The sequence below is a fragment of the Bufo bufo genome, chromosome 6 (assembly GCF_905171765.1).
Source record: "Bufo bufo chromosome 6, aBufBuf1.1, whole genome shotgun sequence".
Lineage (NCBI taxonomy): Eukaryota > Metazoa > Chordata > Amphibia > Anura > Bufonidae > Bufo > Bufo bufo.
The window spans coordinates 23,484,618-23,556,706 of record NC_053394.1 but is presented as its reverse complement, the minus strand read 5'-3'; the positions used below and the strand labels follow the sequence as shown (position 1 = coordinate 23,556,706).

General features: G+C 43.3%; 2 protein-coding genes across 2 annotated transcripts in view; one reads left to right on the top strand and one right to left on the bottom strand.

The window, feature by feature from the left end:
• The first annotated feature begins 19,641 nt into the window (after positions 1–19,641).
• On the top strand, positions 19,642–48,832 carry LOC121003189 (solute carrier family 2, facilitated glucose transporter member 3-like). Its single transcript, XM_040434827.1, has 10 exons — positions 19,642–19,869; positions 26,967–27,065; positions 28,709–28,869; positions 42,511–42,751; positions 42,931–43,093; positions 45,349–45,536; positions 45,633–45,737; positions 46,028–46,129; positions 46,624–46,827; positions 48,327–48,832. Exons 1-10 carry the CDS (start codon positions 19,855–19,857, stop codon positions 48,531–48,533), a joined length of 1,485 nt encoding a protein of 494 aa, XP_040290761.1. The 5' UTR covers positions 19,642–19,854; the 3' UTR covers positions 48,534–48,832.
• A 22,205-nt stretch (positions 48,833–71,037) lies between these two features.
• Positions 71,038–72,089, bottom strand: part of LOC121004594 (single-stranded DNA cytosine deaminase-like) — a 7,154-nt gene continuing 6,102 nt past the window's right edge. The window contains exon 4 of the mRNA XM_040436817.1: positions 71,038–71,155. Within this exon, the coding sequence (XP_040292751.1) occupies positions 71,102–71,155 (54 nt within the window). The 3' untranslated portion in view covers positions 71,038–71,101. The remainder of the gene's footprint in view (positions 71,156–72,089) is intronic.

Genomic DNA, 72,089 nt, shown 5'->3' with positions numbered 1-72,089 from the left:
GGTATTAAAGAAGGGTAAAGACCCCAATGACTTAGGGTCATATAGACCAATTTCTCTTCTTAATACAAATGTTAAACTTTTCTCTAAGATCCTGGCAATGAGGTTAACTAGTGTTATGACATCAATTATACATCCAGAGCAGACTGGTTTTATGCCTAGTAAAGGGACTCATTATAATTTACATCGTCTTTTTACTAATTTACAGACGTCTGGAGGGGATTCACGATCTATATTGTCTATAGATGCTTCTAAGGCCTTCGATAGGGTTGAATGGAGTTTCCTGGCCACCATTTGCTTCACACAGTGCAACACATCTCCAGGCTTATTGTGGAGAAATGAACATTCATTGCACGGGCAACAGCTCTGGTAGACATTCCTGCAGTCAGCATGCCAATAGCACGCGGCCTCAAACGTTGCGACATCTGTGGCATTGTGCTGTGTGATCAAACTGCACATTTCAGAGTGGCCTTTTATTGTGGGCAGTCTAAGGCACACCTGTGCAATATTCATGCTGTCTAATCAGCACCTTGATATGCCACACCTGTGAGGTGGGATGGATTATCTCGGCAAAGGAGAAGCGCTCACTAACACAGATTTAGACAGATTTGTGAACAATATTTGAGAGTAATGGGTCTTTTGTGTCTGTAGAAAATGTTTCAGATCTTTGAGTTCAGCTCATGCAAAATGGGAGCAAAACCGAAAGTGCTGCATTTATATTTTTGCTCAGTGTATAAAGAAAAGTTTTTCTCTTTCTAAGGTCTGAAGCAATACTGAGAAAGAAAGGAAAACTCTTGAAAGCTTGTCTTTTAAGTATTAGGTTAGTACAATAAAAAGGTATCCCTGCATACCTCAATACTCTCGTATTTTGTAATGTTATTTAAATATACTTATTTCGTTTTTTCAGTAGTATGATTAAGTGGTGAAAACTATTAGTGCCCCCCCCATTTTTGACTGTGGCATCTTATGTGCCCCCCCCCTATATATTGTTCCTAGAGTCGCCACTGGCGCTCAGTACTTGGTCGGTGCTCCCTTTGTGTAAATTACAGCATCAATGTGGTAATGTGGCCTGGAGGCGATCAGCCTGTGGTCTTATGGAAGCCCAGGTTGCTTTGATAGTGGCCTTCAGCTCGTCTGCATTGTTAGGTCTGGTGTCTCTCATAGATTCTCTATGGGGTTTAGGACAGGCGGGTTTGCTGTCAATCAAGAACAGTGATTCCATGGTTATTACACCAGGTGTTGGTACTTTTAGCAGTGTGGTCAGGTACCAAGTCCTGCTGGAAAATGAAATCAGCATCTCCATAAAGCTTGTGAGCAGAAGAAAGCATGAAGTGCGCTGACTTTGGACTTGATATAACACAGTGGACCAACACCAGCAGATGACATGGCTCCCAAACCATTACTGCCCGTGGAAACTTCACACTGGACCTCACAGAGCTGGGATTGTGTGCCTCTCCACTCTTCCTCCAGACTCTGGGACCTTGATTTCCAAATGAAATGCAAAATTTACTTTCATCTGAAAACGCGACTTTGGAGCATTGAGCAACAGTCCAGTCCTTTTACTCCTTAGCCTAGGTAAGGTGCTTCTGACGTTGTCTTTGGGTCATGAGTGGCTTGACACAAGGAATGCGACAGTTGTAGCTAGGGTTGCCACCCGACCGGAATGTCACTGGCAATGCCGGTATTTTAGTGGCCCTGCCAGTGGCAGTAATTTTTTTCTACCGCCAATATTAATTGCTGGTATTTTCCTGTTTGTACTGTTACTAATGAGCGCTTCTATTGTGGGGCGCTCATTAGTGCAGCCTTTACCTCCCCTGTCACTTGTGTTAATTCAAAAAAGATAGAACTCACCTCTTCCCCATGTTAAGCCACGACCCAACAACCACACCCCCTCTGGGTTGAGGCTTAACTTGTCCGGTATTTTTTGTTGGGAAAGGTGGCAACCCTAGTTGTAGCCCATGTCCTGTATACATCTGTGTGTGGTGGTTCTTGAAGCACTGACTCCAGCTGCAGTCCACTACTTGTGAATCTCCCCCAAATTCTTGAATGACCTTTTCGTGACAATCCTTTCAAGGCTGAGGCTATTCCTGTTGCTTGCACAACTCTTCTTTCCTTTAATATTCTTGGATACAGCACTCTGTGAAAAGCCAGCTTCTTCAGAAATGATGTTTTGTGGCTTCCCCTCCTTGTAGGTAGAGGGTGTCAATGACTGTCTTCTGGACAACTGTCAAGTCAGCAGTCTTCCTCATGATTGTGTAGACTACCAGACTGAAGGACCATTTAAAGAATTAGGAAACCAAGGGGCAGTATTATACTAGTTATATTCTTGTACATAGGAGGCAGTATTATACTAGTCATATTCTTGTACATAGTAGGCAGTATTATAGTAGTTATATTCTTGTATATAGGAGCAGTATTATAGTAGTTATATTCTTATACATAGGAGCAGTATTATAGTAGTTATATTCTTATACATAGGAGCAGTATTATAGTAGTTATATTCTTGTACATAGGAGCAGTAATATAGTAGTTATATTCTTGTATATAGGAGCAGTATTATACTAGTCATATTCTTGTACATAGGAGCAGTTTTATAGTAGTTATATTTTTTGTACATAGGAGCAGTATTATAGTAGTTATATTCTTGCACATAGGAGCAGTATTATAGTAGTTATATTCTTGTACATAGGAGCAGTATTATAGTAGTAATATTCTTGTACATAGGAGCACTATTATAGTAGTTATATTCTTGTACATAGGAGGCAGTATTATAGTAATTATATTCTTGTACATAGAAGCAGTATTAGAGTAGTTATATTTTTGTACATAGGAGCAGCATTAAAGTAGTTAAATTATTGTACATAGGAGACATAATTATAGTAGTTATATTCTAGTACATAGGAGCAGTATTATAGTAGTTATATTCTTGTACATAGGAGGTAGTATTATAGTAGTTATATTCTTGTACATAGGAGCAGAATTATAGTAGTTATATCCTTGTACATAGGGGCAGTATTATAGTAGTTATATTCTTGTACATAGGAGCAGTATTATAGTAGTTATATTCTTGTACATAGGAGCAGTATTATAGTAGTTATATTCTTGTACATAGGAGGCAGTATTATAGTAGTTATATTATTGTACATAGGAGCAGTATTATAGTAGTAATATTCTTGTACATAGGAACAGTATTATAGTAGTTATATTCTTGTACATAGGAGGCAGTATTATAGTAGTTATATTCCTGTACAGAGGAGCAGTATTATAGTAGTTATATTCTTGTACATAGGAGCAGTATTATAGTAGTTATATTCTTGTACATAGGAGGCAGTATTATAGTAGTTATATTCTTGTACAAAGGAACAGTATTATAGTAGTTATATTCTTGTACATAGGAGCAGTATTATAGTAGTTATATTCTTGTACATAGGAGGCAGTATTATAGTAGTTATATTCCTGTACAGAGGAGCAGTATTATAGTAGTTATATTCTTGTACATAGGAGCAGTATTATAGTAGTTATATTCTTGTACATAGGAGGCAGTATTGTAGTAGTTATATTCTTGTACATAGGAACAGTATTATAGTAGTTATATTCTTGTACATAGGAGCAGTATTATAGTAGTTATATTCTTGTACATAGGAGCAGTATTATAGTAGTAATATTCTTGTATATAGGAGCAGTATTATAGTAGTTATATTCTTGTACATAGGAGCAGTATTATAGTAGTTATATTCTTGTACATAGGAGCAGTATTATAGTAGTTATATTCTTGTAACTAGGAGGCAGTATTATATTAGTTATATTCCTGTACATAGGAGGCAGTATTATAGTAGTTATATCCTTGTACATAGGAGCAGCATTATAGTAGTCATATTCTTGTACATAGGAGCAGTATTATAGTAGTTATATTCTTGTACATAGGAGGCAGTATTATATTAGTTATATTCTTGTACATAGGAGGCAGTATTATAGTAGTTATATTATTGTACATAGGAGGCAGTAATATAGCAGTTATATTCTTGTACATAGGAGGCAGTATTATATTAGTTATATTCTTGTACATAGGAGGCAGTATTATAGTAGTTATATTATTGTACATAGGAGGCAGTAATATAGCAGTTATATTCTTGTACATAGGGGTTTGTACATAGGAGGCAGTATTATAGTAGTTATATCTTTGGATCCTGGTTTTCAAGATAGGTGGAGATCACAGAGACTGGACATTTGTCACACAACCTGTGCATATGCCATAAATGTCCATAATGAGTAACCCTTCAAGATATTGGGGAGCACATTTTAGACAACACATCCATCAAGAAATAGACCAAAGTGACAAGTGATTTTTTTCAAAGTGAGCTCCTAATGAGCTTATCTTCTACTGAAGCGTTAGGAGTCAGGACCCCTTATTGTCTAAGAGGCTGTGTCCACTGGAGGATCCTAAGTGATGCTAGTGAACCAGCATGACTCTGCAGTTGGTTTCTTCTAGCTTACATAAATTGGTGCAATCATCAGAATAGTTATGAAACAGTGAGCTCTGGTGCAAGAAATTGAGGTTTACCAATTCTATACATGGTAAAATGTCAGGAACAGTCTGATGAGCTAAGAGGAAGCCTGCAACCTAGATGACAAAATCATATCACCATTGAAATATTTGTCTCATAAACTCTCATAATGTTGACTGAACTTGACAACCCTCGGTTAATTCTACAGTTGTCTTTGATAATCCTTGAAACTGGACTAAGTAGGCTAAGTAAATGGCAACCAAGTTACTGTAGCCCACCAAAAAAAGAGTTATCTCCTGAAGTGGTGTAACTGGTCCCTAACCACTTGCCGTCGCGCACAAACATCGACGGTGCTTTGATCATGGGGACACAGTGGTTGTGCCTGCGTAATCTCCTGGAGCAGAGCAGAAATGAATTATAATAAAAAATGTAAACATAAAGTCCACTTGTGATACATAAATTACAAGGGTTATCCCATGAATAACGTAAAAAATGTAAAAAGACATCTTATAGTACAGGCCAATACCTTTCTAACAAAGCTAGAACCAGCCCTGTACCTCACATGGATCCAGAGATTTCCACATTCATTGCTCTGCTAGATTTATATCAAGCGGACAGCTGAAGGGGCGTGTCTTATCTGCTGCAGCTCAGGGGGCGTGTCCATGCTCTCCCTATCACAGCTCAGGAGGCAGTTGAAAGATGAAACTGAGCATGTGCGACCATCTCAGTGAGCAGGACAAACGATAAAGTACAAACAGCAGGTGGCGCTATACAGATACATTATATTGAATAACTCAGTAGCTAAACAAAATGTTTAATCACATGCAATTACAAAAGTATTCAGATCCAGGTGCTGGTTTGAAAAATGTAGAAAATTTTTCATGGGACAACCCCTTTTAAGTCTAATAAAATAATTAAGCATTTTATTATTCTACAGTATGAAACTGTCTGACCTGTTACATTTGCTCTCGGCAGCTGAAGACGTCTGTGTTGGTCCCATGTTCATATGTGCCCGCATTGCTGAGAGAATTTATGTTTTAATTTATGCAAATGAGTCTCTAGGAGCAACGGGGGCGTTGCCTTTACACCTAGAGGCTCTGTTCTCTCTGCAACTGCCGAGCACTCTGCACATTGATTGACACACAATTGTTATGTACCAATACAGAATATACAGTTATATTTTAGGCAGATGTGGGAAAGAATGCTTTCAAAAATAGAAATGTTAGTTTATTTTTTTTTATCAAATAACAAAATGCAAAGTGAATGGAGAAAAGAGAAATCCAAATCCAAACAATATTTGGTGTTATCACATTTGCACACAATTTTTCAAGGGGTTATTTCAAAAATCTTGGAGAAATAAGCTCAGATCTTCTGTGGATGTAGTCTTGCTCAGATCCTTTTCTCTCTTCATTTAATCCCATATGGATTGATGTTGAGATCAGCGCTCTGTGGTTATCGAATCATCACCAGGGCTTCTTGTTCTTCTTCATGCTTGATGACATTGGCTGTAAGTTTGGGGTCTGTGATAAGAGGGTATTTTTTACTTATTCATTTTTTATATATTTTTTAAATTATATTTCTGTGAAGGCCACATTTCTACGTGGTTAAATCAGGACATGCATACTGCACACTGGAAACATCTCTAGCAGGAGCCATTTACTAAGGTTAAATGTATAAAGTACAGACAAGACAAAGAAATCAGCTTCCCTTACGACAACATTCTGATAAGATGGTGCTTTTTTTTTCTATCTCTCTCTGTATTACCATGGATAGGGTGTTAGCCATGTACCATGTTGGTAGCATGGTGACTGGAGCTCACCTCATTGCTGTTGGAGACCAGGTAACTGATTGATATTTACTTTTAATACTCTGTGTGTGATTTGTTTGTATATAATGTATACATATATTTTTTTTTACACTTGGTAAATATTTTTAGAGTAAATCATTTTTATTGGCGTTTTAGTGGAACAGAAAGAGAAAGCCATATATCATAGTATTTTGATGTACATCTATATATGCCTATACAATAGGCTTGCTTATAGAGCGACATTGTACATAGGTAATTTGCACAGTGAGAATAGAGTACAATAAGGTCCGTAACAAATAGACCCTAACAATGAAGGGTAAGGGGGGGAGGGAAAGAGGGGCATTAAGGTAATAGCGATCATTATCTAACATAGTTGAGAAGTGTATATCCAACTGAGTTCCATTACTGTATTCCATTCTTGTCCTAGGTAGGTGGAGCAACCCTGTAATTCAGGGGGAATAGTTGGGGTTGTGGAACCATGGGCCCCAAGTGAGTTGCCTGGATTTGAGGGAAATAATCGTGGATGGTAGTGAGTGTTCATACCTGCATGATGTGTTGACCTCCTGTATGACCTCAGCTAAGGTTGGTGAAGCTAATTGCTTCCAGTGACGTGTAATAATCAGCTTAGCGCTAAGTAGGATATGTCCCACAATGTTTCTGCGTGCTGGGGGGTTGCTGTGTATACCCAGGAACAAGAGAGCCAGTTCAGGAAGAGGTTCTATAATCTGGACTGATATCCCAGAAATCAAGTCAAAGACACTGTGCCAGTAGGGGGTGAGTATGGGGCATGCCCATAGAATGAGAAGTAGGGAGCCTCTAGCGCCGCATCCTCTCCAGCAATGGGGGGAGGATGAGGGGTAGATTGTATTCAATCTCTGTGGAGGAAAGTACCAATGTAGGAGGGTCTTAAGCCCCGCTTCGTAGTGGGTGATGCATTTGAAGTTAGAAACCAGAAATCTGATAGCTAGGACCCAGTCCTCGTCTAGGAAGGACTTACCTAGCTCTAGTTCCCATTTTTTAATGGGTAAAGTCTTGGTGAAAGTGGCTTTATCTCCTAATATGTCGTACACATAGCGTGTGGTATGTCTTCTAAAGAGGGACGGGAATTGGAATAGACGTAATATGCCAGGATTTATTGAGGGTGGAGCTTGCGTAATTTTTGCAATACAGTGCCGGACTCTCAGGTAATTATAGAATTCTAACGAAAAATACAAATGTGATAGCACTCTACATCCAGCAATTTGCCTCCATGCTGGATGAGGCATTGGTGTACATTTTGGCCAAAGCGTAATAAGCCACTCACCACGTCAAGGTCGCCTCTATGGAGTGGTCCCTAACACTAGTTCCTACCTGTTTATGGGCCATGACAGCCACACAAAATCCAGGGAATGCAGGTCAGCGTGCACGCCAAGCACACTCTGCTTTTAACCCCGTCCGGTGCCATTACAGCTTTCATCGGATCCAGGGATGCAAGTACCAACATGCACGCTGAGCCCACCATATACTTCTCCTGGAGCCAAATGGCTACTGGTAGGTTCTATATAAGCAGACTCAGTTTTATACTGACTTTAAAACCAGCCTCCAGGACAGATTGACTGGTCAGGTGTGCATGACTCCAAGGAGATCGCCACGGTGGGCTCAGCGTGCATGTTGGTACTTGCATCCCTGGATCCGATGAAAGCTGTAATGGCACCGGACGGGGTTAAAAGCAGAGTGTGATTGGCGTGCACGCTGACCTGCATTCCCTGGATTTTGTGTGGCTGTCATGGCCCATAAACAGGTAGGAACTAGTGTTAGGGACCACTCAAATAGAGGCGACCTTGACGTGGTGAGTGGCTTACTACGCTTTGGCCAAAATGTACACCAATGCCTCATCCAGCATGGAGGCAAATTGCTGGATGTAGAGTGCTATCACATTTGTATTTTTCGTTTGTATATGTATTTCGCCATAGTGATGTGCACCACACACAGGTTGTGCTGACCCAATTCCCCACAATTATAGAATTCTGTATGCGGCAATGTGAATAAGCAATGAAGTGAGTCAAAGGGGAGGAGTCGGCCGTCTGACATGATTTGGGATATGGAAGTGATCCCCTTTCCACGCCAATTTGTCAGGTTGATGTCAGAGATGTTTAGTTCCAGTGTTCTTATAGTGGCTTGTGGTAAGAGGGTGGAATTTGAGTCTTTCTGTGTTCTGTGAATTGTGGACCATAGGTTGCTAACATGTTTTATCGTTAGTAGGTCGTTATGTGGCTGGGACGGGTTCCATAACAAATGGATCAGATAATCTTTTAAAGTAGCATGTTTGATTGTGTGTGATTCGATCTGGATCCAGGCTTTTGTGTCATCTGGGGTCCACCATACCCGGGCGAAGGAGAGTGCTATTGCTCGGAAGTAGTCCTTAATATCAGGAAGGCCTAGTCCGCCAGCATGTTTTTTCTTGGACAATAATGCCCGTGCTACTCTGGGTTTGGTTGGACCCCAGATGTACTTACCTAGAATCGTCTGTGCTTTTTTGAAAAATGTTGCAGGGACCGGGATTGGGAGGGCACGATATATATATATATAAGCTTGGGGAGGGTCATCATTTGGAAAGATGCTACTCTACCCACCCAGGACAATGCTTTCATAGAGAAGCTGTTTAAGTCATTCAACATGGTGGCTAGGAGGGGGTGATAGTTCCTGCTATAAAGAAGGGAGCAAGTCGAAGTAATCTTAACTCCCAGGTATGGGATCTCTGATATTTGCCAATCTAGATCATGGAAGGATTTTAAAGAGGCCACTTCCTTTGGCGGTATGTTAATGGGTAGAGCTTGAGATTTAGTGTTGTTAATCTTATAGTAGGAGAGGGATCCGTAATGTGAGATCATTTTGAGGGCAGTGTCTAAAGAGTTGATAGGGTCAATTAATGTGAGGATGATGTCATCTGCATAGAGTGTGATTTTGTGGGATCTTCCCCCTATCTCCACTCCAGCTATTAAATGTGAGTTTCTTATAGTTTGTGCCAAGGGTTCCAGTGCCAAAATAAACAATAGAGGTGATAGGGGACATCCTTGTCTAGATCCGTTAGTAATTCCAAATGGATCTGACACTACTCCGTTAACCCAGACTTTCGCGGAGGGAGAGGAGTATAAGCAGCGGATGGGTTGTAGTATTTGTCCCGAGAAGCCCATATGATGGAGTGTAGAAAATGTGTAATCCCAATGTAGGCAATCAAGCGCTTTTTCCGCATCTAATGTGATCGCAAGCATTGGGAGATTATGCATTTCAGCGTAATTAAACAAGTCTACAATCCGTCTGGTGTTATCAGATGCTTGTCGACCAGGCACAAATCCAGTTTGGTCAGGGTGGATCAGGGAAGGGAGGAGTGGAGCTAATCTATTGGCGATGGTCTTGACAAAAAATTTTATATCAGAATTAAGTAGTGAGATAGGCCGAAAGTTCTGGGGTGTGTCAGGTACTTTGCCAGGTTTTGGGATAGTGACTATTAATGCTTCCAACATGTCCGGGGGGAAAGAGTGTCCCTCCTGTATCGTATTAAACATTTCCAGCATGTAGGGAGCAAGAATATGTTGAAATTGGCGAAAGTATTCATTAGAGAGTCCATCGGGGCCTGGGGATTTGCCTATAGGGAGCGATGTAACTACCTTTTTGATTTCTGTGATTGAAAATGGTGCATTTAGGGACTGTAATTGTGGCTGGGTGACAGTGGGAAGGGACGCCTGTGAGAGGAATTCCTCCACTAAGGTAGAGTAATTTTCAGGCAGTGGGGTACTACCTTTTAGATTGTAGAGTGTTTGATAGTACATTTTAAATTGGTTGGCAATGTCTCTGGGATCTATCAATTTTGCCTTAGTTGTGGGATGTAACAGATGTGGTATTTTGGACTTTGACTGTTGAGCTTTTAATTGTTGCGCCAAAAGTCTGCCCGCTTTGTTTCCCTGGGAATAATATTTAGATTGAAGCCTTAGGAGGGATTTATGGTAGTTTTGGAGTAGTAGGCTACTAAGCTTATTCAGTGCGACCCTAAGTTCATTGGAACACTGAAGGGTTGGAGCGGGTTTGTTTATTGCCTCCAGATTAGCAATGTGCTCTACGGTTTGTGTAATGTCTCGTTCTCTGAGTTTCTTTACAGTGGAGTTCAGCTTAATCAAAGAGCCCCGTATGTATGCTTTGTGGGCTTGCCACAAGACAAATTTGTTTGAAACTGATCCGCTGTTAAAGTGAAAGTATTCATTCAAATGTGCGGAAAGTTCCGAAACATGCTACGGGTTATTGAAGAGAAATGCATTATTCCTCCAAATAGGGGCTCTTGGTGATCGAAACTGTTCCTCAAGGGTGATGGTGATCGGGGCGTGGTCCGACCATTTAATAAGGCCAATGTCAGAGGAAAGTGTGTGGAGTAGGGAGGAGTGGTCTACCATAAACATGTCTATTCGCGAGTATGACATACTGTATGTATTGGGGAGAAAAAGGTAAAGTCCCTTTCTAGGCTATGCTGAGCTCTCCATATGTCCGTAAGGCCTTCAGAATATAAGAAGGAAGCAACCCCTGCATCTGGTCGCCTTGTAGGGGATGTGGAGTCAATAGTGGGCTGTAAGGCGGTGTTGAAATCCCCGCTGAGGATTACCGTCCCCTGTTTTAGCTTATTCACATTGCGCATTAGTTTATGTAAAAAAGCCAACTGGTGGGAGTTAGGGGCGTATAGGTTGTATGTAATGTTATTGATGGAACAAACTAGAATAATGTATCAACCTTTTGGGTCAATTTTGGTCTTAATGGGAGTGTAGGCAACAGTGTTTTTGACAGCGATTAGGGTACCTCTCTTTTTATTATCACAGTGAGAATGCAGGATAGTGGGAAACAGACGGTGATTTACTCTATCGGCGTCTGCTTGCAGTAAGTGGGTTTCCTGTATACACAAAACATCAACATTAGCCGTTAAAGCTTCTTTCCACATGTAAGACCTTTTCTGAGGGCAGTTAAGGCTTTTAACATTAAGGGACATAATCTTGAGACCCATGATATTAAAAGAGGATAGCTATCTTAGCCCTTGAAAAGGTGAAGAGAACACAATATTGGTACACAAGTACTTAAGGCTCTATAGTGGGGAAGAAAGGGAGGAAAGAGGGAGGGTGGGAAGAGCAACAAATAAGACAAATGAGACGGGGATAACCGTCTAAACCTCAGTAGGTAATAAACAGGACGGTGGTAACCGTCTAGGTATAAACAGGGCGAGAGTTCAGTTCTAGAGTTGGAATGAACCGAAAAGATGAGTGGTGTTAGAGGGCCTGCACCAATTCGTGTGAGGTGCTGTCAGGAAGCCCAAGTAGGATATCACAGAAAGTCCTAGCAGGGTAGGAATAAACAGTATACCGCCACTGCGGAAGTCCTGATTTATAAGTTGTCATCTGTAGGGGACAAACTCAGGGCGTCAGCCCTCTGATGTGTGTGGAGTAGCAGAAACTATGGAGGTGAGGTCAGCGTCCGCTTTACTTGAGGGCAACGGAATCTGCCATAGATGGAGTAATTGTTTCCCTTCTTCCAGGGTCTTGATGGCGTGTGTTTGTCCGTTTTTGCGGATAAGAATCTTCAGGGGATAACCCCATTTGTAGGGGAAATCATTGTCTCGGAGGGCCGTCGTAATAGGCAGTAGTGCTCTGCGCCGGCGAAGGGTGACCATAGAAAGGTCTGTGAAGAGTTTGATCTTCTGGTACGGAGCAGGTAATGGGGTTTTATTTTGTGCCGCAGCCATGAGTGCCTCTTTAGTATGAAAGAAGTGGATGCGCGCTAAAGTGTCGCGCGGGATGTTAGGGCCAAGATGTGGAGGTTTAGGAAGTCTGTGGGCCCTGTCAATAATCATATCCGGTATCGGAATCTGTGGTAAAAGTGCCCTTATTAACCCTTTTAAATAGGTTTGTAGTTCCTGGGGGGCAACGTCTTCAGGAATACCCCTAAATTTTACGTTGTTTCGTCTGGAGCGATCTTCCAGGTCCGCCATTTTTAGCTTGACAGCTTCCAGCTCATCAGCCAGGGTATTATGGGCATCAATGATAGCATTTTGGGATGTTGCAAAGTCACCCATTTTTGTTTCCACATGTTGTATCTTATCTTCTGCTGTCTGCAGTCTGGCAGAGAGAGGGTTAATTAACCCCGCAATATCTGTCTGCAGGGAGGATTTCAGGGCTAGCAGCATATTCTTGAGAGAGTCCTCAGTGACCGGTTTATCAGAGGTGGGAAGCAATTGGAAGGGATCTGGGGTTGCAGTGTTGTGAGAGGGGTACTCACTTAGCTGTGGTTGGCTTCCGGAGTGCACCAGAGTCAGCTGGGGATGAGGGAACCTAAGCAGCTGGTCCCGCTGCGCCGGAGGACGGGCGCCATTTTGGATCCCATGCAGAGCTTGCCCTGGAGCTCTGGCCTCTTCTGGTGTCGGTGGGAGCAACGGAGGCGATTCATGTAGCAGGTTAGTGCTGTCGGATATGTCCGGTGGGGAGGGCGAGCGAGCTGTATGAGCCGGCGACATTGCACTAATAGGGGATCCCAGTGCAGCTTTGTCTATTCCATCGGCGCCATCTTTGAATCTTCCCCAGTCTAAATAGCTCTCCAGGTTGCCATCCTGCAGCTTCTGTAAGTGCTTCTTCGTTTTCCCCATTGTGTCAGCGGGGGAGTTGTGCATCTGTGGGAGCAGTTAGATGCCGCTTCAGTATAATTTGAGACGGGCAGGCAAGATTACAGTCGCTGAGGTGCAGGAGCTCTTCACTCAAGCTGCCATCTCGTTCGGCAGCCTAGACACGCCGCACTTGGTAAATATTTTTATTCACTTAGCCTGTATAAGCCTATTTTAATTCTCAAATTTTTGAATTAACATTAAAACAGGGTTGTTGTCTTGCTGCACAATGAATTTGGAGTCAATCAGATGCCTCACAGATGGTACTGCGTGATGGATAAGTATCTGTATTTCCCAGAATTGAAGGCACCATTAATCCTGTCGAAATCCCCAACTCCATTGCTGAGATGCAGACCAAAGTTGCATGAAATTTCCACAATGCTTCACTGTTGCCTGCAGACACTGCCTTCTGTTATAGCCAAATATTTCAAATTTTGATTTATCATTTCAGAGCATCTGCTGCCATTTTTCTGCACCCCAGTCCTATGTTTTTGTGCATAGTAGTGTCACTTGGCCTTGTATCCACTTGGAAGGTATGGTTTTGTGGCTGCATTTCTCTACTTCTGATCAGACTTTTCCGAACAGTAGATGGGTCTACCTGGGTCCCACTGGTTTCTGCCAGTCCTGAGCTGATTGCACTGCTGGACATTCGAAAGGGAATTATGCAGAATGTACCTGTCATGTGCTGCACTAAGCTTCCTTGGCCAACAGCCGTGTCTAGGGTTCTTAATGCTGTTCTTTTCTTTGTACTTCTTCAAAAGAGAGATACTTTTTTATCGTGCCATCAAGGAAGCATCCAGTTGGCTCCAAATTTACTCTGCAACATCCCCAAGCGTACGGTCAATGTCATTATGAACTTTCTTCGGTGTAAAGAAGAACAGGAAGCCCTGGAAGTGATAATATTGGCCCCACAGAGCCCCAAACTCAATATCATCTAGTCTGTCTGGGATTACATGAAGATACAGAAGGATTTGAGCAAGCCTACATCCACAGATCTGTGCTTAGTTCTCCAAGATGTTTTGAGCAACATTCTTATCACGCTCCTTCAAAAACTGTGTGCAAGTGTATCTAGAAGAATTGATGCTGTTTTGAAGGAAAAGGGAGGTCACGCCGAATATGGATTGGATTTAGATTTCTCCTTTGTTCATTCACATTGTATTTTGTTAACAAATATAAACTATTAATACTTTTTCAAAGCATTCTTACTTTGCAGCATTTTAGCCATGCCTGCCTAAAAATTTTGAACAGGATTTTTCCATAAAACGCAAAGGCATATCTAACCCATGAACATTAGCCAAAATGTTCAGATTCAACGAATGAAGTGATGCAACCCCGGCCTAGACAGACTCAACACATTTGCATGCTCCCTCCTTTGTCCATGTCAAAGACTTCATGTGTGTAACAGCGGCTGATGTGTGCCGCTGTTTCCCTGCTTACTGCTGCGGTTCCGGGCACCGTGTTCAGCGGTGATCTGCGGCCAGTGCTTCCCATTTCACCGCTGCAGTCCTGGGCTCTGTCTGTGTTGGTGCTGTTGTTGTGGATCCACTCCACAGTTTGCTCTCAGCCCTGGCCACAGCATGCTTGCTGTTTGTTCCTGCTGCACTTCCTTAAGGGCCGGCGCGTGTCACTTTTCTGGGCTTTGAGGCTTAGGTCATGTGACCTCGCTGACCTACCTTAGCACTCCTGTGCATATATAAGTGGCTCAGCTAAGGTTCCTGATAACCACTTGTGTTCCTGTGTTCCGGACTCATATTAGTGTTATTGAATTCTGCTACCCGTCTGATCCCTGCCTGCTAGCCTTGACTCTCCTGTTGCCGACCCGGATTGCCTGACCTGTGCCGCCTGCCTCGTGTGCCTATCCTCCTCAAGAGGTAGCGACCTGGTGTTCCCCTCAGAAAAGTCTATCCCTACCATCAGGGGTACTGTGAAGAATCGAGGGGTTCACTTAGACAACGCCCTTAGAGGAGGTAGGACACGTAGCACAGTGGGTTCACACCCGCTGGTTTGTGACAGTACGCTGAGGCCATGGACTCCGCTCCCCAAGCCTGTTGTTCAGGAATTGCTACATAAAGTGAGGTGTCAGAGCAAACGTCAGGATGTCTTGATGCAGTTCATGCAAAATGTTGCTGCTCATCTGGATGCCATTTCTTATCCAGCTATTGCAGGGTTGCCAGTCGCTGCTACCCCTACAATATCCACACACCCACACCGGTGAATCTGGATTTGTGTGCCGCTGGTGTGAAACTCCCTCTGCCATCCCGCTATGGTGGAGATCCAAAAACCTGTTGTGGATTCCTGAACCAGTGTCTGATCCACTTTGACCACTAATCTGCAGTCTTTCCTGGCTATCTTCCGGCTGGTCTTTGAAGATCCCAGCCGCATGTCCTCCGCTGCATCAGCTCTGCGCGGCGCCTATAATCTTATCCGCATTCGAAAGGGCGATGAGTGGAAGATTGCTTTCAACGCTCGTGATGGACACTACGAGTATCTCGTCATGCCCTTCGGTCTGTGCAATGCTCCCGCGGTATTCCAGGAGTTGGTAAACGATATCTTCTGGGATCTGCTCTATGTCTGCGTGATAGTGTACCTGGACGATATACTGATCTATTCTTCAGATTTGACCACTCACCGGAAGCATGTATGTTTGGTTTTACAGCGGTTGAGAGAGAATCGACTTTATGCCAAACTCGAGACATGTATCTTTGAAAAATGTACCGTACCGTTCCTCGGATACATAATCTCGGATGCCGGGTTGCAGATGGATCCTGAAAAATTGAATGCAGTGATGGACTGGCCCCGCACACAGGGTCTTCGTGCTATACAGCGCTTCCTTGGATTTGCTAATTTCTATCGTCAGTTCATCCCGAATTTTTCATCTCTTACATCTCCGGTCTCCGCTCTTACTAAGAAAGGGTTGAATGCCAGACTGTAGACTCCTTAGGTGGAGGGCGCCTTGGCCCAATTAAAATGGTCCTTTGCTTCTGCACCTGTTCTGTGTCATCCCGATGTCTCCTGACAATTCTTTTTAGAAGTGGACGCCTCCTCCATAGGAGCCGGTGCTGTTTTACTACAGAAAGGTTCCAAGGGCAAGATGTTTAAATGTGGATTTTTTTCCAAGCTCTTCTCGCCTGCCGAGAGGAATCGCCTGTCTTCGAGGAGTGGCGTTATCTATTGGAGGGGACCAAGCATCCAGTGATAATCCTCATCGACCACAAGAACCTTACATATCTGCAGACAGCCCAGCGTCTGAACCCTCGCCAAGCCAGATGGGCACTCTTCTTCTCCTGTTTTGATTTTGAGCTTCACTTTCGGCCGGCTGAGAAGAACATCAAGGCGGATGCTCTGTCTTAGTCATTTGACTTCTCCGACCAGCAGGAGGAGCCCCAGTACATTGTAGATCCTGCTCACTTGATCACAGTGGCTCCTGTCCTTATAAAAGACATCTCTCCCGGGAAGACATTCGTGCCATCTGCCAAGAGAAAACGTATTCTAGCTTGGGGGAACAACTCCAAAATGGCTGGTCACCCGGGCATCCGCAAGACCACAGAATTTTTGTCTCGCCACTACTGGTGGCCCACACTGTCTAAGGATGTGCCTGATTATGTGTCTGCCTGCACCATCTGTGCTCAGAATAAAGTCTCCAGGACCAAACCACCTGGGCTGTTGTTACCCCTTCCTGTTCCTGATGCCCCACGGCAACACATTGCCATGGACTTTGTTAGGGATCTGCCCTCTTCTGCCGGATGTACAGCTATCTGGGTGGTCGTGGACCGCTTCTCCAAGATGGCACACTTCTTTCCTTTGGCTGGTCTGCCCTTGGCTGCTGAGCTTGCTAAACTGTTTATGAAACACATATTCCGCCTGCCTGTTCTACCTTGGCATATTGTTTCAGATTGCAGAGTCCAGTTTACCTCTAAGCTCTGGAGAGCTCTTTGCCGGCTGCTCGAAATTGAGCTGGACTTCTCTTCTGGTTACCATCCATAGACCAACAGGCAAGTAGAGCGGGTCAATCAAATATTATAGAACTATCTCCGGCATATCTGGGACACATTATGGTGGGTACTATGGGGAAGGGGGGAGAGGAGTACTATGGGATAATCTACGGGGGGGCACTAAGAAAGGGTATTTTATACTTGCAAATTATGGGGGACACTGAGGGCATCTACTAGGGCACTATATATGGAGCATTTTATACTGGTACATTATGGGGGGAACTAGGAGGAAGTTGGGAGAGGAGCATTATGGGGGCATTTACGGGGGGCACTATATAGGGTTATTTTATACTGGCACATTATAGGGGCATTAGCTTAACTGAGGGCATTAAAAGGGGGTATTTTTGCACTGGCACATTATAAGGAGAATTATTACTACTGGGGGGCATTATGGTGGGCTTTATTACTACTGGGGGTCTTTGGGGAACATGATTTCTAGCATGGGCACTATAGGAGCATTATTACTTCTGGGGCACAGTGGGGACATGTTGGGGGCACTGTAGGAGCACTATTACTACCATGTGTGCTCTAGCAGAGAATTATTCCTATTGGTCAGACTTTTGGGAGCACTATTACTGTGGGGGCACACTGGCACAGTATCAGCTTACCACAATTATTTTTGGGGGACGTTATGTTTACACTATTAGTGTCAGGGGCACTATTTGCTGGGAGCAGTTATTTTAGGGCACTGCGTGCCAGTAATTATTGAAGGGGGCACTATCTGCATGGTACTACTATTATCAGGGGGTTTATCTGTTCCTGCAGTATAGTATTGGGGAGCACAGCGGCACAGTATTGGGGGTGGTAGGATAGTTTGTCCAGAAGATGGGAGGATGATGGAAAAGTAGTAAACTAAGATTTTGTTTGTCAAACTGCAGAGACGAGAAATTACTGAAAAATGGTGTCTGGTCTGAAGGTCTGAAAGGAGAAGATGAGGAAAGAGAACATCTACGTCAAAGGAGACATCACTGGATGTAAGAGGAATGGGGCGCTGTATTACCCTGTATGTTCTGTAGTGACGGCAGGGTGGATATAGAATTTGGAAAGGGGAGTGTAGGACTGCTCTTCCTCTGATTGGGGATAGCAAGGTGCTCCAAACTGATGTCGCTCTCTGATCACCACCAAAAAATGTTGTACAAAGAGGATGAATGGGCACTCTTATATCTGTGTGTGTCCAGATCTAAGAGTGCCCATTCATCCTCTTTGGATATGGAATTTGGCCCACACTGTAGCAGCCCGGCCCCAGACTTCATGTCACACTGTGCGTGTTCTGCAATCTGGGGGCTCACACCCATCTACTACATTATCTGCACACAGAGAGTTATCACCGTGTTACATAGGACTGCAGGAGATATCTACTACATTATCTGCACACAGAGAGTTATCACCGTGTTACATAGGACTGCAGGAGATATCTACTACATTATCTGCACACAGAGAGTTATCACCGTGTTACATAGGACTGCAGGAGATATCTACTACATTATCTGCACACAGAGAGTTATCACCGTGTTACATAGGACTGCAGGAGATATCTACTACATTATCTGCACACAGAGAGTTATCACCGTGTTACATAGGACTGCAGGAGATATCTACTACATTATCTGCACACAGAGAGTTATCACCGTGTTACATAGGACTGCAGGAGATATCTACTACATTATCTGCACACAGAGAGTTATCACCGTGTTACATAGGACTGCAGGAGATATCTACTACATTATCTGCACACAGAGAGTTATCACCGTGTTACATAGGACTGCAGGAGATATCTACTACATTATCTGCACACAGAGAGTTATCACCGTGTTACATAGGACTGCAGGAGATATCTACTACATTATCTGCACACAGAGAGTTATCACCGTGTTACATAGGACTGCAGGAGATATCTACTACATTATCTGCACACAGAGAGTTATCACCGTGTTACATAGGACTGCAGGAGATATCTACTACATTATCTGCACACAGAGAGTTATCACCGTGTTACATAGGACTGCAGGAGATATCTACTACATTATCTGCACACAGAGAGTTATCACCGTGTTACATAGGACTGCAGGAGATATCTACTACATTATCTGCACACAGAGAGTTATCACCGTGTTACATAGGACTGCAGGAGATATCTACTACATTATCTGCACACAGAGAGTTATCACCGTGTTACATAGGACTGCAGGAGATATCTACTACATTATCTGCACACAGAGAGTTATCACCGTGTTACATAGGACTGCAGGAGATATCTACTACATTATCTGCACACAGAGAGTTATCACCGTGTTACATAGGACTGCAGGAGATATCTACTACATTATCTGCACACAGAGAGTTATCACCGTGTTACATAGGACTGCAGGAGATATCTACTACATTATCTGCACACAGAGAGTTATCACCGTGTTACATAGGACTGCAGGAGATATCTACTACATTATCTGCACACAGAGAGTTATCACCGTGTTACATAGGACTGCAGGAGATATCTACTACATTATCTGCACACAGAGAGTTATCACCGTGTTACATAGGACTGCAGGAGATATCTACTACATTATCTGCACACAGAGAGTTATCACCGTGTTACATAGGACTGCAGGAGATATCTACTACATTATCTGCACACAGAGAGTTATCACCGTGTTACATAGGACTGCAGGAGATATCTACTACATTATCTGTAAAAAGCAACCCACGTTATGCCACTGCACGTGGCACAGTGGGTTCACACCCACTGGTTCAAGACAATGTGATAGGGAAGTCTCAAGCATCATACAGCACTGAGCTTGGAAGGACGAGGACAGGACGCAGCTTGTTGAGTGCTGGTGCAGCGGTTGCCTGTGGACTTAACCCTAGCTGGGGCAGGGAATCTGGGAGATGGAACCTAAAAGGGTGAGTTATAAGGACAGAGCGGAGCACAACTGTCAGCAGGAGATAATGGCACTGTAGGGCTGACTGCAATTAATAATGATATTCTTTTATGCAAAGGAACGGACAGTAGATGCAGCTGGATGTGCAGGAATTATACAGGAAAGATATGAGAAGACGGATTTACTTGCAGAAGTTCCTAATGCAATGTATATGTGGAGGGGCTCTCTACTAGCGGACCCCTGCTCCACTGCTGTTAGTACTGCAGCTTTTACGTAGATTGGAGCTGAGGATCTCTCTAGGGCATTTGCTTAAGGGGAATCTCTAGTTTTTAATAAATTGCCCTCAATTAAGTCCCCATTGCAAGCTGCTATATGCCATACAAAGCCCACTAATTATCCGTTAAATAACGATACAGACCGTAGATCTGGCCCCTTTATAATGATCCCAGCCCTTTATATAGGCGCCAGACTGACCCCTGCATACAGACTCCAGACCAGACCCTTTTTTATACAGACCCTAGACCAGAACCCCCGGTATACAACTGACCCCAAACCAGTCCCTCCTTGTGAACAGACCCAAGACCAGACCTCCCAATTAAGAAATCCCAGAACCAGACCCCTCACTAAAAGAGTTCAGGAGGGGCCCGGACATATTTCTGGAGCGTAATAATATTACAGGCTATAGCTACTAGAGAGGGGTCGTTGATCCAGGGAGTTATTCTGATTGTCTGGTTGGAATCGGGAAGGAATTTTTTCCCCTAAAGTGAGGAAAATTTGCTTCTACCTCACAGTTTTTTTTTTTGCCTTCCTCTGGATCAACTTTCAGGATGACAGGTTGAACAGAGGACTTTTTTCAGCCTTATAAACTATGTTACTATGACCCCAGGCCAGACAGCCCTATTACAGACCTCCCTTTATGTAAACCCCAAACCAGTCCCACCTTGTATACAGACTCCAGATCAGACGCCTCTGTTTATAGACCCCAGACCAGAACCCTCATTTAGATCCTCCTAACTCCCCTGTTTACAGACCTCAAGACAGACCCCTTCTGTTTACAGACCCCAGCCCAGCCTCGCCCATTGATAGACCCCAGAATAGCTCCCCCCCGTTTACAGACCCGAGACCAGGCACCAAATTGCCCCTTTAAAGGTCTTGGACCATAAAGTTGGTTGCTCACCTCTCCACTTTCTGCACTTCTCACCGCTCCTGGGGAGCAGAGGGAAGAACAGAATTGGACAGAGATGAGTATTTTGGGTGCCTGGAAGGTTTTCCAGCTCTGTTGGGAGTCCAGGAGATCTCCTCTTCCTCTCGGAGTCTCCTGGACTTTCTGCGAGAGTTGGCGAGTATGGTTCAGGATGGTATTTTCTGGTGTTTTCATATACTAGAACCTGTCATATCAGACCGGTTAAAGTGCTCAGTTACGTGGCTGCTGCAATTAGGAGAGAGGTGCAACACAGAGCACTTAATGAGCTGCATCATCAGGATCAACCCCATAAAACCAGGTATGCTGCCCGATAGGGTTGATCCTGCCGATTCACCCGACTTGTGAAAATGCCAAGGTAAAAACACTTTTATTCTATCTGCAAATGAGCGCTTTAGTGCACCGAGGGGCGTGGCCAACACTGGAAAGGCGAGGTGCACCAACGGGCTAGGACCCGCCTCCTAGAGTAACGAAGCCCTCATATACATAAAAAAAATTTAAAAAAAATTCTCGGGAACACTGCAACCGATTTGCACAAGTCAAGTATGATTTTGATGAGCAGGATTAACCCTAACAGAGAGTCTTCCTGGTTTCATAGGGTCGACAGTGCTGACACGGGGCCACATTAAGGGCTTTATGTTGGCGGTTCCAATAATAAATGTAAAATAGGAAGTGGCTGATTAATAAAGATCAGTCAACAGCAATGACCCTGCTTGTTGATGGTTTCCAGAACACTAAAAAGAAACTAAAAAGTAAAAAAAAACATTAAAAAAAACCAAAACATCAATATATTGTAAAAATAATTCCCATACCATACGGGTTCAAGAGTCCCAGTCATGTCTATAAGGAATATACATAAAGAACATGTAATTACTGTCAATTTAAAGAGCAATTCCGCCCTTTAGTTAGCGAGCTATGCAAGGGACCTGCCAGGGGGTGGACTGATGGGTCCTTGGACTCCCAAGACCATCAGATCCAGCAAACAGCTCCTAATATCTCAGCTTCCAGAGAATGAGGCATGAAAAGGTTAACTTGAAGTTACATGTACATTTTCAGGTTCGGAGTCTTTTGGTGGAGATAATGGAAAAGTCTTCTCCTGCCCTTTAAATATCTTGTTTGCTTGTACCCTAGGCAGCATGTGTCTAGTCCTGCCTTACAGTAATTGTATAATATGTGGAAATCACATCTGAGAGCCAAAAGCCTATTTAATAATACGCACAGGGCGCCACCTACAGGAAAGGAAAGAGAAGTGCACAGGTAGCCAACCGAGATTTTTAAAAGTTTTTATTTATTTATTTAATTTTTGTTCCTGAAACATCCTGCAAGGTTCTGTATACTGCATATGGCAGACCGTTACTCCAACCACCGTTACTCCACTCCTAAACTGCCTTTCAATAAAATACTAAATTGGATTGTTCTTATTTTTGCCACAGCGCCCCTACAGGAAAAACAAGGTATTACACAGTGTCAACAGGAAATCAATGGGGATGATGACATTTGCATGGAGCTGCTGCTTCACTAGTGTTATAGCTACATTCAAGCACAAATGACAGCTCCTATAGTCAGTGAATGGAAGCATTTTTTACATTCATAGACACCCCATTCATAAAGGTACCGAACTGTGCAATCATGTGATCAAAAAACAGATCCTGTCTGTTTTTTCAGTTTTTTTCTTTTGCCAGTAATACACGCCAAAGAGGGCTTTAGAACATATAACTGCACCGCTGAACGGCAAAGATATTTTACTTTTGCCACTAATACACGACAAAATGGGGTGTAATTTTCCCACTAACAAAAGCCAAAAAATGCTTTAGAACATATAACTGCACCGCACAAGGGCAAATAAGAGGTAGAAATATTTCCTTGTAATAAACCCTGTTAATGGCCGTATCACACAGCACTTGCACCCCAATAACAAGAACGGTTTGCTGGAATTACCGAGCTGCATAATGGCAATCTGGATCCCCAGTCAGTGCAGCAAGGTGTAATAGGATTGTTCTTATTACCCAGGCTGTGACCTCCCCTACTGAACCCTGTTCTACATAAATGGCTTCTCCCTATCCTTTCCCTACACCTTGAATAATCTTTCCCTTAGGGCTGGTGCAACAACTTTTGCCACCCTAGGCAAAAGCTAATTTTGCCGCCCCCTTGACTCCGCCCGTTGACCACGCCTTTTGATCCGCCCTTTTTTGTCGGCCACCTACTTAATGATTGTTGCATGCAACATTTTACTTCACCAGCTAATTTTAGATATTCTACAGCAGTCCCATTACAATCCCCCCTCCCCCGCCCCAATCAGCCTTTCGACCAAATTATAAAAATAGTAAAATAGAACATTTAATTAAAACATTTTAATTGTAAACATTTTGTCATATGCAAAACATAAAATAGCAGCATTGCACATATACAGCAGCACGTACCTCTCACATCCAGGTGACGTCTCCTCCGATGTAGATCTTCTCTGTCATCATCTTCACCATTCGGTCCAGACACTTCTCTCAGCCGCCTCGTCTCTGCAGAGTGTGACACACGGACATCTTAGCTTCCTCACTTTTCTATCATCATCCCCCAACCTGGAATCCCCACAGTGGTATCCTGCTGCTCGCTGTGCCCCCCAATACCCCCAAATACTATCCTGAAGAAATAATAGTGTCCCCCTATAGTAATAGTGCTCCTCATAGTTTCACCAATAGTAATTCCTTTCCAGAATGCCCCCATTAGTAATACTGCCCCCCACACTGCCCCACATTAAGCAATACTGCCCCCCACACTGCCCCACATTAAGTAATACTGCCCCCCACACTGCCTCACATTAAGTAATACTACCCCCCACACTGCCCCACATTAAGTAATACTGCCCCCACACTGCCCCACATTAAGTAATACTGCCCCCCACACTGCCCCCATTAGTAATACTGCCCCCCACACTGCCCCACATTAAGCAATACTGCCCCCCACACTGCCCCACATTAAGTAATACTGCCCCCCACACTGCCTCACATTAAGTAATACTACCCCCCACACTGCCCCACATTAAGTAATACTGCCCCCACACTGCCCCACATTAAGTAATACTGCCCCCACACTGCCTCACATTATGTAATATGCCCCCCACACTGCCCCCATTAGTAATACTGCCCCCCACACTGCCCCACATTAAGTAATACTGCCCCCCACACTGCCCCACATTAAGTAATACTGCCCCCCACACTGCCCCACATTAAGTAATACTGCCCCCCACACTGCCCCACATTAAGTAATACTGCCCCCCACACTGCCCCACATTAAGTAATATGCCCCCCACACTGCCCCACATTAAGTAATATGCCCCCCACACTGCCCCACATTAAGTAATACTGCCCCCCACACTGCCTCACATTAAGTAATACTACCCCCCACACTGCCCCACATTAAGTAATACTGCCCCCACACTGCCCCACATTAAGTAATACTGCCCCCCACACTGCCTCACATTAAGTAATACTACCCCCCACACTGCCCCACATTAAGTAATACTGCCCCCACACTGCCCCACATTAAGTAATACTGCCCCCACACTGCCTCACATTATGTAATATGCCCCCCACACTGCCCCCATTAGTAATACTGCCCCCCACACTGCCCCACATTAAGTAATACTGCCCCCCACACTGCCCCACATTAAGTAATACTGCCCCCCACACTGCCCCACATTAAGTAATACTGCCCCCACACTGCCCCACATTAAGTAATACTGCCCCCACACTGCCTCACATTATGTAATATGCCCCCCACACTGCCCCCATTAGTAATACTGCCCCCTACACTGCCCTACATTAAGTAATACTACCCCCCACACTGCCCCACATTAAGTAATATGCCCCCCACACTGCCTCACATTAAGTAATACTGCCCCCCACACTGCCTCACATTAAGTAATATGCCCCCCACACTGCCTCACATTAAGTAATACTGCCCCCCACACTGCCTCACATTAAGTAATACTGCCCCCACACTGCCCCACATTAAGTAATATGCCCCCCACACTGCCCCACATTAAGTAATATGCCCCCCACACTGCCCCACATTAAGTAATATGCCCCCCACACTGCCCCACATTAAGTAATACTGCCCCCCACACTGCCCCACATTAAGTAATACTGCCCCCCACACTGCCTCACATTAAGTAATACTGCCCCCCACACTGCCCCACATTAAGTAATATGCCCCCCACACTGCCCCACATTAAGTAATATGCCCCCCACACTGCCCCACATTAAGTAATATGCCCCCCACACTGCCCCACATTAAGTAATACTGCCCCCCACACTGCCCCACATTAAGTAATATGCCCCCTACACTGCCTCACATTATGTAATTTTCCCCCCACACTGCCCCACATTATGTGATTTGCCCCCACACTGCCCCACATTAAGTAATTTGCCCCCTACACTGCCTCACATTATGTAATTTCCCCCCCACACTGCCCCACATTAAGTAATATTCCCCTCTACACTGCCCCACATTAAGTAATTTGCCCCCACACTGCCCCACATTATGTAATATGCCCCCTACACTGCCCCACATTAAGTAATATGCCCCCTACACTGCCTCACATTAAGTAATATGCCCCCTACACTGCCTCACATTATGTAATTTCCCCCCCACACTGCCCCACATTAAGTAATATTCCCCTCTACACTGCCCCACATTAAGTAATTTGCCCCCTACACTGCCCCACATTAATTAATTTGCCCCCGACACTGCCCCACATTATGTGACTTGCCCCCACACTGCCCCACATTATGTGATTTGCCCCCACACTGCCCCACATTATGTGACTTGCCCCCACACTGCCCCACATTATGTGATTTGCCCCCACACTGCCCCACATTATGTGATTTGCCCCCACACTGCCCCACATTATGTGATTTGCCCCCAGACTTCCCTCAATTATGTAGTTTGCCCCCCCCCCCGTACTTGTGTTGCTGATCCTGCACAGTCTGTACTTGCCGGCTGCGCGAGCAAGAGTTCAGTTAAGTTCAGTGAGACCCACCTCGGGAGGTCACGGGTCTCGCAGGATTGCGCGCCGAAGTGACTGAACTCATGCCCGCGCAGCCAGCAAGTACAGGATCAGATCAGCGACACAAGTACAAGGGGGCGGGTGCTAGTGGTGTTGGGAACTTGGGTCCGGCGGGTGACACCCCATCAGACTGGTGTCACCCACCTTGTAACGCCTGTGGCAGCCAGACTCCAGAGTGTCGGCGCCCCAAGCAAGAGTGCGCTCTACGCGGTGGCCTACTCTGCTTATGGGTGGCGCCGGCCCTGCTTTCCCTGAACTTGTAAATCGTTTTTTTAGCACAATGAAGTCTTTCCTAGCACTGTCCCTAGCGCCTGCTGACGTCTCTCCCTGCACCAAGTACACTGGTAGATGGCAGAATCTAAGGTGGCTGAGGCTATTTGTAGGGCTGTGACATCACAGGGCTGGCTGGCTGCTGATTGGCTGCTTGCATGGCATTATGGGTGATCCCACCTTCCTAGAGTACCTTACTTCATGTCCTCACACGTGCAGCAGCTATTTTAGGAAAATATGCGATTCGTTACCACGAAGTGTGAGGAAATTCGGATTTGGTGCGAATCTAATTTTTCCTGAAATTCGGATCGAATTGCACTTCGTCAACTTCGATTTGCTCATCTCTAACTATAATGTACTAATGTCCATTCATTGACAGCAAGCAGAGCTCGTGAGGACATAAGACATACATTATATTAGGAAGTTTTATAACTTTTCATTGCAAGTAAAGGACAATCCATAAATATTTGATTGAATGTACGTGAAATCGGCAGTAAAAAGAAAAAAATTACTGAAAATATAAAACCAGTAAATGGATCCTTATAGGATTAGGCACTGATTATTTGTCTCTTATGTCTCTCTGCAGGGAGGTCTGACGTGTTCCCTGGCCTTCTCCGTACTGGTGGCGGCCATTGGATCCCTGCAGTTTGGATACAACACAGGAGTGATCAACGCTCCCGAACAGGTGACGTGAATGTGTCCAGCAGGGTCATGCAGATCACAATTCTGAGAAACAAGTCATTTTAGCAAAGTTTTGCTTCTCTTGTGCATAAGAAAGAAGGAAAAAAGTTATATTTTTATGGGAGGGGAATATCTCCTGATGTGCAGTCTCAAGCTGCGGAAAGAATTTGTTCTTTCTTCATACACGTTCACACAGTGTGCAGTCTGACATTCAGCATAAACCAAATCTTCCAAATAAGATAACAGTCTTCCAAATAAGAGGACTGTTCTTTGTAGTCTAACTTGTTTATTGGCAAAACAGGAGTATTTGATTGGTAAAACTACAAGAATACAAATAGCTTGTATAAGTAAAACATATAGAATGGCATGTACAGTAATATTACATCCTGTGCTGTATACCACTGTACAGCCTCTCTGGGGGGATGTATTTCCCCTGTAACTGGGGCTACTATGTCAGCCCCAGTTACAGGAGAAATCAGTAATGGAAAAAAAAAAAAGTGAAGTTAAATGTCCCCCAAAGGTCTTGTATGACCTTATGGGGGACACAAAGTGTAAAATAAAAAAAATAAAAATAAAGTGTTAAAATAAAAAAATGTTTCACATGTAAAAAAATAAAAAATTCCCCAAGTAAGGAATTAAAACAAAATTTTAAAAACAGAAAAAACTTAAATAAAATAAACATATTTGGTATCGCCGCGTCCGTGATGGTCGGCTCTATAAACATATCAAATGATCCACCCATTCCGATAAACACCATAAAAAATATATAAAAACTGTGTGAAAAAAAGCTATTTTTGTCACCTTACATCACAAAAAGTGCAACACCAAGCGATCAAAAAGGCGTATGTTCCACAAAATAGTACCAATCAAACTGTCACTTCATCCTGCAAAAAATGAGATCCTAACTAAGACAATCGGTCAAAAAATAAAAAAGCTATGGCTCTCAGACTATGGAGACACTAAAACATCATTTTTTTGGTTTCAAAAATGCTATTATTGTGTAAAACTTTAATAAATAAGAAAAAGTATACATATTAGGTATCACCACGTCCGTAACGATCTGCTCTATAAAACTGTCACATGAACGCTGTAAAAATAAATAAATACAAACTGTGCTAAAACAACCAATTTTTTGGTCACCTTGCCTCATAAAGTGTTATAGTGAATGATCAAAAAATCATATGCACCCAAAAATGGTACCAATAAAAACTTCAAATCTTCCTGCAAAAAACGAGCCCCTGCACAAGACGATGGGCAGAAAAATAAAAAAAATATGGCGTTCAGAAAATGGAGACACAAAAACATAATTTTTGTTAAAAAATGCTTTATTATGTAAAACTGAAACAAACAAAGAAAGTAGACATATTTGATATCATTGCATCCGTAACAACCTGCTCTATAAAAATAGCACATGATCTACCCTGTCAGATGAATGTTGTAAAAAATAAAAACAGTGCCAAAACAAAAACCTTGCCTCACAAAAAACGTAATCACTGGTCTGCAGCTCTGGATGTGACTGGAGCATAGGATGTGATGTAGCTCATTTTATGTATTAGCCTCTGGTAAACGTTTCTTCCTTGGAAACCATCAGCAAGCTGATGTTGACGGTAACATGGCAGCCAACTGTATTTTCTTTGTTAATCACAGATCATCAGGTCCTTCTATAATGACACCTACATCCACCGCTACAATACACCCATGTCGCCAGCCATGCTCACCTCCCTGTGGTCGCTCTCCGTGGCCATATTTTCCGTCGGGGGAATGTGTGGATCTCTCTCTGTTGGATTCTTTGCAAACCGCTTTGGCAGGTGAGAGCGTGATGCTGTTACTGTGAGGTCACCAGGAGCGTATTGGGGCAGGTTTTATGGCTTTTCGAGTAATTCTCTAAATGTATGTCCATGTGCGACATTATGATTGGTATAACTGCTCCTAGTGCTAACCTGTTGGCGGTGTGCTAGCATACGTTTTGCATTTTATGAAGGAGGCTAGCTGGTGGCGGTATGGTTCCTCTCTACCGCCCTGTGTTGTGGAATTATTCTCATTAAGAAATAGTACTGGCCTAATCATAACAACTGGCACAGCTGCAGGGCTTGTTACAGTGTATCAGAGCCGTCTCTTGTAGCGAGCCATCCAGATGTGTTAGCTGGACAAGATCAAGACAGGTATGAATAATCTATAGCCAACGGTAACACCGCCATCTATATCAGAGGTTAGACCGCTATCTATATGCAAAGGTTAGACCGCCATCTATATCAGAGGTTACACTGCTGTATATATCTAGAGTCTAAACTGTCATCTATATGCAGAGGTTAGACCGCTATCTATATCAGAGGTTAGACCGTCATCTATGTCCAGAAGTCAGATCATCATCTCTCTCCAGAGGTTAGACCGTCATCTATGTCCAGAGGTTAGACAGCCGTGTACAGTATATCGAGAAGTTAGACCTCCGTCTGTATCCAGGGGTTAGATTTCCATCTATATGTCGAGGTTAGACTGCCATTTATCTCCAGACTGAGGTTAGACTGCCATCTATGTAGAGTGGTTACACTGCTATCTATATCTAGGGTCTAGATCACCATCTGTATCAGAGGTTACGCTGCATCTATATCTAGGGTCTAGATCACCATCTGTATCAGAGGTTACACCGCCATCTATATCCAGGGTCTAGACTGCCATCTATATCCAGGGTCTAGACTGCCATCTATATCCAGTGGTTACACTGCCATCTATATCCAGGGTCCAGACTGCCATCTATATCCAGGGTCCAGACTGCCATCTATATCTAGGTTCTAGACTGCCATCTATATCCAGGGTCTAGACTGCCATCTATATCTAGAGTCTAGACTGCCATCTATATCCAGGGTCTAGACTGCCATCTATATCCAGGGTCCAGACTGCCATCTATATCCAGGGTCTAGACTGCCATCTATATCCAGGGACTAGACTGCCATCTATATCCAGTGGTTACAACTGCCATCTATATCCAGGGTCTAGACTGCCATCTATATCCAGGGTCCAGACTGCCATCTATATCTAGGTTCTAGACTGCCATCTATATCCAGGGTCTAGACTGCCATCTATATCTAGAGTCTAGATTGCCATCTATATCCAGGGTCTAGACTGCCATCTGTATCCAGGATCTAGACTGCCATCTATATCCAGGGTTTAGACTGACACCTATAACCAGGGTCTAGACTGCCATCTGTACCAGAGGTTACACTGCCATCTACTGTATATCCAGGGTCTAGACTGCCATCTATATCTAGGGTCTAGACTGCCATCTATATCCAGGGTCTAGACTGCCATCTGTATCAGAGGTTACACTGCCATCTACTGTATATCCAGGGTCTAGACTGCCATCTATATCCAGGGACTAGACTGCCATCTATATCCAGTGGTTATAACTGCCATCTATATCCAGGGTCTAGACTGCCATCTATATCCAGGGTCTAGACTGCCATCTATATCCAGGGTCTAGACTGCCATCTATATCCAGGGTCTAGACTGCCATCTATATCCAGGGTCTAGACTGCCATCTATATCCAGGGTCTAGACTGCCATCTATATCCAGGGTCTAGACTGCCATCTATATCCAGGGTCTAGACTACCATCTATATACAGGATCTAGACTGCCATCTATATACAGGATCTAGACTGCCATCTATATCCAGGGTTTAGACTGCCATCTATATCCAGGGTCTAGACTGCCATCTGTATCCAGGATCTAGACTGCCATCTATATCCAGGGTTTAGACTGCCATCTATATCCAGGGTCTAGACTGCCACCTGTATCAGAGGTTACACTGCCATCTATATCCAGGGTCTAGACTGCCATCTATATCCAGGGTCTAGACTGCCATCTAAATCCAGGGTATAGACTGCCATCTATATCCAGGGTCTAGACTGCCATCTGTATCCAGGGTCTAGACTGCCATCTATATCCAGGGTCTAGACTGCCATCTATATCCAGGGTCTAGACTGCCATCTGTATCCAGGATCTAGACTGCCATCTATATCCAGGGTCTAGACTGCCATCTATATCCAGGGTTTAGACTGCCATCTATAACCAGGGTCTAGACTGCCATCTGTATCAGAGGTTACACTGCCATCTACTGTATATCCAGGGTCTAGACTGCCATCTATATCTAGGGTCTAGACTGCCATCTATATCCAGGGTCTAGACTGCCATCTATATCCAGGGTCTAGACTGCCATCTATATCCAGGGTCTAGACTGCCATCTATATCCAGGGTCTAGACTGCCATCTAAATCCAGGGTATAGACTGCCATCTATATCCAGGGTCTAGACTGCCATCTGTATCCAGGGTCTAGACTGCCATCTATATCCAGGGTCTAGACTGCCATCTATATCCAGGGTCTAGACTGCCATCTGTATCCAGGATCTAGACTGCCATCTATATCCAGGGTCTAGACTGCCATCTATATCCAGGGTTTAGACTGCCATCTATAACCAGGGTCTAGACTGCCATCTGTATCAGAGGTTACACTGCCATCTACTGTATATCCAGGGTCTAGACTGCCATCTATATCTAGGGTCTAGACTGCCATCTATATCCAGGGTCTAGACTGCCATCTATATCCAGGGTCTAGACTGCCATCTATATCCAGGGTCTAGACTGCCATCTATATCCAGGGTCTAGACTGCCATCTATATCCAGGGTCTAGACTGCCATCTATATATACTCCATTCCCTTCATTGTTGGGGTTCCCGGCAGTGACACCTGAATTATGGATATGCCATTTATATTATTTGTGCTAAAACCCCATTTAATGACTATATAATAAAACGTTCTGAAATGTTCTAAGATATTTTGTGTTTCTCTGATTGCTGTTAATGAATGGAAACAATGTTGCTTGTATTAAGGGATTCAAAACCTACTCTGATAATGTGCTGTCCGCACAGTTGCACAGCTTGTTAGCTAGAGAGAGCGCCATGCAGCAGTATGAGCAGGATGCCTCTGGATTTAATGTCTCCTCCCCGCACGTTTATTGGCTGCTACGCAGTCAATAAACGTGCGGGTAAGTACTGCCACTCACCATAATGCTGTAGCCATGTTGGTTACTAGCATTACAGTGATTGGCTGTCCGGAACGCGTCATCGGGTGCTATAAAGCACCCGATGATGCGTGGTTCGGCTCAGTCTTAGTCAGGGAGAGCTGTGCTGAAGAAGGAACAGATAGTGTAGGGAATTGAATTTTATTTTTTTGTTAGGCAGGGTTGGTGTTAGAGACCCAAAAGTCCTTTTAAAGACTATTGTTGTGTCTGGCAGCAATATATATTTTTAGTGCAACCTGCGCTAAATTACGTGCAATTGTTTGGCCGCTGCACACAGCGACATTATCTGCGCTACATCTCCTGTGTAATGTGTGATCTTTTTCTTTGTATATGTATTTCGCCATAGTAATGTGCACCTGCATACATGGTTGTGCTGATTGAATCCCCCACATTTTTTCTTTGTAGTATATATTGGAGGCGTGGCGATCTCCATGCAGTCATGCACACCTGACCAGTCAGGCTGGTTTTAAAGTCAGTATAAAACTGAGTCTGCATATATAGCGCCTACCAGTAGCCATTTGGCTCCAGGAGAAGTATATAGTGGGCTCAGCATGCATGTTGGTACTTGCATCTCTGGATCCGATGAAAGCTGTAATAGAAACATAGAAACCTAGAATGTGTCGGCAGATAAGAACCATTTGGCCCATCTAGTCTGCCCAATATACTGAATACTATGAATAGTCCCTGGCCCTATCTTATATGAAGGATAGCCTTATACCTATCCCATGCATGCTTAAACTCCGTCACTGTATTTGCAGCTACCACTTCTGCAGGAAGGCTATTCCATGCATCCACTACTCTCTCAGTAAAGTAATACTTCCTGATATTACTTTTAAACCTTTGCCCCTCTAATTTAAAACAATGTCCTCTTGTAGCAGTTTTTCTTCTTTTAAATATGCTCTCCTCCTTTACCGAGTTGATTCCCTTTATGTATTTAGCAGTTTCTATCATATCCCCTCTGTCTTTTCTTTCTTCCAAGCTATACATATTAAGGTCCTTTAACCTTTCCTGGTAAGTTTTATCCTGCAATCCATGTACCAGTTTAGTAGCTCTTCTCTGAACTCTCTCTAGAGTATCTATATCCTTCTGGAGATATGGCCTCCAGTACTGCGCACAATACTCCAAGTGAGGTCTCACCAGTGTTCTGTACAGCGGCATAAGCACTTCACTCTTTCTACTGCTTATACCTCTCCCTATACATCCAAGCATTCTGCTGCCCTATTACATTATCTTCCCACCTTTAAGTCTTCTGAAATAATTACTCCTAAATCCCTTTCCTCAGATACTGAGGTCAGGACTGTGTCAAATATTCTATATTCTGCCCTTGGGTTTTTACGCCCCAGGTGCATTATCTTGCACTTATGCACATTAAATTTCAGTTGCCAGAGTTCTGACCATTCTTCTAGTTTTCCTAAATCCTTTTCCATTTGGCGTTTCCCTCCAGGAACATCAACCCTGTTACATATCTTTGTGTCATCAGCAAAAAGACAAACCTTACCATCGAGGCCTTTTGCAATATCACTTATGAAGATATTAAACAAAATCGGTCCCAGTACAGATCCCTGTGGAACCCCACTGGTAACATGACCTTGTTTTGAATGTTCTCCATTGACTACAACCCTCTGCTGTCTGTCCCTCAGCCACTGCCTAATCCACTCAACAATATGGGAGTCCATGCTCAATGACTGCAGTTTATTGATAAGTCTTCTATGTGGGACAGTGTCAAAAGCCTTACTAAAATCTAGATATGCGATGTCTACTGCACCTCCACCGTCTATTATTTTAGTCACCCAGTCAAAAAAATCTATAAGATTTGTTTGACATGATCTCCCTGAAGTAATGGCACCGGACGGGGTCAAAAGCAGAGTGTGCTTGGCGTGCATGCTGTACCTGCGCTCCCTGGACTTTGTGTGGCTGTCATGGCCCACAAACAGGTAGGAACTAGTGTTAGGGACCACTCCATAGAGGCGACCTTGACGTGGTGAGTGGCTTATTACGCTTTGGCCAAAATGTACACCAATGCCTCATCCAGCATAGAGGCAGGGCAGAATGCTGGTTGCAGAGCGCCATTGCATTTGTGTCTTTTTCTTTGTAACGTGTGATCAGCCTAAAAATATCTGTGACATCCAGTGTACTTTTTCCGTAGACGCTGCGGACAGTGACATTACCTGCGCTACATCTCCTGTATAACGTTTCTGCATCCCAAATATCTGTGACATTGACTGTACTTTATTTGCGCATACACTTAAAAAAACGGCGCTACTGTATGTGTGACATAATTGCAAGCATATATACCATTTAATATGCTCAAGGCGAGCTGTAAGGGACGGGAAGTGGCCGTGCTGCTGATGGTGCACGCAGAGGCCATGGCCCTGGGCGCGGTGAAACTGTGCCTGCTGACAGAGCACAAGAAACACACTCATCCATGATACCTAGCTTCATGTGCAGGGCAGCGCAGGACACCACTCTCAAAGTCAGACCAGTGCAACCAGGTGGTCGGTTGGATTGCAGCAGATAATACTTCCAGTCGGTTAAGCACCACCCTGTCTTCCACAAAGTCCAGTCTCAGTAGCCAAGAGTCTGCTCAACACAATCCTCACCCTGATCCTCCTTCCTCCCACCATGGAGAGTCTTTGCAAACAAGTGATCCCACACTCTGATATTCCAAGGAGCTCTTTTCATCGCCATTCCTTAATTTGGGCCTCTCGCCAAGCCCACTTGAAGGGAGACATGAGATCTTGTGCCCTGATTCCCAAATTCTTGAGCATCCACAAGAAGATGGCGGTGGGGAACGGCAAGTAGTGTTTCACAAGGTGGATGATGATGATGATGAGACACAGTTGCCAATAAGTCAACGGCAATTACTGTCTCAAGAGGTTGATGATGAGGATGAGACACAGTTGTCAATAACTGAGGGTGTTGTTAGGTCAACAAGTCAGGAGGATGACCAGAGTGAGGAAGCGGAAGAGGAGGTGATGGACGATGAAATCACTGACTCAATCCAAGCGAGGACAGCAGTACAGAGGGGGAGGGATCCGTAGCACCGCAGGCTGGAAGAGGAAGTGGAGTGGCAAAAGGGAGAAGGCGGGCCACACCAAACAGGCCCGCAACTGTTCCCCGGAGCACCCACTTGCGGAAATCTCCCTTGCCAAGGGGTAGGTGTTCCGCAGTCTGGTGCTTTTTTGAGGAAAGTGCGGACAATAAAATAATTGTCATCTGCAACCTGTGCTGTACCAAAATGAGCCGGGGAGTGAACACTAGCAACCTCACCACCACCAGCATGATCTGCCACATGGCATCAAAGCACCCTAATAGGTGGGCCAAACGCCTGGGTCCCCAATAAGTGTCTGGGGGTCACAACACTGCCTCCTCTTCTCCTGTATTACGTGCTGCCCAATCCCCTGTCCAAGACGCATCCCCGGATGCCTCCCGCCCTGCACCTGGACTTTCGCAAGCACCATCAGCTAGCACATCCACTTATGTGTCCCACCGCAGCGTACAGATGTCCATACCCCAGGCCTTTGAACAAAAGCACAAATACCCAGCCACCCACCCACAGGCCAAAGCACTAAATGCGCACCTTTCCAAATTGCTGGCCCTGGAAATGTTGCCATTTAGGCTTGTGCACACTGAGGCCTTCCACAGCCTGATGGCGGCAGCTGTTCCTTGTTACTCAGTCCCCAGCCGCCACTATTTTGCCCGGTGTGCCGTCCCCGCCTTACACCAGCATGTGTCCCGTAACGTCACCCGTGCCCTGACCGACCCAGTTATTGGGAAGGTCCACTTAACGACTGACACATGAACAAGTGCTTTTGGCCAGGGACGCTACATTTCCCTGACGGCACACTGGATGAATGTTGTGGAGGCCGGGAGCGAGTCGTACCCTGGGATGGCACAGGTGCTACCGACGCCAAGGATTGTGGGCCTAATTCTATCAGGGTAGTGGGGAAGCGGCAACAGGCCGAGCTTAAACTGATCTGCTTAGGTGACAAACAGCACACCTCCGCAGAGCTGTGGCAGGGGATAAGGGACCAGACTGAGCTGTGGCTCTCGCCACTGAACCTACAACCAGGCATGGTTATATCTGATAATGGCCGTAACTTGGTGGCGGCCTTGGAGCTCGGCAAGCTCACACACATACCATGCCTAGCCCACGTGTTCCACTTAGTGGTTCAGCAGTTTCTCAAAACCTACCCCAATTTGCCTGAGCTACTGGTGAAGGTGCGCCGCGTGTGTGCCCATTTCCAAAAGTCATCTACAGTTGCCGCCGGGCTGGCAACGCTGCAGCAGCGTATGCAATTGCCAGCTCACCGACAGTTGTGTGACGTGAGCACATGCTGGAACTCCACATTCCACATGTTTTCCAGGCTTTGTGAGCAGCAGAGTGCAGTAGTTGAATACCAGCTGCACCATGGTTGTCGCCTTTTTAGTCAGCTTTCGCTCGTCAAAAGTGAGGATTGGGCATGGATGTCTGACCTCTGTGAGGTTTTACGCAACTTTGAGGAATCAACACAGATGGTGAGCGGAGATAATGCTATTATCAGCGTCACCATCCCACTTCTGTGTCTACTGAAACGCTCACTTCTCACAATAAAGGCGGACGCTTTGCATGTGGAAGAGGTGGAAATTGGGGAGGACAGTACATAGGGTGATAGCCAGACCACCCTCAGTTCGTCTTCTCAGCGCGAATTGGATGATGATGAGGCAGAGGTGGAGGAGGAGCAGGAGATGGTTGCCTCTGCTACAGAGGGTAGTACCCATAGCAGGTTTATTCCATCTGTACAGCGTAGACAGGGCCGGCGCCACCCATAAGCAGAGTAGGCCACTGCGTAGAGCGCACTATCTGCCTGGGGGCGCCGACACTCTGGAGTCCGAATCCCAAGCAGTAGCACCCAGCCGCCGCCTGCGCCCCGCCCCCTACTTGTGATCCATCTGACATCATCTCTTTGACTCCCTTTGGTTCCTGTACTTGCCGGCCAGATGCGCTGCGAGTGCAAGCCTGCCCGGGCATGAGTTTGTTCAGTCACTTCGGGCAGAGCGAACACGCAGCTTTGTTCAGTCACTTTGGGCACGCAGCTGACACACAGCTGGTGTATTTAAATCTCATTTAGCCTGTCATTCAGAAAAGTTTCTCCTGATATTCGAACTCACGACCTTTCACATCAGATGCAAAGTATTTACCCACACAGCTATGAGAGCTGTATAGCCAGTCACTTAAAAAAAAAAAAAAAAAATATAAGACTTCTACTGTAGGTAACTTTGATACCTAGTGTACATTCATACACATCACAGCTGCCCCAACACACCCAGCTCTGCTACATCCATACACAGTGTACTGGGGCAGCTGTCATGTGTATGGATGTACACTAGGTATCAAAGTTATCTACAGTAGAAGTCTTATACTTTTTTTTAAGTAACTGGCTATACAGCTCTTATAGCTGTGTGGGTAAATACCTTGCCTCTGATATACAGAAGGTCATGGGTTCGAATCCCAGCATAAACTTTTCTGAAAGACAGGCTAAATAAGAACACGAGCACCAAATCTTCAACACAAGAGGCTGGTGGGAACACAGGCTAACATGGAGGTAAGTCTAAAAGTGTTTTTTTTTTTTTTTAAATACCGGACTGTTACTTTACTGCCACGGGGGAGGGGGGCTATTGGCGCCATGATACTGGCACATGGAGGGGGAGGAGAGAGGCACTTGATACTGGCACATTAGGGGGCAGGGGGAGAGGATAGCACTATGATATTAGCACATGGGGGGGCTAGAAATGGACATGAATCATGAGGGGCAGAAATGTGAATGATGGGGGAGGGGGAAGAAATGGACATGAATCATGAGGGGCAGAAATGTGAAATGATGGGGGGGGGCAAAAAATGGACATGAATTGTGAGAAGCAGAAATGTGAAATGATTGGGGGGGGCAAAAAATGGACATGAATCATGAGGGGCAGAAATGTGAAATGATGGGGGGGGGGGCAGAATGTAGATTCGCTTGTGTTGACAAAAATCCTTGCACTGGCCCTGACTTCGGGCGCGCAATCCCGTGAGACCAGTGACCTCCAGAGGTGGGTCTTGCGGGATCACGCGCCGAAGACACATGATCTTGGCAAGAGCCAAGACAATGTGGACCTGGAGCACAGCGAGGAGCAGAACCTGGTGAGCACCCCTGGCAACCGCACTCTGACAACCTGCACTAGGGTGTCAGAGGCTGCAGGACAGTGACTGGCAGCAGGGTGGCACACACTTGTGTACAGGGGTCAGGGCACACCTGCTGCTTGACTAGGGGCCATAGATTCTGACTGGCACAGGGTGCCCAGCAGTGGCACATGGAGCATAATAGGTGGCACAGGCTGTCTAAAGGGCTATGAATGGTACAGGGTTCAGGACAGTGCCAGACTGGCAGAGGGCACAAGGCATATTGTTTTGTGTTGCCCTGGTGGCACAGGATTTCAGACAGTGGCTGAATGGCGCCTGGCAGTGAATAGGTTGCACTGCTCGTGTTTGGTGTGCCAACCTGCTGAACAGCGCACAGTGATTGGCATCACTGGGATGGTACTAGGTGGCAGACAATGGCTGGATATTATATATAGTAATAGAGTAATGAGCGAGCACTCATACACTTGGCAACCAGATTGACATATGCAGAAAATATTTATTAAATCCCCATAAAATACAAGTAATAAAATTTATAAGAACAATGTAGCAATAATATACAACATTACAGTCACATATATTGTGGTAGATATGATCGACACTATATTCATATGACTCAATAGTGTCGATAAATTCAATAGTATATATCACACCAAAAAAACTTCAAGTATATGCTGTTATTTGGGAAAGAGGGGGTATTATCTTCTAGTGCTCTATCCCAATTTGGGAAACTGAATGTCACTGAAAATGTTGTAGGTGTATTCACTGGGAGCGCAATATGTTCATAAAGTGTCCACAGGAATCCTGATAATGTGAGAAGTCTCTTATAGCATATCCTTTTAAGGTCGATATGAGCTTTGAATTGAAGAAAACTTTAAATCGATGTTTGGCTTACCGTCTAGCGTCTGCTGTCTCCCTATTGCTTCAATTGAGCTTTAAATATTTGCCGGCTTATTCAGTCGCTCCATACAGCAAGCTGGTTTGGATTTCGCGGGAGTTCCAAAGATCGCGGGAGTTACCACTCTGTTCCGCAATTTCCTTTGGTGCAGCTTTCGACGATAAGAGTAGTTAATCCTTTACTGTAGAGATTTTCTTCTGTATGGCCATACAGTATTATCGGAGACTTTTCAATGCAGGTACATCACTTGTTTCACCATACGCGTTACGGGTAAATTCACTCTCCCTTCCTCTACCCGAATCTACCCGTAACGCGTATGGTGAAACAAGTGATGTACCTGCATTGAAAAGCCTCGATAACACTGTATGGCCATACAGAAGAAAATCTCTACAGTAAAGGATTAACTATTCTTATCGTTGAAAGCTGCACCAAAGGAAATTGCGGAACAGAGTGGCAACTCCCGCGATCTTTGGAACTCCCGCGAAATCCAAACCAGCTTGCTGTATGGAGCGACTGAATAAGCCGGCAAATATTTAAAGCTCCATTGAAGCAATAGGGAGACAGCAGACGCTAGACGGTAAGCCAAATATCGATTTAAAGTTTTCTTCGATTCAAAGCTCATATCGACCTTAAAAGGATCAGCTATAAGAGACTTCTCACATTATCAGGATTCCTGTGGACACTTTATGAACATATTGCGCTCCCAGTGAATACACCTACAACATTTTCAGTGACATTCAGTTTCCCAAATTGGGATAGAGCGCTAGAAGATAATACCCCCTCTTCCCAAATAACAGCATATACTTGAAGTTTTTTGGTGTGATATATACTATTGAATTTATCGACACTATTGAGTCATATGAATATAGTGTTGATCATATCTACCACAATATATGTGACTGTAATGTTGTATATTATTGCTACATTGTTCTTATAAATTTTATTACTTGTATTTTATGGGGATTTAATAAATATTTTCTTCATATGTCAATCTGGTTGCCAAGTGTATGAGTGCTCGCTCATTATTCTATTACTACATTTCCCTTTTAAGAGAGGGTGGGGTGATTCCCTCTATATAAGCTAGCAGCACCATACCTTAACTACTTGCTAGTGAGCCACCACAACCTACCACTGGATATTATATATACATGACCATAGTCAGACTGGCACAGGGTACGCGACCATAGTCAGACTGGCACAGGGTACATGACCATAGACTGGCACAGGGTACACGACCATAGTTAAATGTTGCATGCAATAGGTGGATGAAAAAGGGGCGGGTAAAGGGGTGTGGTCAATGGGCGGAGTCAAGGGGACGGCAAAATTAGCTTTTGCCTAGGGTGGCAAAAATCCTTGCAACAGCCCTGAGCGTAGATGGGCAGAAGAGGAGGAAGAGGATGAGGAGATTAAGAGTCATCCTCCTGATGACGGCAGCGAAGTCTTGTCTGTTGGGACTCTGGCACACATGGCTGACTTTATGTTATGCTGCCTTTCCCATGACCCTCGCGTTGTACGCATTTTGGCCAACGCCAATTACTGGTTGTTCACCCTTCTCGACCCCCGCTACAAAGAGAACTTATCATCTCTCATTCCTGTGGTGAAAAGGACGAGCAAAATGGTGCAATACCAGAAGGTCCTTGTGGAAAAATTGCTCGAAAAATTTCCATCTGACAACGCTGGCTGCAGAGTCCGTAGTTCCTTGGGCAACCGAGGAGGGGAGACGAGGGGAACACACAGCAGTTCCAACAGGGGCAGGGCAACACTTTCCAAGGGCAGTTTCATGACACTCCACCAGCACCCTCACCCTGATTTCGCCCCTAATGTTTTAGAGGGTCAGCTCAGCAGGAGACTCTCACCCCTAATTTTTTAGATGGTCATCTCGGCAGCAGGCCCTCACCCATAATGTTTTAGATGGTCAGCTCGGCAGCAGGCCCTCACCCATAATGTTTTAGATGGTCAGCTCAGCAACAGGCCCTCGCCCCTAATGTTTTTGAGGGTCACCATCAATCATAATTTTTCAAGGGTGTGTATGATGCCCTCCTTTATGTGTAATAAAGGGTGTATTGTAGTGCCGGTTTCTTGTAATTTTTGGCAGCCCTTTCACTTAGTGCATAGGCTTTATGATTGTAGGAGTCCCACTACCTGAACAATTGTACCACAATGTGAATTAGTTTTGATCACGAATATTCAAATTGTGAATTTTTATTGCGAATATAGGTACTTTGAAAATTCACGAATATTTTGAATATAGTTATATATATTCGTAATTTCAAATATTCGAGATTTTTTTAATGCGATTAATTGTGGTTTTATGTTTATTTTAATTATTGTGTTTAATCATTGTGTTATAATAAAGATCTATTTATAAATGCGTATACGACTCTGGCTGCTACTTTTGGTGTCAGATATTTTGGGCATAGGCCGGAGCAAGGGTGTTATTTTTGCCCATGCTTAAGATAGGTGTTAAAGCTTCAGTTCCAGTAGATTACTTCACATTTTAAGGTCAACTCACCTATGTCTTAGGTATAATAACACGACCATCTCCTGTCCTATTGCACTGCATTATGCTTTGATGCCAAATTATACCTCCCCATAGTAATATGACGAGATTCAGTTCCAGTAGGTTGCCTTGCATTTCAGCACCAACTAACCTAGGCTTGCAGTACAATGATGTCACCATAGCCAGTTCCAGTAGATTATCACATCATTTGGTGTCAGTTGACCTCTCTACATGTCCAGCTTCAGTTCAGGTAGATTACAATACATTTCGAGGTCAGGTGACCTATGCCTTAGGTATGAGAAATTAGCATTTCTACTCCCATTAGACTGCATCAGGTTTTAGTGCTAATTGACCCTTCCACTGAGCATAGCATCATAATCAGCTTCAGTTCCAATAGGCCACAGGGCATTTGAGGACTATCTAACCTATCTATATATCCAGTTCCAATGCAACATGATTTGGTGTGAACTGCTTAATAACATGACCAGCTTCCAATTTCAGCAGATTTCAACACATTTTGAAGCCAACCAACCAATGCCCTAGGTATAAGAACAAGACCATCTCCAGTCCCATTACACTGCATCGTGTTTGGTACCAGTTGACCCTTCCCCCAGGCATAGTAGCATAACCAGGTTCAGTTTTCAGAATAATGAAGAACATTTCAAGACCAACTGGCCTATGCCTCTGACGCAATGAAGTGTGAAACTTCAAACGCATTTCAGTGCCAAATACGTTCCTCATTGTTTATGACTAGCTGCAGTTCCAGTTGATTACCTAGATCTATATATTTAACCAGTAAGAACTAATTCTCTTTGTCAGGAGGAATTCCATGCTGTTGGTCAATGTCGCCGCCCTGGTAGGAGGAGCGCTTATGGCTCTCTCGAAGATTGCTTGGTCCTTTGAGATGCTTATTATTGGGAGATTCATCATTGGGATTTTCTCTGGATTCTGCACTGGTCTGGTACCTATGTATATTGGAGAGCTGGCACCCACTGCTTACCGAGGAGCTCTGGGGACACTAAACCAGCTTGGCATCGTAGTGGGAATATTGATAGCACAGGTATGTGATGGTGTGAGGTACAATATACAGTCATCTGAGGAGAAGTAATGCATATATCAACAGGCTGCCTATAGGGCTAGGCTACATAAATCCCAGCCTCTAAACAGGGACATTGTATCATTACTTTCTCATGGTCTAATACATAATTTATCTTTCTTTACTTGTATCTCCTCTTTTAGATTTTTGGTCTGGAAGTGATCTTAGGGTCTAGCACATACTGGCCACTCTTACTAGGGATCACCGTTTTCCTGTCGGTCATCCAGTGTATACTGTTACCATTCTGCCCGAAAAGTCCCCGATATCTACTTATTATGAAGAAGGAGCCTGAAAGAGCCGAGAAGAGTGAGTATCATGAGATTACCAATGGTCCCAGTATTGGTGGTAGTAGACCTCTATAATTTTGTGCCTATGTACAATAAAATTGGTAGGAACAAATGAAGAATTCAATGGTTTGCCCGACTTTTGGATGACATTTATTGTTGAGTATCCAGTGGTTACGGTGGATAATCCATCTTAAATTACAATTTATCTACACATGGTCAACACTTCTCAATGCTTAGGAGTCCTATTCTTGCCTAAAGTGTTGACCTTCTCTATCTCTTATGCCATCTATTTAACTTTTAGGAGTAACTTTCTTGATATGATCCAATAAAAGTCAAACTTCCCTTATACATTCATGGTTTTACTAGCCCTAATGAATTAAAAGTCCATATCTTCATGAACCAGGGTTGAGTCTTTAGCAAAGTTTACTCATTGTACCCTATGAAAGTGATGGCTCAAACATTGTAACATAGTACATAAGGCCGAAAAAAGACATTTGTCCATCCATTTTGGCCTGTTATCCTGCAAGTTGATCCAGAGGAAGGCAAAAAAAACCTGTGAGGTAGAAGCCAATTTTCCTCACTTTAGGGGAATAAAAAATTCCTTCCCGACTCCAATCAGGCAATCAGAATATCTCCCTGGATCAACGACCCCTCTCTAGTAGCTATAGCCTGTAATATTATTACACTCCAGAAATACATCCAGGCCCCTCCTGAATTCCTTTATTGTACTCACCATCACCACCTCCTCAGGCAGAGAGCTCCATAGTCTCACTGCTCTTACCGTAAAGAATCCTTTTCTATGTTTGTGTACAAACCTTCTTTCCTCCAGACGCAGAGGATGTCCCCTCGTCACAGTCACAGTCCTGGGGATAAATAGATGATGGGAGAGATCTCTGTACTGACCCCTGATATATTTATACATAGTAATTAGATCTCCTCTCAGTCATCTTTTTTCTAACGTGAATAACCCTAATTTTGATAATCTTTCAGGGTACTGTAGTTGCCCCATTCCAGTTATTACTTTAGTTGCCCTCCTCTGGACCCTCTCCAGCTCTGCTATGTCTGCCTTGTTCACTGGAGCCCAGAACTGTACACAGTCCTCCATGTGTGGTCTGACTAATGATTTGTAAAGTAGTAGGAATATGTTCTCATCACGGGCATCTTATTTGCTTGGCTTTCTCCTCGTCGCTCTCTGCGACTCCCCCCTCATTACTCTTTAAAGGGCCGACACCTTCAGATTTATACTTTTTAACATTTACATAATTGAAGAACATTTTAGGGTTAGTTTTACTCTCTTTGGCAATTAATCTCTCGGTCTCTAGTTTGGCCGCTTTTATTTGTCGAAAGAAGGCTATAGCTGATCGGGAACTGTTTATCCTTATAGCTGATATGATGACTGAGCTTAGAGTCAGAACATGTATGGGGTAATGTGCATATCTGATGGTCCTTTTCTTTTTTCCTTCGGGGTCCAAGAAGGGATACATGTTTCAGTGTTCTACCAAGCAAAGTTTAAAGATTTCCTTGAAGGCCCTTCTCTCACTGAACTATAATTCACAGTAGTTTGATCATTTCTGTTTTATCCTGAGCCAAAGTAAGACCTCATATGACAGAGATGACATCCCAACCTTCTTCCCAGTAGACATATAACCCATCAGTGGTCTTCCTTCCAACCCAACATTGACATAATCCATGAAATTTTTCAGCCCTGGTGCAAATACATTACTTAGGTCTGTAAATGGTGACATTTTACTCCTCCATATGTGAGAAAGTCATTATGGGTTAGTAATATTAATTGATACAAGGTGACAGGTCCAAGATTATATGCATTATTTTGCATTGCAGTTTCAGCAGATTTGTGCCTGCACACTAATTTCATTTTGTTAGGCTGGGCTATGTAACTTTGGTTATCCTGCTAAGTCATTGCACCTTCACACAATATTATGTTAAGGTTTTCTTGACCCTATTTGGCCACCAGCAATAGAAATCATGGCCGCACAATGCTAGGAACATGGTTGTGTCTACTACCCTTGCACCATCTCTAGCATCTCCACTAAGAGTAACCTCCACAAATACAAAACTGTGAACTTAGAAAGGTGGCAAATTTCACTTCCCAAATTTTTTTATAGAATGGGTTATCAATGTGTCCATTCCATTCCATTGGGTTTCTGAAGACAACCCATCTTGCATTTTATTGACTTGACTTGGATAGAGTAACTTTACTTTGCCTTTCTTATCTTATATGGACTTGCTTAACCTACACAATGTGAATTAAAGTTCTACAGAAAGTTCGAGGAACTCATGATGTGACCGCTGACATTGAAGAGATGAAGGAAGAAGGTGAACGCATGGCACGGGAGAAACCTGTGTCCTTTATAGAACTGTTCCGTTCTAGACAGTATCGGCAACCCATTATTATCTCCATCGTTCTGCAGCTTTCACAGCAGCTATCTGGCATCAATGCTGTAAGTAGCTTCATTTTCTGTCCTCTTTGCGAGAGGTTGTATATTTTATTCAGTGTGTTTTATTACCTACCGAATTTATTTCTTTTTTTATTGCAGGTCTTTTACTATTCCACAAGTATCTTCACAAAAGCAAAAGTCCCTAATCCAATTTATGCAACCATTGGTGCAGGTGTGGTCAACACTGTTTTCACGGTGGTATCGGTAAGTATACATGTTTGCAATGATTTTGCAATTCCATAATGTGACTTTAATGTTTTAGGGTAATGCAAATATCTCCACAGTTGGCCATGGTGCGATAGTTGTCTTCTATAGGATACAAAAACTGCATCTAAAGGGGTACTGCTGAGTCTGTCTTATGTCGTACTCCGGGGTGTACATAGAGGTTATGGGCCCAATAGTATTGAAATGAGAGAATGATTCGTGGAATTATTCAGTCTGCCTTTTACTCAGGAAATTTTTAAACGTATGAACCATAATCTTGTCTCTTTCAGCTCTTGGTTGTAGAACGCGCTGGACGTCGGACTCTGCACCTCGTTGGTCTTGGTGGAATGGCCGTGTTTGCACTAATATTGACAATTGCCCTGAGACTAATCGTAAGACCATGGCTCAGATTTTGTGCTTCCTCCTGCCAATTCAGCCCTCTAGTTCAGAAGCCCACACTGAACCCCACACTGGGACCAGCTCAGCATGGACTCAACCTCCAACTAAGAGCAGCATGCCTACAGTACAGTACATAATTCAGTGTTCAAATAATTGCACCATACAGCACTTACATGATACCGCCATAAAGTGCTGAAATAATCCCATCATACTGTGCTTACATAATACTGCCCTTAACAATAGCAGCATACGGTGTTTACACAATACCACCAGAAAGTGTTCAAATATTACCCCCATTTGGCGCTAAAGTAATGCTATGATAGCAAATAAATAACAGTACGATATATCTCCCAAATAATATGATCACCATATACTTTACTAATAGTTATTGATATGACGCTATCACCAGTCTAGCACCACCCCCATGTAGTGACTCTTTAGAGTCCTGTGGAGAAGGGTAACGTCTTCATTTTGCATTCTGTTGCAGGACATTGCCATGGGATGGAGCTACGTCAGCATCGTGGCAGTCTATCTGTTTGTGGCTTTTTTTGAGATCGGCCCAGGACCCATTCCTTGGTTCATTGTAGCTGAGCTCTTCAGTCAAGGTCCTCGGCCAGCGGCCATGGCGGTATCTGGATGCTCCAACTGGACAGCCAACTTTCTAGTGGGCATGTTGTTTCCCTATGCAGCGGTAAGTTGGAAAGACCAGATAGTCTTTTTGGACATGGGGTGGATTGGGACTCAATTAAAGAATACTCTCTAATGGCGTTTGTCATGTACCGGGGACCAGACCAGCCCACCGCGTCACTTGAAAAGGGTTGCCCAAGCCCTTCAGGCCGATTCACCTCACGCCCTCACACGCTGTTACGCCCTGCGCCGGGCCGTAACTCAGCATAAATCGCCACCTGAAGCCTGCAAGCACACACACGCAATAACACGAAACTTATGCGGCCACCACCTGCCCGTTATGAGGTCGACAGGACGCCCCTGAGTGTTCCCCTCGGAAGCAGACACACACACTATAGTAAGCCTCACGGAAAAACAACATACAGCCTCAGACGGCACACACACTTTTCATGGAGCTAACAGGTTCTTAAGGTTACAAGACAAACCATCAAACTTTTAGGTTTAATGTATGAAAAATGGACAGCACTGGGTTGCAAAAAATGATTAACAAGAGACATACATAAATGGCAAACAATTGTAAAATAAAAAGGAGAAAACATAGAAAGTTCCGATAATTAGCAGTTATGTGGTAAAAGACCTTTCCTCCCAGGATATTTGGGCAGAGTAATGGTGCTCAAATTAATTTTATTTGTATCTCCCACTTTGTGACACCCAAATATCCCAGGGATTACATTTTTATGTCTTTCCTTCAAGGGTAGGCCTGAGGGGGATTCTCCCTCACACCTCTGACTCAGCCCCTCTGGGCCGAGCTTCATTATCCATGCAGCCTGCCCCCCCACCCCCGGCCATCTAGGGAACAGGTGTGAAAATATCCAAAAGATATTTTCCCAGTTGCCCTGGTGAAGATACAGGCCCCAGCCCTTCTTCATAATTCATATCTCCTAGCATATCAAACGCGACACGTCCAGGACGCTCGGAAGGGGAGATCCTTCTTTTAGAAAGATGAAGGCGAGTTGATACGCCATGTCTGGTGTCTATGCGATGCCCCCATCATACCAGAGGTGATGAGCTGGATTTTGGAGACATCTGCCCCCTCCTGAACAAGTTATGAAGGACTACAAATTATTGTTCATTCTCTGGTTAGGAAGCCCCCTGCTGACAAAAGGGGCCAGAAAGTCTGCAGTCTCCTGTCCTGAGATGTGACCAGCAAACGGTCCCATCCTCGTTAGCATCTCTGTGCTAACTACCTCCCGGGGAGCAGTTTGGCTGTTTCCCAGGTACGAGGCAGACAGCTCGACTCTCTCTATGCAGCCTTAAACCAATTCATAAATTAATTACCCCCAACACGGCTGCTGGCCTTGTAATACAGAAGATAAAAATACATAAATACATATATGTATATCACACCGGAATATCTTACACTACGACATATAACCATAAAACATATAATGTCGCTGCAAACATTATAATAACTAAGGATAAGGTGGTCCTTATTCCTGACAACGTTCTCCCAACTTCATATTTTTTCCTCTATCTCCCTGACCATCTGTTTTTATTCTACAGGACGGATGTGGCCCCTATGTCTTCCTCATTTTCATGGGTCTGTTGATTATCTTCTTCATCTTCACTTTCTTCAAAGTCCCCGAGACAAAGGGCCGGACATTTGAAGAAATTGCCAAGGGCTTCCAGGATAAAAGCCATTTAAAACCTGTTGCCAAGCGTAACAGTGTAGAACTTACAGGAGTCAAGGCCCAGGATCCAATAGGGTAAACACAACAGGATCAATGGTCCCTCTAGCTCTACCTCCTCTCTACAGAACGTTTACTCCGTAGACCATTCATGGACTGGGACATCTCAAGAGTTTTTTTTTTTGCTTGCTAAGGATAAAAACCCATACTATAAAGGGGGGAGGGAAAGAAATAAGAAAAAAAAAAAATGGTCCCCAAGCAAAACAGATTTATCATTGTCTAAAATAGGACAGAGACCTGCCGAGCCTGTAAAAATTGACCAGTTTCTGAAATCGCCAAATGTAAATACAAGGACAGTACTAAAAGGGAAGCAGGATGTAAGACGGATGAGGTAGCGGATAATCACTTTCAGGATGGAGCAGATGATGGTGATATTCCTATGGTGGACCCCTCTCCATTAGTGGAGATTCTAGCCACGGTCAAAAATAATGGAAAGGTGATACAAGATATTGCATGGCAGCTGTGAGTAGTCCAGTCGGACGTGTCTATAATAAGAGACTATGTAACTAAGATACGAGACAGAGTTACTGCCATCGAAAAGTCTGTGGGCTCCCTGGAACATGAAACAAAAGCTTTAAAATCTGAAATTGCCATCTTGAAAACGGATTATAATAATCTAGAAAAAAAAAGTTGTGGACTTGGAAGACAGGTCGAGACGATCTAATGTGAGAATTCTGGGGCTACCTGAGGGTGCAGAAGAAAAAAATCCTGCCGGAAAGATAAAGTCCTTGATCCTTGAAAACTTTGGAAAGGAGCACTTCTCGCCTTTATTTATAGTGGAGAGGGCCCATCGGATTCCCGGGGGTAAACCAACTCCCGGATTGCAGCCACGGGTACTCCTGGCAAAGATTCTTGTTTCTCGGGATAGAGACGTGATCCTAAAGAGGGCTAGGGAGTGTTCCCCTATTTTAAATAATGGTAGAAAATTGTTCTTCTTTCCGGAAAGAGATTCATGAAAAGAGATGGAGTTTTTTAGCTGTAAAAAAGCATCTACAGGGCAAAGATATTAAGTACTCTTTCCTGTATCCAGCTAAATTCCGGCTTATTTTTAATGGAGCAACTCATTTTTTTGATACTCCGGCTCTTGTTACGGACTGGTTGGACCGGAATAATCTTTAAGCAGTGGCGTGTTATATTTTTTTTGTTATTTTTTCTCAGTATTTCTGGTGGGGGCAGGATTAGGACAGGGGGAGGGATGGTCTAGGTAGAGAGGTCTGCTTTTTGTTAATGGCGGATCATGCGTCTCTTAGGATGGATGAGCGGGGAGATGGGGTTCAAGGGGGATTGGACGTGATTAGCTGATTACATGTCTGTGAGATTTCTAACTTGGACTTGGGGACATTCAGGCTGTGTTTGATTTAGTTCAGAGACACTTACCTTCGGTTGTCTGTCTATTAGAGACCCACTTTACTGAAGAGACTGTGATGCGGATTAGTAGAGGATGGGTCTCGCAGGCATTTCATTCCACCTTCACCAGCCACTCTACAGAAGTCACGGGGTTTATACATAAAAAGATTGATTTTGCCTGCGAGGCATCCTCTATTGATAAGAAGGGGAGATTTGTTTTTCTGTATGGGAAACTTCTTGGAAGATTAGGTATTTTAGCTTTTATCTATATTTCTCCCCCCCCCCCCTTTTCTTTTGATGTACTTAACTCTTTATTAACGTTTGTGGAGAAATGGCCAGATTGTCCTACCCTAGTAAATAGGGATTTCAACTGTGTTATGAACCCTAAGACTGACCGGATCTCTATGGGTGGAGACACTTATACTTCTGTATCTAATCAGGGGTCTCCTCTGACTCGATTCTGTCAGGAGTCGGGGTTTGAAGATGTCTGGAGTTTTTTAGGACGGGGGAGAAGAGCTTACTCCTGTGTGACTAGATCTAGGAACTGCTTTAATAAATACAAAATATTTGAGACTTATTAAACAAATGGAATACGAAGCCAGGTCGCTCTCGGATCATGTGCCGGTATCCCTTGAGCTTTGTATGTTTGATGATAGGGAAGGGGTAGTATCTCCCTTTAGATTAAACCCCTATTGGCTGTCGGTAATAGACAACCATGATTGGATGAAACAGGAGATGGTTATACTTCTGGGAGGTTAGTTATAAATCAGCTAAAATCCAACTGGTATGGAATGCATTTAAGGCTTTTGTGAGGGGGCTATTTGTTAGCAATATTTCCAACTTAAGAAGGGGGTATGGGAGGAAAGAGAGGGCTTTAAAAGCAGCTGCGTTATATGGGATGAACCAGTTCTCCAGGAAAAAAAACTGAGGAGAATAGGAGGGTGATGCAGAATGCAAGTCAGGAGTATTCCGATTTTCCCCTGGATAAGGCCCAGCAGAGCCTCTTTTTCAAGTGACAAAACCAATTCTGTGAATCCGGGCGCCCAGGAAAACTCCTGGCTAAGGTGATATCTAATCATCAGGATAAAAAAAAAAGAAATAGGTAGCTTTCGACTAATCGAGGGTGCAATTGCTGAAAATCAGGAAAAAATAAAAGGAGCTTTTATAAATCACTTCTCGGAAATATATAAAACTAGTAATAATATTTCGGATGAAATGATGGATGCCTACTTGGACTCCATCACTTTTCCGGTTCTTACTGAAGTACAGAGGGAATCCCTTGAAGTAGAATTCTCACTACAGGAGTTAGAGGCTGCAATAAACCAGGGAAACTCCTCCCCTGGTTTAGAGGGCTTTCCCTATGAGCTTTATCGTAAGTATGGTGATGTTATTTTCCAACTTTTTTTTAGGGTAATTGTTGAGTCGTTGGAGGACGGTACCCTACCCAAGTCCATGGCAGAAGCAGTAATTGTATTAATATTGAAAAAGGGAAAGGATCCCCTAGGTATGGGGTCATATAGACCGATATCGCTTCTGAATACCAATGTTAAGCTCTTGTCAAGGATGTTGGCCACAAGGCTCTGCAGAGTTATCGCCTCGATTATACACCCTGATCAGAATGGGTTTACCCCCAATAAAGGTACTCATCATAACCTTCATCGTCTCTTTGCGAACATACAGTCCCCCGGGGGGGATTCCCGCTCCATTCTGTCTTTGGATGCCTCTAAGGCATTCAATAGGGTGGAGTGGAAAGTCCTGTGGAAGGTGTTGGGAAGGATGGGATTTGGACCGAGATTTATAAGTATGGTTAGGCTTTTGTATAACTCCCCTAGTGCGAGATTAAATCTTAATGGCAATCTGACCCCGGGTTTTATGTTGACCTGAGGTACTCGTCAGGGCTGTCCACTTTCTCCATTATAGTTTGACTTTTATATTGAGCCTTTAGCACTTAGTGTCAGGCAAGATACAAGGATTGAGGGTTTTGGAGTATCGGGATCAGAGGATCGGATCTCTTTATATGCAGATGATGTATTATTTTATATAAATCACACTAACATAACCCTTCCCAAGAGTTATTCGCACAGTTAATTATTTTGGGGAAGTCTCTGGTTTAGATCAACTGGTCAAAAACTACCCTTATGTTATTGGATAATTTTGAGTATCTGAGTGAGGGGCCCTTGACAATGTTAAAGGTTGTTGATTCAGTTGAATATCTTGGCATGATGATATCGCCTAGGATTGAGGATTATATTCAGCTTAACTTGATGCCATTGATAAGTAAATTGAGATATAAAATTACCATATGGCTTTGATTACCCCCAACTAGAGCCAATAGTCCCATCCCTAATTAAGATGGTGATTTTGCCCCAACTTCTCTATATTCTCAGGAATTCCCCAATATGGATCGAGGATAAGTTTTTCAAACTCATTGAGCGGATGATCAACGATCTACTTAGTTATGGTTATACTGTCAATGGGAGAAAAGTGCTCTGTGTAAGACTTTGATGAAACAATCCCCAATTGATAATATATTTAAATTATTGGAATCTGGGCGATTAATCAATGTTGAACAAGACTATAGAGTGACTGGGAAGTTATTCTCTAGATCCTGGACCACGATTAGAAGATGGATGGGGATAAAGGGATCTTTTTTATGCACGCCTCTTTGGCATAATTTTTTTGTTACAGGAGGTTGATAAATTACTTGGGGATAAGTTTTGGCAAAAAAGTAATATTTTATATCTTTCACAGGTGGTGAAGAATAGAGAGGTGTTGCCTTTCTCCAGTTTAGCACAAATGGGTAATTTAGGTAATATAAGTTGGTTTAGTTATTTTCAGATACGTTCAGCACTTTTTAGTGTAAAATAAGTTTTAATGTTAGAGATAGACACTTCTTCACCTTTGAATGCTGTGTTGGGAAGTTCAGGCCATAAGGGCAGGATCTCCCAACTATATAAATTATTAGTACACCTAAAGAGAAAGACAGGGCTAGCACTCAATAGTATTATATATATATAAACTTTATTAGCGTCTCCATACGAGACAAATCACAGTAAAATACACATAGGGAACAATGGATGGTGAAAAAAGAGCACACAAGATGACATGGAGCATGACTAAACCTGAAATGGCGAATGAATTCAAACAATGAATATATAAATATGGCATATATATGCATGTGGGCCAAACAGGATGTCAAAAATACATATAATCAGGCAGAACTATAAAAGCTAAGTAGAGATATCATACACTGTATACGGGATATAAATATAAAGTGCATAGTGCAAAAATCGCAGAATACATAGATAACTAAAGCTGAATGGTTCACTATAAAGCCATAAACAATATACCTGTGTAGTGCTCCAGCAACCCCAACGTACGTTTCACGCAAGCTTCTTCCCCCTGAGTCATTTACTATTGGTGCTTATTATATAAATTATTAGTTAAGGCACTTTTTTATAAGGCTGTCTCTCCGGGTCAGAGGGCCTGGGGAATTGATTGCCCAATGGTTACGTCACAGGAGTGGGGAAATATACTTGGTTATTCAAAATTTGTATCGCACAATTTTAACCATATATTGATACAGTTTAATATTACACATAGAATGTATATCACGCTGATCAGGCTTAATAAACGTGGTTTACGAGAATCCTCGAATTGCGCTCGGTGTGATTCACAGTGGGCAGACTTTTTGCATATCTTTTGGTTGTGTCCAGATCTAACACTTTATTGGGTCTCAATTCATAATTTTATTACTCAAAAACTGAGGGTAGTAATCCCCCTTACAGTGCTGGACATTGAGTGTCTTATCTAAGGTAAACTGCCACAAGTATCAAAAGATTCTTTTGGTTAAAATTATGTTCTTAGCCAGACTCTTAATTACTCGAGTCTGGATCTCTCAAAACACCCCAAAGTTCAATGAGTAGTTACATCTGGTAAACAAGGCTAAGAGATATGAGAATGTTTTATATAACCAAAGAAACTCTGAAGAAAAATTGTCTAGGATATAGGGAGGTTGGAAGTGGTAGGCTCTCTTTAGTGATCCCCTCCCCCCGCTCTCCATTTTATTTTATTTTTTATTTTTCCTTCCATTTTATGGAGGGATTAGAGACGCATCCGCAGGGAGGGAGGGTAGGGCTGGGTTGAGTGGGTTGGGATTGGGGGAGAAAAAAAAAACGGGGATAAGAACTAATGATGTTATTGATTAATTATGTATTTGTTTTAATTTTGTTATTTTCTAAATAAATAAAAATTTAATAAAAAAAAGGGATAAAAACTCAAAATTTTGTGAGATGGAAACCTTAAAAAAGTGACATCATTCTCCAGATAATTGGGAAGACACCAACATCTTCATGAAAGCCCCGGGATCCATCATAATATAATCATTGCCATCACAGTATTCACTGTACATAATGTATTATAAGGATGGAGGGTCTCATGGTGAACGAGCAGGACCAGGACCTTCAACAAGTTACAAGATTCACAGAAAATACGTCAAATTTATTTATTAACTGTGTAATCAAAAGGATTTTTTTTTATATTTGATTTTCTATCCCGTTTGGTTCACGTAGTTCTTCAGAAACATCTTCCCATTTTCCCACAAGCCGAGGCATGGCTAGCCTCTAAATTAGGAATTGTCCGCTTCGAACAAACCCTGATTGTGAGGAGGATCCCTGGAAACCTTTGGGAAATCTGTAGAAAGTGTTAGATTTCTCTGCAGCACATCCAGAAGCATGAATGAATGGCCTTGTAATGCCGGGTGAAACCAAAGCTGATGCTTTGGAAATATTGAGGCCAAACAAAATTCTAACATAAATGCAAAAGCAAACTTTTGGTATTTTGTTAATAGGCCTGTAAAATGTGTAAAATTAGATCATACTCTGGAAAATGATGGTTCATGACGTAAAATGTGTTTTTGGACGGTTGTTTCAAATGAAGAATCTAAGTGATATCTGTATGATACTGTATGATGTGTATATGGTTCTAACATGTGTATATATGTCTCCCCTGCTTTGTCTGCAAAAGAAATAAAAAATAGTAAAAAATATTCAGGCAACAGAAAGGTCAACATTTTCTTGTTGTACTACAATTTGGGTGCAAGATAATGCCAGTATGTAGCACATAAAGCCTCCCATTGGTCATATGATGTTGTAAAACCTCATGTGAACTAAGTTTTACAAAAAATTTGACCCAGGGTACCAAGCAAATGAATGCTCCTGGCTTGCAATTTTTGGTTGTTCTCTAATATTAACTCAATAATGCCATATAGCTCCAAGGTAATACTGATATCGAGAGATCACATAATAACACTAAAATAATGGTAAGATAACATGCAGAATGTACATAATTTTTTTTTGAAAACCCTACATAATTACACATCAGTCATATACAGGTACATACTACATAATTACACCATAAAGTGCTGAAATGATATGCCTTATCTGCACACAATATTTCACCATATCCGGTACCTCTCAATAATACTGGATGATGGTACCATGTTAGTATTATATTGAGTTCCAGTGGTGGCAGATGAAGGCGGGGGTCTTTTCGCTTGGTTGTTCCTTGCCTACTCCTTTATCCTTCAAGAAGAAGACCTTCTTTCATTGGTTGATTGATGTGATCTGATCCATAATATCAACTTTTTCACATGGTGCATCTAGAAGGTGGTAACTTGTGCAGGTCTCAAATCAGTTTTACTTGAAAGGCTTTATCTATTATGGACATGTATGGTATGTACTGTATGTATGTACCAGCCGGACCTTCACTGATCCCTATTTCAGAAGATCGATGATTCTCCATTATGGTAATTGGCGGGAATGGGGACGGGAGATATCATTCTTGAGTTTGTGCCGATCTCATACAGTTAGACCTCCAGTAAATTCTGCAGAGGCCGGTGGTGGCTGATGGTCCCCTGATCGCCAATCCTCAATCCTATCCAGCCAAGAAGAGTTGGAAATGCATGCCCGTGGCCCTCTCTAGTCAGGAATCATTGCCATGGTTGTCTCCATAACTTCATAAACTTGATTGGAAGATGGCATGCCTGAAATGTCAACTCACCAGTATATGGCGGCCATTTTGGCATTCGTGGGAATGTAGCCTATGTGTGAGTGTGATGGATGGGCACATAGGAAAGAGTGGGCATGACAAGCCGTGGTTTCAATTCCCTCTTTGCTTAGTTTAGGGTCTTATTCTGAGCAGTATCTGAAACTAGAGACAGGGGTTTGGTCAAATGCAACCGAATCCAACACAAAAACATATATGAGTAAACAGCTATATATAGTGCGAAAAGCAAGAACCAGCGTCTCCTACATGCCATATGTTTTCTCATACGTGGCAGTCACATCAATATAAATACCCAGAGTGTAATGTGAAGCTCCTAGGCTCCAATGCAAAATCTGTAATAGGCCCCCTAACCCACTGTTTGTCAAGACTATGGCGGAAACTCTGGACTCTCTCAGGCACTAGGGACCAGGAGGCACCTTAACTCTGCACCGTATATAGGAACGCCCCTAGGACAAACTCATGTCTACGTAATAATCTACGCTTGTTATCAGGTGATCGTCACATGTCTGAAGTCACCTGGAAAAAGTGTAAGGGGGAGAAACCTATCACAGCTGAATGGATGGTCGTCCTCAGTCCTCCAGAGCAGGATCTTTGTACTCTAACCAACAGGGTGGACCATTAAGCAGGCAACCCCCACGTCATCCATATACAGTTGCAAGAAAAAGTATGTGAACCCTTTGGAATGACATGGATTTCTGCACAAATTGGTCAAAAATGTAATCTGATCTTCATCTAAGTCACAACAATAGACAATCACAGTCTGCTTAAACTAATAACTAAAGAATTAAATGTTACCATGTTTTTATTGAACACACCATGTAAACATTCACAGTGCAGGTGGAAAAAGTATGTGAACCCTTGGATTTAGTAACTGGTTGAACCTCCTTTGACAATAACTTCAACCAAACGTTTCCTGTAGTTGCAGATCAGACGTGCACAACGGTCAGGAGTAATTCTTGACCATTCCTCTTTATAGAACTGTTTCAGCTCAGCAATATTCTTGGGATGTCTGGTGTGAATCGCTTTCTTGAGGTCATGCCACAGCATCTTAATCGGGTTGAGGTCAGGACTCTGACTGGGCCACTCCAGAAGGCGTATTTTCTTCTGTTTAAGCCATTCTGTTGTTGATTTACTTCTATGCTTTGGGTCGTTGTCCTGTTGCAACACCCATCTTAGGTTGAGCTTCAGCTGGTGGACAGATGGCCTTAAGTTCTCCTGCAAAATGTCTTGATAAACTTGGGAATTCATTTTTCCTTTGATGATAGCAATCCGTCCAGGCCCTGACGCAGCAAAGCAGCCCTAAACCATGATGAGCCCACCACCATACTTCACAGTTAGGATGAGGTTTTGATGTTGGTGTGCTGTGCCTCTTTTTCTCCACACATAGTGTTGTGTGTTTCTTCCAAACAACTCAACTTTGGTTTCATCTGTCCACAGAATATTTTGCCAGTACTTCTGTGGAACATCCAGGTGCTCTTGTGCAAACTGTAAACGTGCAGCAATGTTTTTATTGGACAGCAGTGGCTTCCTCTGTGGTATCCTCCCATGATATCCATTCTTGTTTAGTGTTTTACGTATCGTAGATTCGCTAACAGGGATGTTAGCATATTCCAGAGACTTTTGTAAGTCTTTAGCTGACACTCTAGGATTCTTCTTCACCTCATTGAGCAGTCTGCGCTGTGCTCTTGCAGTCATCTTTACAGGACGGCCACTCCTAGGGAGAGTAGAAGCAGTGCTGAACTTTCTTCATTTATAGACAATTTGTCTTACCGTGGACTGATGAACAGCAAGGCTTTTGGAGATACTTTTATAACCCTTTCCAGCTTTATGCAAGTCAACAATTCTTAATTGTAGGTCTTCTGAGAGCTCTTTTGTGCGAGGCATCATTCACATCACGCAATGCTTCTTGTGAAAAGCAAACCCAGAACTGGTGTGTTTTTTTATAGGGCAGGGCAGCTGTAACCAACACCTCCAATCCCATCTCATTGATTGGACTCCAGTTGGCTGACACCTCACTCCAATTAGCTCTTGGAGATGTCATTAGTCTAGGGGTTCACATACTTTTCCCACCTGCACTGTGAATGTTTATATGGTGTGTTCAATAAAAACATGGTAACATGTAATTCTTTGTGTGTTATTAGTTTAAGCAGACTGTGATTGTCTATTGTTGTGACTTAGATGAAGATCAGATCACATTTTATGACCAATTTGTGCAGAAATCCATATCATTCCAAAGGGTTCACATACTTTTTCTTGCAACTGTATACTAATAGGGACCATCCCATCAAATCCAATATCCTCCATCCCAGTGATATCAAGCATGCTGAGATATGAGGTCCTCACACTGGACAGCCTCTATAGTTCAGCCAGTGCTATCTGTGACGTGGAATCAACATTATTGACACCAACAATTTTCTTCCTCTCCACTCCCATCCAAAAAAGAAAATCTGTTTTCCACTCCTAGGTCCTGCAAAGCCATCGTTCTCTTAGTCCTAGTGACCACCTTATTGTCTCCATGTTTCAGGTAGGCACATGAACCAGCATCGTGAGAACCTTGCAGACAGCGCCATAGATCTAATTCTCCTGGATCTCATGATTATACTTTACGGGGACAATAGAAGTTGGAGATTTGATACAACCATACTCTACACTGGGAGAAGTTATGAATTTGTGGCCCCTTATATGTAAACTAGTGGTGTTTACAGCTTTCTGATTAATTGCACCATATGACCAAAAATATGTGGACTTGTTAGACATTCCATTCCAAAAACCATCAATCGGACCACCAGTTAGTGAGAGGGGATTCTTCACTCCAGGGAACACGTTTCCACTGCTCCAGAATCCAGAGTCGTGCTTTACATCACCCCAGAAGATGCCTGGCATTGTGCAGACTGATCTTAGGCTTGTATGCAGTTCCTCCACCATGGAAACTCATTCAATAACAATCCTGACCTCAATTCTTGTGTTGTCACATCCAGAGGCAGGTAATAATTACTGTACAGTGCCCCCTACTGGTAAAATAAAGCTTAGCAATTGTTCCATAACAAAATGAATGCCCTCCTATTATTTTGCAAGTCTTTGAAGTCCATGAACGATATTAAGATGTAGTGCAGCCCATTCTGTATCATGTCATTGGGACTAACGTTTCTGTTTATGCCTCGGGTCTTCCTCGTGATACAACAATAAGCAACTTTACCCTACGGCTTTAGCTCCATAAGTGAGACTATTTTCTTGCTCCAGGAAGAGAGCTAAATTTCATACATTTTCCCAGGTAATATTACCTGTCCTGTAAAACACCCGGTGCCACAAGGAGTAACGGTAACCCCCCCCCCCCCCCACGAACAGCTCCGAAGTGATGGGATGTGACGTTCCCATCATTTTTACCCATTGTAACTCATGGTAGATGTATGAATGTATAAGTTCACATATGTCCCCAAACTGTGTTGGTGTTGGTACATCGCCACTTGCTGTAATTTTCACTTTATAAGACGCAGCACATCTTATAAAGTGAATATTAGTGAGCGATTCCATTATGGAGGTGCCCACTAGTACGCAGGAGGTGCGGGGAGTGGTAAATGAAGAGCTGTACTCACTCTCCCTGGTCTTCCTCCCTGGGGCTGCTCTGTCCTGACTGTCCTGAGTGCAACATCAGAATGCAGTGTGCACTATGACCTGGTTTACATAGAGGGCACCATAGTAAGGGTCAAACCAGGCCCCCACACAGGACAGAAGGGTTTCTGCCTAAACCTTTTTCAATGACCCTGGGCCATTTCTTCCACTGCTTCATTTGCTAAAAGTTGTTCCTTTAGAGCAGAAATGCACAAACTTTTCTGGTTGGGGGCCTCATTGTCAGGGGTTATTACCAACTGAAATACTATATTTATGGCATATTGACTATGCAGTATATATTATAAATGTCTAGTTACACTTCGACTACTTCCATCTAATGAGAGAATACATGAAAGATACATGTGAGCAGCCACAAGACATAGACTTACATGTCTATTACCAGATGGTTGGGGGCCACACAGAATGGTGCCAAAGCCGCATGTGGCGGCCCCCGGGCCGCAGGTTGTGCACCCCTCCCTGCTTTAGAGGGTAGAGTCCTGACCAACTTTTTGCCTCCAGTAGAAGAGGAGATAATACCAACTTAGACTGGGCCCCCTCCTGCCCTAGGCCCCATAGCAATCGCCTGGTCTGCCGCTATGGTAGGTTACGCCCCTGGTTGTATGCAGTCTGCCCACAGTGCAGCGCAAGTGTAGTGTCCCACTAGGTAAAGGTGGGCACTACACAAGGGTCAATTGGTCAGCGTGTTACTCCTACTCACAAGGGACAGAAATGTTATATTTAACTATGCATTTAATGTATTTTCTAATGTGTTTTTATATGCAATGTTCCCCTGTGTTAATGCTTAGCAGGCCTAGTTGGGTGTAGTTAGACATCCTAGACACTAGAGGGAGATAGGGAGCCCCTAGTATAAATGTCCAGGCCCAGACAGGGAGAGGGAGTTCAGAGTCAGGAGTCTGCAGAGACAGAAGTAAGAAGGCACCAGCCAGAGATATGCTGAGGGCCTCCTCCTGACATGCAGCTTGATAGCCCTGGCTGCTAGCCATGACCAGGAGGCTAGTGAAGAATCCTAGCCTGCCTGAAGATCCAAAGAGCCTTAGTTAGCTCAGAAGTCACCCCAGTAGAAGGACAGGACCTCCTGGGAGAAACCTGCAGTCATTCACAAGTCAAGTAAGGATATTTCCAGCCAAGATAAGTAACACTAATAGGCAGAGGAACTATAAAGTAAAGCAAGGATTAATACGGGAGGAAGATATATTTTACCAAGGATTTAAGCCACCATTTAGGCATCCGGGCCTTGGGATTGAAACCAGACAGGAGTTCTAAAAGAACAGTGTACGCTATTTCTGAGGAAAGCTACAACCTGATTCTGAGTGTGTTGTGGATTTACCCTCTGAGTATCTTGCATGATCTATACCTGCCATCTTGTGAAATAAGCCTGCTTGGGAAGCTTGTGATCTAAAGGACTGTATAACTATCTTGCTGTACAAAGTTGGACTGTTTAAGTAAAGCAACGTTTGGTTCACTATACCACCTGTGTACCTCACTTATTCCAACTATAAATCGGTGTGCCGTTACAGGCACTGGCGTCACGAATCCAAAAGGGACCTTGCCCCAGGCACTCAAAATACCTGTAACATCCAGGGCACCTCATCCACCATCAGGCCTGGTCCCTACATACAGAGTGTGCCCCAGAGGAACTGTGTCTACCTCTCCTTCACTGCCGCATGCCTGCCCAGGGTTCTCCTCCAATACAGTGAGTAACCCTCGATTGCCCATAACCATGACCTCGCTTTGCAATACCCTGCAGGTCTGGCGTGCTGCATAAATTGGCGTCACGAACAGGATAACGAACATTCCTGCGCCATTGCGGATATACAACTGTGTGCTAAAAATTGCCTTAAAGTGACCAAGCCCTATTGTGTTATTATAAAGTGCTGGGCCAAAGAACTGTCATAATTAGCGGTGTGAAGATAATATTTTCTGGACTGTTTGCTGCTTATTTGAGCCACCGCTTGCTGTCAGTGAAAAGACAGCGTTTTGCTAAAGATGGCCGCTTAGCTTGCTTGAATTTACTGCTGCATCATCTTCATCCTGAATTAGCGGTAAAAATTGGCGCCTTTTTGCTGAAAAGAGCGGGAAAGGCTACCCGTCGGCGCCACCGCCCTGTCTGGACATTTGCATGTCTGCAGAAATGGACTCCGCCTCCCCATACTGGAGTACCTGGGGGGCGGCCTTCCAGGGCAATGGGAGGATCTGTCTGAAATTATTGGCGCCACCCTGTCGCTCTCCAGAGAAGGATCGAGCGTGTTGGAAAAATGGGCGAGTCCGTGGCCCTCACCTGAGCTGCCTCACAGAGAAAAGACCATCCGAGAATTAGAAGATGTGGAAAGATTCCATGCTGCCCTGGACAACATCCGAAAAGGAAAGAGAGCGGACGCCTCACCTGAACCTGCAGCGGCTGTGCAGGATGCGCCATCTATTGTACCAGTGCCGGCGGCCACATCGGAAGACAGCGATCCTGAGACCGAGAGCCTGGATGACCAGATCGTCCGTCTGGAGGAAAAGTTGCGGGAGTTACGCAGAATTGCCACCGCCAGAATCCGGACGCCACCTAGGAAGGAAGAGGTCCGTCTTCAGTGCCCGGACATCACTGGGTCAGAGGTAAGGGTACCTGTCCCTACCAGCCGGCCACCTACTGCTACTGCGGCTACGTTGAGGCCCCCAAGGAGGCCTTCTCACACTGTGACTTGCTGCGCAGAGCCAGTTATTCCAGAGCCCACCGGACCGCTTGCGGCGGCGGTATCTAGGCCAGCACAGCCTACAATAATTATGCCTGGACCGGTGCGGTCAGCAACCGTGATTACCCCTAGGCCTATGGGGCCCATACCTATTAGGGGTCCATTTATGTTGCAGTTGCCCCCCAATACCGTGTTGTGGGCACATCCGCCTGTGGAAGCTTATTAGAGACCTCATCTACAAGCAGAGCCAGGGAGCACCACTGAGATGCAAAGTGATTATGACATGCCCCTGTGAATTGGCCTGCTAGGCCATTGATTTCTTTGATTTGCTTCATCAAGGGACCTCATTGCTGAGAATTTAACCCTTCCAGGACAGGAGTCCTTTGTTTTGGTCCTTTGTTGCTGCTGCCAGTTACCCACGGCTCAGTGGTGGTGGTCACCCACTGAAATACCAATTTCAGCAAAGCCATCTTGTTTACAGGACCTCCTGCCTGCTTCTTCAACATTACACCAAGTTGTGCCTATTTTTATGTTGCACCTTCAACCCTTTTTAACCCCCTTTTCAGGTTGATTAAGGGTATTGCAGCACTTATTTTTATATAATGCCATTTGAATAATGTGGGCTATTTTTATGTGCTGTCTTTTTATTGTGCAACATTAAATTTCAAGGAAACGTGCCCAGTGATAGACTCAAAAGTACATGAGCCTCTGAGATATTGCTACTTTAAAGAAATGTGCCCAGAGATGGACTCCACTGTAAGTGAGCCTCTGTGATCTTCTACCTTACTTGGCTTGAGGGAAACACTTGCTCTAAATAAGAAAGAAACCTGGGTACGGACTCATATTTGTTCCTTGAGCCTCCAAGAACTTCTAATTGTTTTTATATTTTGTCTACTGTTCTATTATGGGCAATTTGCACTTATGGACTATCCTGGTATCATTGATACGCTGCACCAGGTCAGCGCCCCTGTTCCCTTACACTATCCTGAGAGAAGAGAACGACGCCCCTTTTCACCGTTACTTGTTCCTGAGCCGGTGGAACTGCCTGATTTATGCATATAATGTATTCTTGCAAATGTAGATGTATTTTTCCTGCTTTGCGTTATTCTCTCTTTTTCAGATGCAGTATCCAGCTGGGCAGGGCCCCTCCATGTTGCGCCGAGGACGGGCAACGTTATAGCGTGGTGGTATGTAGTGTCCCACTAGGTAAAGGTGGGCACTACACAAGGGTCAATTGGTGTGCGCGTTACTTCTACTCACAAGGGACAGAAATGTTATATTTAACTATGCATTTAATGTATTTTCTAATGTGTTTTTATATGCAATGTTCCCCTGTGTTAATGCTTAGCAGGCCTAGTTGGGTGTAGTTAGACATCCCAGACACTAGAGGGAGATAGGGAGCCCCTAGTATAAATGTTCAGGCCTAGACAGGGAGAGGGAGTTCATAGTCAGGAGTCTGTGGATACAGAAGTGAGAAGGCACCAGCCAGGGACAAGCTGAGGGCCTCCTCCTGACATGCAGCTTGATAGCCCTGGCTGCTAGCCATGACCAGGAGGCTAGTGAAGAATCCTAGCCTGCCTGTAGATCAAGAGAGCCTTAGTTAGCTCAGAAGTCACCCCAGTAGAAGGACAGAACCTCCTGGGAGAAACCCACAGTCATTCACAAGTCCAGTAAGGATATTTACAGCCAAGATAAGTAACACTAATAGGCAGAGGAACTATAAAGTAAAGCAAGTATTAATACGGGAGGAAGATATATTTTACCAAGGATTTAAGCCACCATTTAGGCATTCGGGCCTTGGGATTGAAACCAGACAGGAGTTCTAAAAGAACAGTGTACGCTATTTCTGAGGAAAGGTACAACCTGATTCTGAGTGTGTTGTGGATTTACCCTCTGAGTATCTTGCATGATCAATACCTGCCATCTTGTGGAATAAGCCTGCTTGTAAAGCTGTGATCTAAAGGACTGTATTACTATCTTGATGTACAAAGTTGGACTGTTTAAGTAAAGCAACGTTTGGTTCACTATACCACCTGTGTACCTCACTTAGTCCAACTATAAACCGGTGTGCCACCGTTACAGGCACTGGCGTCACGAATCCAAAAGGGACCTTGCCCCAGGCACTCAAAATACCTGTAACATCCAGGGCACCTCATCCACCATCAGGCCTGGTCCCTACATACCGAGTGTGCCCCAGAGGAACTTGTGTCTACCTCTCCTTCACTGCCGCATGCCTGCCCAGGGTTCTCCTCCAATACAGTGAGTAACCCTCGATTGCCCATAACCGTGACCTCACTTCGCAATACCCTGCAGGTCTGGCGTGCTGCACAAGCCCGGAGAAGATCAGTGAGCGCGACTGCAGGAGAAAACGCTGGACCTGGAGACCAGCGGCAGGAGAGGTAAGTGAAGCCTATCAGAGGCCGGTGTCGTCATCATCGCACTGCATAGAGCTCAGGACACAGACTAGAAGAAGTCTTGCACTGCATCGCTGACAGCAGAATGGAGGAAAGTATTTGAGTTTATTATTTTTTTTGGCAGCATGGTGTTGGGCCACAATACAGTGGGGGGGTCATTATTTTGTAACTGGAAAATGCACTATGGGGACATTGCGGCTGTAAAAAGGAGCATTTGTGTACTGGCACACATTATAAGGGGGCCACTATGGGGACATTCGTTCTACTGGGGCCACTAAAATTGGGTCGTTTTTTGTACTGACACACATTGCAAGGGAGCATTTTTGTACTGGCGCACATTATAAGGTGGCCACTATGGGGACATCCGTTCTACAAGGGACACTAAAAGTATTTTTTTGTACTGGCACACATTATAAGGGGGCCACTATGGGGACATCCGTTCTACTGGGGCCACTAAAATTTTGTAGTTTTTTTGTACTGACACACGTTATAAGGGGTAAAAAAATTGTACTATCACATAAGGAGGCATTTTTCATACTTAGCGCACATTGCAAGAAAGCATATTTGTACTGGCACACATTATAAGGGAGCATTTTTTTGTATTGGCACGCATAAGGGGTATTTTTGTACTGCCACACATTATAAGGGAGCATTTTAGTACTGGCACACATTGCAAGGGGGAATTATTTTACTGGGAAACATTAGGGGGGGGGGGGGGGTATTTATTGCACACATATTATAGGGGAAATTATTACTACTGGGGGCAAAATAAGGGACATTATTACTATTGGGTGCACTGTTGGCACTATCTGTGTGGTACTAGTATTTTCAGGGGGACTGTTTCTGCAGTATAGTATTGGGGAGCACAGTGAGCACAGTATTGGGGGGGGGCAGGATGAGTTGTTTAGAAGGTGGGAGGATGATGGAAAAGTAGGAAACTAAGATGTCTGTTTGTCAAACTCTGCAGAGAGAAGAGATGGCTGAAAGAAATCATCATGGCGGTCTGGTCTGAATGGAGAAGATAAAGACAGAGAACGTCTACATCAGAGGAGACATCACTGGATCTAAGAGGTAGGTGGCGCTGTATTCTCCTGTATGTTTTGTAGCTCTGTATGTAATGGTTTCCAAGGCCTGGAGGGAAGGGGTTAGGTTGAGAATTTGGCATGAAGATTGGAAAGGGGGGGGGGGGGGTCCTGGCATTTCAATTTTTGCCTCAGGCAGCAGAAAAGCTAGGTGCACCCCTGCAACCCGACCTAGTTAGGGGCTTGAAGCTGAACTCTTGCACTTGGGCCCATCAGCCTTTAGCTACACCACTGCTCCTATCTCTAAGAACTGCTAAGAAGGAGAGACGTCAATTAGAAATATCATAGCATAGCCTGTTACTACAGGACTGTGATAAACAGTACAGATAGTGGATAGGTGATCAGTATTTGATCGGCGGGGGTTCGACACCCAGGAGCGCCGCCGATCAGCTGTTTAAGAAGGCACTGGCACTCTCTTCGTGCTCACCAACCACAGTGCCGTACATTGTATAGCGGCTGCGCTTGGCGTCGCGCTCAGCCCCATTCACTTCTATGCGACTGAGCTGTGCCTAGGCCATGTGACCAATGAACGTGTCGTCGCTGGCCTACTGTAGGCTAAGCTGGGAGAAGGCCGCGGCGTTACTGTCAGTGCCTGTGCCTTCTCAAACAGCTGATCAGCGGGGGTCCCGGATGTTGGACCCCCACCAATCAGATACTGATGACGTATCCTGAGGACAGGTCATCAGTATTAAAATATCGGAAAACCCGTTTACGGTTAATGCTCAACCGCAACAGTTTTTCTTCAAAAGTATGTGAAAAATAATATAAAAAAATGAATTCACACACAGCATTCTGGCTCTTAAAATGGATATTTATTCATATACAGTGTGACTTATATGCATTGGACTAACATCTAAAGGAAAAAGCAGGAAGGATAAATGATATTAACTGCGATGATACAGGAAATATACCTAAATTATAAAATGAGGACAAAAAAACTGGCCCTATTATATATCTACTATAAGGGTACTTTCCCACTTGCGTTAGAGGAATCCGGCAGGCAGTTGCGTTGACGGAACTGCCTGCCGGATCCGTAAATTCGTGTGCAAACGGATACCATTTGTTTCCGGATCTGGATGCGGATCCGTTTGACAAATGCATACGGATCCGTCTCTCCGGTGTCATCCGGAAAAAACTGTAAAAAAAACGGATGCGCAGACCAGAAAATTGGATCAGTTTTTCCGGAACACTTGGTACCGTATCCGGCATTAATAGATTTCAATGGAAAATAATGCCGGATCTGGTATTCCGGCAAGTGTTTCGGAATTTGGTCCGGAGAAAATACCGCAGCATGCTGCGGTATTTTGTCTGGCCAAATACTGTGAAAGTGACTGAACTGAAGACATCCTGATGCATACTGAACAGAATGCTCTCCATTCAGAATGCATAAGGACAAAACTGAAGCGTTTTTTTCCGGTATTGAGCCCCTAGGACGGAACTTAATACCGGAAAACTTTAACGCTAGTGTGAAAGTACACTAATACTGAGGAATACAAGACCATAACGAATACTGCTCCTATGTACAAGAATATAACTACTATAATACTGTTCCTATGTACAAGAATATAACTACTATAATACTGCTCCTATGTACAAGAATATAACTACTATAATACTGCTCCTATGTACTAGAATATAACTACTATAATACTGCCTCCTATGTACAAGAATATAACTACTATAATACTGCCCCTATGTACAAGAATATAACTACTATAATACTGCCTCCTATGTACAAGAATATAACTACTATAATACTGCTCCTATGTACAAGAATATAACTACTATAATACTGCTCCTATGTACAAGACTATAACTACTATAATACTGCGTCCTATGTACAAGAATATAACTACTATAATACTGCTCCTATGTACAAGAATATAACTACTATAATACTGCTCCTATGTACAGGAATATAACTACTATAATACTGTCTCCTATGTACAATAATATAATTACTATAATACTGCTCCTATGTACAAGAATATAACTACTATAATACTGTCTCCTATGTACAAGAATATAACTACTATAATACTGCTCCTATGTACTAGAATATAACTACTATAATACTGCCTTCTATGTACAAGAATATAACTACTATAATACTGCCCCTATGTACAAGAATATAACTACTATAATACTGCCTCCTATGTACAAGAATATAACTACTATAATACTGCTCCTATGTACAAGAATATAACTACTATAATACTGCTCCTATGTACAAGAATATAACTACTATAATACTGCCTCCTGTGTACAAGAATATAACTACTATACTACTGCCTCCTATGTACAAGAATATAACTACTATAATACTGCTCCTATGTACAAGAATATAACTACTATAATACTGCTCCTATGTACAAGAATATAACTACTATAATACTGTCTCCTATGTACAAGAATATAACTACTATAATACTGCTCCTATGTACAGGAATATAACTACTATAATACTGTCTCCTATGTACAATAATATAATTACTATAATACTGCTCCTATGTACAAGAATATAACTACTATAATACTGTCTCCTATGTACAAGAATATAACTACTATAATACTGCTCCTATGTACTAGAATATAACTACTATAATACTGCCTCCTATGTACAAGAATATAACTACTATAATACTGCCCCTATGTACAAGAATATAACTACTATAATACTGCTCCTATGTACTAGAATATAACTACTATAATACTGCCTCCTATGTACAAGAATATAACTACTATAATACTGCCCCTATGTACAAGAATATAACTACTATAATACTGCCTCCTATGTACAAGAATATAACTACTATAATACTGCTCCTATGTACAAGAATATAACTACTATAATACTGCTCCTATGTACAAGACTATAACTACTATAATACTGCGTCCTATGTACAAGAATATAACTACTATAATACTGCTCCTATGTACAAGAATATAACTACTATAATACTGCTCCTATGTACAGGAATATAACTACTATAATACTGTCTCCTATGTACAATAATATAATTACTATAATACTGCTCCTATGTACAAGAATATAACTACTATAATACTTCTCCTATGTACAGGAATATAACTACTATAATACTGCTCCTATGTACAGGAATATAACTACTATAATACTGCTTCTATGTACAGGAATATAACTACCATAATACTGCCTCCTATGTACAAGAATATAACTACTATAATACTGTTCCTATGTACAAGAATATAACTACTATAATACTGCTCCTATGTACTAGAATATAACTACTATAATACTGTCTCCTATGTACAATAATATAATTACTATAATACTGCTCCTATGTACAAGAATATAACTGCTATAATACTGCCTCCTATGTACAAGAATATAACTACTATAATACTGCTCCTATGTACAAGAATATAACTACTATAATACTGCTCCTATGTACAGGAATATAACTACTATAATACTGTCTCCTATGTACAAGAATATAATTACTATAATACTGCTCCTATGTACAGGAATATAACTACTATAATACTGCTTCTATGTACAGGAATATAACTACCATAATACTGCCTCCTATGTACAAGAATATAACTACTATAATACTGTTCCTATGTACAAGAATATAACTACTATAATACTGCTCCTATGTACTAGAATATAACTACTATAATACTGTCTCCTATGTACAATAATATAATTACTATAATACTGCTCCTATGTACAAGAATATAACTGCTATAATACTGCCTCCTATGTACAAGAATATAACTACTATAATACTGCTCCTATGTACAAGAATATAACTACTATAATACTGCTCCTATGTACAGGAATATAACTACTATAATACTGTCTCCTATGTACAAGAATATAATTACTATAATACTGCTCCTATGTACAAGAATATAACTACTATAATACTGCTCCTATGTACAAGAATATAACTACTATAATACTGCCTCCTATGTACAAGGATATAACTAGTATAATACTGCTCCTATGTATAAGAATATAACTACTATAATACTGCTCCTATGTACAAGAATATAACTACTATAATACTGCTCCTATGTACAAGAATATAACTACTATAATACTGCTCCTATGTACAAGAATATAACTACTATAATACTGCTCCTACTGTACAAGAATACAACTACTATAATACTGCTCCTTTGTACAAGAATATAAGTACTATAATACTGCCTCCTATATACAAGAATATAACTACTATAATACTGCCTCCTATATACAAGAATATAACTACTATAATACTGCCTCCTATGTACAAGAATATAACTACTATAATACTGCTCCTCTGTACAAGAATATAACTACTATAATACTGCTCCTATGTACAAGAATATAACTACTATAATACTGCCTCCTATGTACAAGAATATAACTACTATAATACTGCCCCTATGTACAAGAATATAACTACTATAATACTGCTCCTATGTACAAGAATATAACTACTATAATACTGCTCCTTTGTACAAGAATATAAGTACTATAATACTGCCTCCTATATACAAGAATATAACTACTATAATACTGCCTCCTATATACAATAATATAACTACTATAATACTGCCTCCTATGTACAAGAATATAACTACTATAATACTGCTCCTCTGTACAAGAATATAACTACTATAATACTGCTTCTATGTACAATAATATAACTACTATAATACTGCCTCCTATGTACAAGAATATAACTACTATAATTCTGCTCCTATGTACAAGAATATAACTACTATAATACTGCCTCCTATGTACAAGAATATAACTACTATAATACTGCTCCTCTGTACAAGAATATAACTACTATAATACTGCTCCTATGTACAAGAATATAACTACTATAATACTGCCTCCTATGTACAAGAATATAACTACTATAATACTGCTCCTGTGTACAAGGGTATAACTACTATAATACTGCCTCCTATGTACAAGAATATAACTACTATAATACTGCCCCCTTTGAGGTACAGTGTGCATCAGAACCAGCAGAGGAATCTGTTTTTGTGACTGCAGTTGCCCTCTTTGTGTGTTGTGCTGAGATGTTTTAGGTTTATTAATATTTTTGCGCCACATAGTGGTTGTCAGTGGTATTGCACATTGTGTTTTTGTTATTGCAGTTTCAGGGACCTTTGGTATTTGTGACGATTCTCTTTATGCCAATGATGTAACTTTTTGTCTCTTCGAAGGATAAAATGTGGAATCCCCACGGTTTTCAGCTGTATGAAGGTTCTCCGCTGCGTTTCAGCACCACTTCTTCTTCCTCGGAGACTCACATTTCCTGGCGATTTGCCAGTTTTGAACTGGAACTCAGTAAAATTTTTCATTTTGATTTGCTGAGACATCCCCTAAAGTCCCAGAAGATCAAATGCTTCATGTAAGTCTTCCATGTCATATGGAGGCTGTATGGAAAGGAGAAGGAATGGCGGGTTAGTCTTCCAAAGATCCTGAGCTCGATACGGACCATGCAAAAGGGGCACCTGCCCAGGACCCTGCACCATGTCAGGATAGGCCATCAATGTCTGATTGTCGGGGGTCCGATACAGCAGTGCAGTAGTTACTGCAGCGCTGCACCCAATGAAGGGAATTAAAGGGCATCTGTCAGCAGTTTTGTACCTATGACACTGGCTGACCTGTTCAATGTGCACTTGGCAGCTGAAGGCATCTGTGTTGGTCCCATGTTCATATGTGCCCGCATTGCTGAGAACAATGATGTTTTAATATATGCAAATGAGCCTCTAGGAGCAACGGGGGCGTTACCATTACACCTAGAGGCTCAGCTCTCTCTGCAACTGCTGCCCCCTCTGCACTTTGATTGACAGCGCCAAGTGTGATGACATTTACACTGCCTGGTCCTGTCAATCAAAGTGCAGAGCGGGCAGCAGTTGCAGAGAGAGCTTAGCCTCTAGGAGCAACGGGGGTGTTGCCTTTACACCTAGAGGGTCTGCTCTCTCTACAACTCCCTCACCCCTCTGCAGTTTTATTGACAAAAAAAACTGTGAAAACATCATCACACCTGGCACTGTCTATCAAAGTGCCGAGGGCGCGGCAGTTGCAGAGAGAGCTGAGCCTCTAGGTGTAACGGCAACGCCCCCATTGCTCCTAGAGGCTCATTTGCATATATTAAAACATCATTTTTCTCAGTAATGCGGGCACATATGAACATAGGACCAACACAGATGTCTTCAGCTGCCAAGTGCACATGTAACAGGTCAGCCAGTGTCATAGGTACAAAACTGCTGCTCTACACTATGGCACATACAGAAAATAAATCTGACAATAATTTTCGGATTTGAAAGGTCTCTTTTCGCCACCTAGTGGTGGGCAGTGGTACTG

What these genes read in the sequence shown, in the direction of transcription:
- LOC121003189 (XM_040434827.1), top strand. An exon ending in TTTGCAAACCGCTTTGGCAG is followed by an intron (nt 28,870 to 42,510) that starts GTGAGAGCGTGA and finishes TCTCTTTGTCAG; the next exon opens with GAGGAATTCCATGCTGTTGG. An exon ending in AGCTATCTGGCATCAATGCT is followed by an intron (nt 45,537 to 45,632) that starts GTAAGTAGCTTC and finishes TTTTTATTGCAG; the next exon opens with GTCTTTTACTATTCCACAAG.